General features: G+C 35.3%; 1 protein-coding gene across 3 annotated transcripts; it reads right to left on the reverse strand.

The window, feature by feature from the left end:
• Nucleotides 1–452: 452 nt before the first annotated feature.
• LOC145662926 (uncharacterized) lies at nucleotides 453–45913 on the reverse strand. 3 transcript variants are annotated; one of them, XM_081728945.1, is made up of 3 exons: nucleotides 45833–45913; nucleotides 16480–17020; nucleotides 453–2115 (listed from the first exon to the last, which is right to left on the reverse strand). In XM_081728945.1, the coding sequence occupies exons 2-3, from the start codon at nucleotides 16866–16868 to the stop codon at nucleotides 1344–1346; spliced, it is 1161 nt and encodes a 386-aa protein (XP_081585071.1). In that variant the 5' UTR covers nucleotides 16869–17020; nucleotides 45833–45913; the 3' UTR covers nucleotides 453–1343. The 3 variants fall into 3 exon arrangements, with proteins under 3 accessions (XP_081585071.1, XP_081585070.1, XP_081585072.1); XM_081728944.1 differs by having other exon boundaries at nucleotides 45766–45905; XM_081728946.1 differs by lacking the exons at nucleotides 16480–17020; nucleotides 45833–45913 and adding an exon at nucleotides 6827–7672.
• Nucleotides 45914–72089: the final 26176 nt, after the last annotated feature.

A 72089-nucleotide genomic window follows, 5' to 3' on the forward strand; every position in this document is an offset into this window, starting at 1 on the left:
TCCGGTCGCGAGATATGAACATTTGTGAAGTTTGCAACACTCCATAGAATTATGAAATTACGAGAACTTTTACTTACAACTACCAACAACTATTGTTATAATGATATAGAAGCACACCAATGTAACATTTTTAAAATGATTTCTTACAATTACATCACTTTAACCAACATAGCAGTGTTCACCCATATTTTCATATCTTCGGAACGGGTTGATATCTTAAATTACTGCAAACGGCATTATGATCAATAGTTTCATTGGAAACGATCGTTGCATTTGGATATGATATTTATCTAAGTATTTTTTCGAAATAAAATCTTTTGAAGTAAAACTTTCAATCTCTTTTAGTTTTGTCCCTACTTGTTAGAATACGTCATATCACATGGGCATACTATTCAACACTAAGGTACTTCCGATGTCCATGGACAATGACACATCAGTCACACTTGTATTATTGCTATCGCAGCGCTCTCCAAAGTTTCTTTTTCTTTCTTTTTTGTGATATTGTAGCCTCTTTACTTTGTAACGCTAAATAATAAATATGCTCTTGTAAGTTATCGTTTATCATATAGATTCGAAATGTGTAATACTATAATATGACGAATAACTATTTTTTTTTAATATGCCCTCCCTACTGGTATAGTGGCTAGCGCGTACGCCTTTGGTGCACGTAATCCCGGGATCGATTCCCGGTGGAAGACCAAAATAATGTAATTTCATCATCATTTACTTTCACCAATCATTAGTCTTTTAGCCTAAAGGGTACAATCGCAAGACGTTAAACTAAAAATCTTCATTTCTAAAAATACAACTTCATGTTAGTTGGAAAAACTTGATCAGATGGTATTGCAGAGTACGTCGAACAATGTCTCTTTGTCGATATTTGCATGCTAAAAAATTTCATTGGTTTTTATCAATTAGTTTAAAAGTTACACGGATGTTTCAAGATAAATTATTTACTCTGTACACAGGTGGTGTAGAGTAACGGAAGATTTTTATTTTTGTTTTGATATATATGTATACACTGTACCCTGATATATATATGTAATATTGGAAAGAGTGTAACGATGGTATTTTATTCGCATAGTAGTACCATTTAATATATATGAATAATAGCTATCGACAATGAACTCTTGTCACAACAATGGAACATAGATATTTCCTATGCATAATGCTTTTCTCACTGATATTAAATCAATGGCGCCTCGAAAAACTATTTAATATTCTTTAATGAATTTTTAATGGAACTGCAGACTCCTCGTACAAACGTTTCATTTTGTATGAGGAAACAAATCACATTTCAAGTTTCTTTTTCTACAAAATGTCCTACTACATTTGTTATAAAACTATTTCTCCGAATTATTTTTCTTATAACCTATTAAACGATTGTTTATATGAGACAACAAATGGATTTTTAAGTTTCTTTTCCTTAAAAATGGTCTACTACATTCGTTACAATACACTTTTTCATCCGAATGTTTCGCCATATGACTTTTTAAGTTTGCTTTCGTATTAAATGATTTACCACATTCAACACAAGAATAGGGTTTGGCATCCGTATGAGTTACCATATGGCTTTTCAGATTACATTTCAATTTAAACGACTGGCCACATTCTTCACAAATAAACCTTTTCTCGTCCGTATGTTTTAAAATATGAAGCCTTAAGTTGCTTTTCCAAGTAAATGACTGACCACATTCGTAACAAAAGTATGATTCATGACCAGTATGGGTGAACATATGGCCTTTGAATTTGGAATACGTATTGAATGATTGAGAGCATATCTTACAAGAAAAAGATAACTTGGGAGAAGTCAGTTTAATATCGGTATGAATTGAAGAAACATGGGACCTCCATTTAATCCGTGAAGTAAACGTCGCATTACACTCATTACAAATATAAGATTTCTCAGCAGTAGTAAGTTTTTTATCGGTGTCAATTAATACATGATGATTCAGCGCATTGTTACGGGAGTAAATTTTTTTAGTTTTATGTGTTGACATGTGCTTCTCTAAGCCATTCCAGTGGGAGAAGAATTTTCCACATTGTTTACAAGTAGGAATCTCAGTGATAGCTCTCAATGAATCTTCTTCACAGCCATCTTCCTCTATAAGACGTCTGAAAAAAATAGAATACATTAGTATCAAAATACTCATAATAACATAACAACATAGGGAACATATCAACTACAGTATCAGGTCGTCTGCTATTTTGGAGAATATTCCTTAACTTGTTCAGGCTTTCAGACAAGACAAAAAAAATTCATACTATATTTTAGTAGAATTAAATAAACGCTGTACTGTCCACTAAGCACTTGTGGCTACAAACTTGTTCGCAAAGCGACGGATGGTAAAAAATATCATTATCGTTGATGATATGTAGTCGCTAGAAAAAACACTAAATATTCAAAATATTTTTTGATGGTTTCCTACCTCCTTATTTTAGCCATACCTAACCCTACCATATGTTTAATAAAACTGTATTTTTCTAGCTTCACAATATATATTTACAAAACAACACGCATAAGTAAATGACAGTACATGCAAATAGACAATTAGAATAGAGTCTATTAACTTCTAAAGCAACTATCATTTTTTTATTGTTAGATAATACAACACATACACTACATTGCAACTAGGGATTAATCTGGAAGGAATTGCTCACAAAAAGTACCAATGAATTCAATTGCATGTTTAGGAGATATAACGTCATCAATACGGCCGTTGTCAGAATTTATAGGATAATCTTTAAAGGAACACAACTTCTCACACAGTAGATGTACAAACGTCATTTCTGCACTAAATAGAAAGGAATTAATTGCAGAAATAGAGAAAACGCAAAACGTCTTTTTTCATTATAATTTGACATTTAACTGTAAATGTCTCAGCAATGATACAGTAATATTTCACGTTTTAACACTGTAAGTAGTTTCAAGAACTTTAGAACGATAGCCCTCAAATAATATCAACGTCAATGACTTTGAGAGTGTTACGTTGATTTCTGAAAAAAAGAAAAAAAATCTGTGGCTATTCAATGGCTTCCTTACTAATATTTTATTATGTTAGATTTAAACTGGACTCTCTTCGTACTTTTTTTATTCTTTACATTTAATATATGTAAAAGTGTAATTATGTTTTGATTAGACACAAAAATGAATATTCAAAGATATTAATATTTGTATTCAAGATCTCGCATTTTTTAGGCAACTGCCGAATCGTTAACTTCCCTTCATAGCAGTATCCCGCAACAAACAACAATACCTTCGAGAAACTGCTTTCCATGTTGAATGAAGTGAGAACGAGTTTTCGCGTCTTCTGGGGTATACGTTGCGGCTCAAATTTTGCCACAATTTGATACCAAAATCCACGCTTGATCGAGTGTGGCAACAAACTTCACCTTTTCTCCAGATAGATGGCGTTCGTAGAGGCACCTGCAGTGGGGCTTTTTTCCTTTCGATGCGCCGCATTAACGACATGTTCCACGACTTTCAAACACCATCCGGAGCTTTAATTTCCCACGTAGGTTCGGGTTCACAGTTGACTGTATCACGTGCAATCGTTATGTAGGAGGGTTTCCCTGCAGGACCATTCGGCTCAACTTCCGAGCTACAGGTAGATGTACTGTAGTACACGGCCACTTTCTACTCCGCCGCGGGTGAACGAAGTGCTAGAAATCGTAGGGTTTATGTCGATTAAATATGTTCTTGATGGCCGTTGACCCCAATGCACATCTATTTTTCTTGTACTGTTTCTGAATCTATCTCGCAAAACTTGGTATAGAAAACTGCTATGACGTATCCTTCCCAAAACACACACAGGCGAATTTGGCGCGATACTAGAGGCCTTTGGCTTTGTTTTGCTGTTCGAACTATTCGGATCGGTCGATTCTGTGAGCTGTGGTGGTTTAAAATCGGAAACATGGACGGATCAACCTTCTGTATTTTTGGAATCTTACATAATTTCTAAATGATAACTGACATCGTCATTATATATTATGTTTACACAATGTGTTAGTAGTTATCAAGTGAAAAATACAATATATATACATATATAAATTACATTGAAAACAGCATACCCTCAGAACAATCGCTCTCTATACCAGATGAGGATTTGGCATTTTGGACTGCATGATCTTCATAAAATCTTCCTGTTCTATACGTACATATCGCCATTCACATGCTCTTTACCTTTTTGTTCCTGTCGCTGTAGCCATGTCCCACGCGGTACGCACATAGTATTACACATTTTAAAGTGATCCCAACATGCACGTCTTGCAAAAAGAGACTAGATGCAATAGGTCTTCTAGGGCAACGACCATCGAAGTGAGTATAGGAGGCCTTTCACCATCATCGGAGAATCTTCATGTCACGCTATTCCTGCACGTAATGAGAACTGATGAATGCTGGTGTCGGAGGAAGAATTTGAGTTACACATTTGTAGGGTAAGAAATTGAGAAAGTGTCTTAGTAAAAGATAAAGTTAGTAAAAGATGGGAAGTTGTCCAAGGGAGATCCAAATGAAGGACATGCCAAACATCTTCGTCTGGAATAGAGAGACTGCTGTGAGAGTATGCTATGAAGTGATTATTATTCAATATCTCTCTGTACTTTATATTTGGTAACTGCTACCGTATTGAATAAAAATAAAATATAATAATCACAATATCCACTTATCATTTAGTATTTAATTGTGTAATATTTCAACAATATACGAACATTCTAAAACAACAGATTAAATAACACCAAATTGTACAAGCTCAAAATAGCAACAACTATGTCTAATTAGTGAAGCCAACACAGATTCTTTGGGCCTTTTTCTTACTTCGTGAACAAGTTGCGTCATCATTTGGGAAGTTATCTGGTTAACTTTTGTGTTTGATTAGAACACAATTGCACTTGTTACCTGTACTACTTTGAGAAGTATTGTTTTTCATGTGAAAATTTGAAACACTTCATTCCTTGTTATTTCCTTCATAAAATTAAATAATAATAATAATAATAATAATAATAATAATAATAATAATAATAATAATAATAATAATAAATAAAAAATAAAAATAAATAAAAATACAAATCTAAAGAGTAAAGAAAATACACAGGATAGAAAGCAAATTAGAGCATCAGTTCAAATCTGTCGTAAGAAAATATTAGTAAGGAAGCCACCGAACGACCAAAAATTTCACTTCATAAGTTAAGTGTAACTGCTATAGTTTTTCCATCACACTGTAGAATAATACATTTAGGTGTGAGCACATCACAGTATACACAACATTATACCCATAGGCTCCATCTATCGTAGTGTTTTGTCTCCCTCCCCTTCTTTTTAACACATTAAAGGCGAACACACTGAACGCTACGAAACAAGCACAATGTTACAAAATAGATAGGTCACCATAATAAACGGGACCACTGAACTAGAATATATTTTCGTCGTCAAACTAGCAAATCTTACAACAACCGATATCATAATTTATAGTTCAACATTTAATTTTAAGTATATTAAAATACTATTTCTCTTCATGAGAACATTACATAAATGTGACTTATGGGCATCTACAATTCGGAAAAGTGTAGAGCGGCTCTACGGAGAATATATATAATTAACGAAATCGGTGTAGTTCTAGATTCACAAAATAATGTATCAAAAATTACTCCAACGAACATACGAACATTTAATATCTGACACCATATTGCAACTCGACTATGTACGCTACTATAAATTACTATTGTTGTTAACTCATGTACACAGTTTTAAAATACTGATTTCATACAACCAACAATGGAGGCGTCAGTACATAGTAAACAATTACTTAAAAAATATATTTTATAATTCCCGAATGAAAGAAAAAAGAAACTCATGCAAACCTAACACGTTTCTCTCTTCGTTGAGTTGTCTTCGTCTTTTTTAGTGGAGTTGTGCAACTCTTGAGTATGTTCCGATGAATGGTTTTTACTCTTCCATAAAATGGCTTTTTCCGTTCTTTCAAAGTCAAAGTACTTCCGCGCTTTTCTGTCTTCTTCGCTTCTACCTTTTTCTAATTTCAGTCTCATATCTAGTGATAAAATTTCTTATAAAGAAATCGTATTTCATTGTCATCCCTATGCCTTAATACATATCATTTGCAACAGTATGAGAGACGTGTAGAGTTTGATTGAAGCCTCATTCACGGTGCATTAATCCACTGGGACATTCTTGACTCAATTCATTTCCAACAATTATTTCCATTTAAATATCTTAGGTTGATTTATCATGTATGGAGTCTCATTACAATCCATTCCTCTAAAATACGCCATGACTCCTCAGCCATATTTGCATATTACAACACACTAAGGAGAAAAAGAAATTAGTTGAGGGAAAATGTAACAAGATCTTTGGATTATTATTAATACCGTGGGAAATTCAAAAAGTCAGAATGCTTAACAAGACGTTTAACTACTACTACTACTATTACTACTATAAGGGGTGATCAACTATTACTACTATAAGGGGTGCCCCTTCAGTGGTCATAATTCATGAAATAAATTTTATTACGAGCGGAAACTTGTACGCTATCTAGAGGCGTCTATGGTTAGCGTGCAATAAGACTATTGTTCAGAAGAAGTTACCATGAGTGTTGAGAGACTTGTCCCACTGTGTCACTAACTTACAAATGCCGTCCATGTAAAATTTGGACGGCTGACTATCAAAACACTCACGCACAGCGTCCTGAACCTCAGCGTCAGACTGAAATATCTAACCTTTCAATGCCTTCTTTAGAGGCCCAAAGATGTGAAAGTCATAAGCTATGGATTGAATACTAATGCGTCTATCCGCAGCTATAGCCGCATTCACCTTTCCACGCATGTCTTCTGTGGCAACAACATGGGCTTGACCAGGACGTGGATAATCAGTGGTTTGTTCACGCCCCTTCCGAAACATTCTCAACCAGATCACTACTGTTGTTTTGGAGACGCATACATCACCATACACGTCTTGCTTACGCCGGAACACTTCAGCTGGTTGACAACCTTCGACACTCAGAAACTGGATGACGGCACGCTGGTCCTGTTTCGACGGACTGAGGATCATGAGCGCCATCTTTCACTCGTTATACATGCAAAATAGAAACACGTATAATCAACATTCCTACATCCAACACACAGGGACATTAGCCAATTACACACTATTAAACAAACAATATCATCCTACACACTATACCAATACATGGAACGAACGGGTTTCAGTTGATTACCCCTTATAGCAACATTGTGTTAGGTCATGCCGACTTTTCCTCACCTCTTTACCCATAGCAGTCTAGCAGTAAAACTCAACCCAACAGAATGGCAAGAGAAGATTGTTTTGAGGGGAAACAAATAACATACACCACACGGAACATAGGCTAATTCAATATACAAACAGACAAGCCAAATGTGACAAAGCAAAACATAAGGTAGATTTTTTTTTTTTTTTTTTTTTTTTAAATCATCATATACTACAGCATACCTAATATTATAAATTAGACATTAAAGTTTTCAGTGTGTTTAAATGTCTTGTCTTCGATATATCTGTGTATATAGTGTTAAGGAAACTGTTTTAGTTTTGGGTGTATGAAAAGAAAAGCACACCGATCAAGCATGTGAATACTGGAACAGGTAACATCTGTATTAAAGAGTTTCCCCTTGGCCATGTGATTAGCATACACACTTTTCACGCCCCGCGTTCAGTTCCTAACGGGAGTTCATGTGGTTCGGATTCAATGTTAACTTTAGATCTGTAACTCACATAGCATTGGTGCTAAAGAGATAAACTTGAAATCAATCAACCAATTTGCATTAGGATATAAGAAACACGATACAAGCTACAACATATCGTAACATGTATTGTAATTCCTAAGCACTACTATTCTTAGCGGGAGTGTAGATTATAATATTTTACCAGAGCGACTCGCATTAGCTCCTTTCAAACTGTTACAGATTTATCGTCTATACCAGTTATTAACGTTGAACTTTTTTTTTTTTCGTGTTTTGCGTCCTTATGCAGCATCGTGGCTAGGAAGAATTGGACATACTATTAACGTGGACTCCCAACCACCACAGCGACTTGAATCAAGTGTAACACCGGGTGCACAAACCCTCATGCAAGATCAATTCTCACACTTTTTCTCTTCTAAGAGAGAGCTGGATTACAGGACCGTTCCACTGGCACCGGTAATTATACAAATCATCAGGTTGACAAAGATGTGATACTCGACATTTTTATTGTATGATATTTTAATTGTAAGTTAGGGGCTCTCACAAAGGCAAATAAGAGATCAATCCAGAACAAAGAATTGGAAAGGTTTGTGTACCATCATATCCTTAATTGGGAATCTTTCTACTCTAGAGAGGTTAAGAGTTTGATTCGAGGTGGCTTCTATCTAAGTTTCATAATTGTTTATTCGTTGACCTTGACTTAGGGATTGCGGCGAATTACCAGTCGATTATTTAAATTGAGTTTTAAAAATGAAATGAAATCTGTAAGTTTTACGTTCCACTAGGCTAAAGAAGACTGTGATGATGAGAAATCTATGAAATGGTGGAGTGAAGAAAGTGAGAGACAACGGGAGAACCCCTAGAAAACCCACCCGCACGGTGTTTGTTCACCACAAAGTTCACTTGGCGTGAGCTGAGATCGAACCAAGGACCCCATGCACCAGAGGTTAACGCTCTACCACTGAGCCACCGCAGCCCTACATTGAGTTTTAGATCTATATGGTGTCTTTGGGGACCATGGGAAATTCTGACCATTAAGGATGCCATGAATTTGAAATATTTCCCAACCGTTACCTTATTACTAACTAACTAACTCTATGTCCTATGGAACCCGGAGGTTCAATGCCGCGTTCACAAAAGCTCTCCACTGACTTCTATCCTTAGCTAACTGCATCCAGTTTCTACTTTGTATTCCAATCTCTGCGAAATCCATCTTAATATTGTCATCCCATCTGCGCCTAGGTCTTCCTAATGGTCGTTTTCCGATTGGTCTTCCAGTCAAGACTTTGAAAGCGTTTTTACTTTCTTCCATTCTAGCTACATGACCTGCCCACCTAAGCCTCCTAGACTTGACGACCCTAACAATGTTGGGTAAACCATATAAATTATGTAGTTCCTCGTTATGAAGTTTCCGCCATTCCCCATTCCCGTTCCTCTTAGGTCCGAATATTCGTCTCAGGATCATGTTCTCAAATACTTTCAGTCTATGTTCTTCCCTCAGAGTAAGTGACCAGAGTTACCTTATTACATTCTTATAAATTATCTAAGTTTCCATTCTAACAGTTATTACACATCATGATTTAGGGCTGTAAATCTAGTTAAACTAGAAATCAAAAGTAGGAAATGTAGTGATCTAGTCATAGTGAGTTTCTAGAATAAGGAATTATTCATTAAATAAAAAGTATTTTATTTCCTTACATCAAATCAAAAGTAAGCTTGTAACTGTTTTGACAAATTGGAAGTTGTTTAAGAGCTTTAGCAAACTAAACAATTAGAAAAATTATTTTATCCATATTGGAAGATACTATCCCATGATAGGTTTTAAGCAGTGTTGGGAAGTAACGTAACGCAAGTAACGCGTTACTTGTACCGCGTTACTTTTTAAGTAACGTTTCTTAGTAACGCGTTACATTTTTTCCAAAGTAACTGTAACGGTAACGCGTTACAAATTTTTAAGTAACGTACCTAGTTTGCGTTACTTTTTTCGCGTTACATTTCGGATGAGATGTATTTCTTTTTCGGAAACAAATGTTTCTTTCCTGTAAGTGAATTTTTCAGAATCAAACAATCGAGCATGAACTACGTGTCAGTGACCGATAGTCACAGACACACAGAGAAACAGATAAATTTGTAGTGCCACTTGCTGTTTTTTTGAAGATGAGGATAACCTTTGGGAAATCACATGTACTGATTGCAAGCACCTGGAAGATTTTGTCGTAGATTTTGACAGCTACAAATCAATGCATTCAGTGAGTGAACTAGGAGTGCAATGATACCGGTAGTCTATTTTACTTTAATTGGTGTTGTTTTTATAAAGATGGAGAACGAAAATATTTTGCTGTTCGAACATTTGAAAGAATACTTTTTTCTTAAGAGCTGAGAATGATGGACAGAATTTAAAAATAAAGTGTCTGAAGTGCCCCGGCGGAAAATATTTATCAACAACTACGGTGCCATAATTAACGATTTACAGTAAGGGGTTAATATGAATAAACTGTTTTGATGAGCAGACCTACTTTATTACTAGACAATAGTTTGCTGATGATATGTAATATTGGAGTTGTTTCAGATCAGTTTGCTTGTTCTAGAGTCCCGTTGATTATAGAGTAGTGTAATGTTTCTCTATATTCTTTATTTTTAATTTTACATAACAACATTGTTATTATTATGTAATTAGTTTAGCAGAATAATTATAAGCAACCATTTTTTCTAACGCATAGGGATGAGCACGAGTCAAGCTAAAATTCGACTCGACTCGAATTCAAGTCAAGTTTCGAGTCAAGTCAAGGGTAATATCCTCGAGTCGAATTCCGAGCCGATTCAGCTTTTTGCGTCGAGTTTGATAAATGGCTCGTTCGTTTTAAGTCGTCTTCAAATCATGGCCTGATTTCACTGGAAAACGAAAGCCATGAGAAATGTAAGCTAAACAGTAATATGGAATACTTTTAGTGTTGCTCACGAGATGGGACACTGCTTACATCTCGTCTCGTCTCGATAACGAGACCACAAGATATTTTTTTTATAACAAGCTCAGCTCGGATCGGCTCAACTGAGAAGATGACTCGAGCTGGCTCGGCTTGGTAGGGATGAGCCATTTGCTCGGTTCGGCTCAATGAGCCGAGGGCTCTAGCCGAGTCGGGTGAGCTGTTGGTTCGGCTTACTTCTCGGTTCTGGTCGATAGTGAATGAGCTTGGAGCCGAGCTGTTTGAGTCGTTGACAATTCTAAACCCGGGCCGAGCAGTTTTGAAGATATTTGGCCAGTGCCCTATAACTTTTAACAGTGTTCAGCTCGAGCCCGAATACTCAACCTAGACCCTCAACCCAAATTCAGAAGCTCGTGAACAATGTCTTTGACTCCTAGACTTCATGACTACCAAGGTTGGCAATCAACTATCTTTTTAGTATTCAAATACAAACCGCCTACCTTGCTTTTTATATACAGTGTTATTATAATTAATAATTAATAATAATAATAATAATAATAATAATAATAATAATAATAATAATAATAATAATAGCGGTAGTAATAGTAGTACGGAAAATTGAAGTCATAATTTTTTTCACATTTTTAAAGTTTCGGACCTAAAAGTAACGCGTTACTTTCGAAGTAAAGTAACAGTTACTTTTTGGGGGCAAGTAACGCGTTACATTTCAAGAGAAAGTAAAGTAACTTGTAACGCGTTACATTTTTACAAGTAACTTACCCAACACTGGTTTTAAGTAATAACTGTGGTGGTTTAATTCTACGTTCCACAAGTCTCCTGAATTGAAATCGTTGACCTTACTCTGCAACTTTCTTCCATGTATAGAATCGAATCAAGAATCACTCGCACTAGAAATGATAGCATTCTTCGACTAGGCCATTGTGTTCCACTTTGTGACCTTCAGGTTAACTAGTTTTATGGGGCATAAAATCATTGTTACGAAATAATTGCTGTAATGAAAAAAAAATAAGACGTATTGGGTTAACGGCGCCTCTATTGTATTCAGTTTCCATGGTTCCCCAAACAGAACTCCGCCTAAACTTTTTTTTTTCTCATTATTCATTTGTGTGGCCTACACGCGTGACTTCGATGCACAAGGTCTCTTTTCGGTTCTCAGTGATAGAGTACTGATCACACTAGTTGCTCGAATTCCACTTTTAAGCAGTAAGTTCTGTCCTATGTAATCTCATTTTGCTGACAAAGTATATAAATAGAAATCAATCGATCATCAATGCCATTTACGCGCTCCCTATGTCAGTTGCGGAGTATCGTAACCTAATACAGATTTCCAGAACCAATCTCTTAACGATTTTTCTAGTAGAATGGGGCGTATAAAATAACTATCAGTGCTATGCCAGGATCTATTAGTGGTACTCTAATACAGCTCTACTGGAGATAATATAATGGTGACAAGGTTATGTATGGAAATAATATCTCTTCTTTAGACGCTGATCCGATTTCTAAAAATCACATGTCGCTGTCTATTACCGTTTTTGTTCTATGGCTATCAGAGTTTAAACCGGATCTATACCACTACTGGTTTTACTAGGGTAGTATGAGTAGAGATGGTATCCGTTGTATAAAGCTTCCGACAGTTATGCATAGATAATATATATATATATATATATATATATATATATATATATATATATATATATATATATATATAATTACTCTAAAAGGACATACAAACATTTAATATCTGACACCATATTCAAAAATTGATGTCTTCAGCATTATCATTAGCGAAATACGACTTGATCTGTTACGGACCATTGCATATATAGGTAACAAAAAAGCATATATAGCACTGCATATATAGTAAACATCATAATTTTTACACTTAACTATGCTATACATAACTGTCGGAAGCCTTCTCTACTCATATTACTCTAGTAAAACCATCGGTTTCAACTCTCATACCCATAGAACAAAAACGGAAATAGACAGCGACATGTGATTTTTAGAAATCGGATCAGTGTCTGAAGAAAAGAGATTATTTCCATACATAACCTTGTCCTCATTATATTATCTCCAGGAGAGCTATATTAGAGTACCAGTGATAGGTCCTGGCATAGCACTGATAGTCATCTTATACGCCCCATTCTACTAGAAAAATCGTTAAGAGATTGGTTCTGGAAATCTGTATTAGGTTACGATACTCCGCAACTGACATAGGGAGCGCGTAAATGGCATTGATGATCGATTGACTAAATGGGACAGAACTTACTGCTTAAAAGTGAAATTCGAACAACTAGTGTGATCGGTATACTATCCCTAAGAACTGAAAAGAGGCCTTGTGCATCGAGTGTTAACCACTAGACCACAAAAATGAACACTGAAAAAAAGAAGTTTAGGCTGAGTTCTGTGTTTGGGGAACCATGGAAACTGAATACAACAGAAGCACCGTTAACCCAATACGTCTTATTTTTTTTTTCATTACAGCAATTATTTCGTAATAATGATTTTATGCCCCATAAAACTAGTTAACCTGAAGGTCACAAGGTGGAACACAATGGCCTAGTCGAAGAATGCTATGATTTCTAGTGCGAGTGATTCTTGATTCGATTCTATACATGAAACAAAGTTGCAGAGTGAGGTCAACGATTTCAATTCAGGAGATGTGTGGAACGTAGTATTAAACCATCACAGTTATTACTTAAAAACTATTATGGGATAGTATTTTCCAATATGAGTAAAATAATGTTTCTAATTGTTTAGTTTGCTAAAGCCACTGAAAAACTTCCAATTTGTCAAAACAGTTACAAGCTTACTTTTGATTTGACGTAAGGAAATATAATAATTTTTATTTAATGAATAATTCTTTATTCCAGAAACTTACTATGACTAGACCACTACGTTCTCTACTTTTGCTTTATAGTTTAACTAGATTTACAGCCTTAAATCATGATGTGTAAAAACTGTTAGAATGGAAATTTAGGTAATTTATAAGAATGTAATAAAGTAACGGTTGCGAAATATTTCATAGTCATGGCGTTCTTAATGATCAGAATTTCCCATGGTCCCCAAAGATAGTATATAGATCTAAAATTCAATTTAGGGCTGCGGTGGCTCAGTGGTAGAGCGTTAACCTCTGGTGCATGGGGTCTTAGTTCAGTCCCAGCTCGCGTCAAGTGAACTTTGCGGTGGGCAAACACCGTGTGGGTGGGTTTTCTAGGGGTTCTCCCGTTGACTTCCACTTTCACCAATCCACCATTTTATTAATTGCTCATCACCACAGTCTTCTTTAGCCTAGTCGGCATAACGTGGGACGTAAAACTTAAAGATTGCATTTCATTTTTAAAACTCAATTTAAGTAATCGACTAATGGTTCGCTGCGATCTCTAAGTCATCAACTAACAAACAATTATGAAACTTAGTAGCCGCCTCAGATCAAACTCTTAACCCCTCTAGAGTAGAAAGATCCGCAATTAAGGATATGATGGTACACGAACCTTTCCAATACTTTGTTATGGATTGATCTCTTATCTGCCCTTTGTGAGGGTCGTTAACTTACAATTAAATATCATACAACGGACAGGTCGAGTATCACATCTTTAACCTGATGATTTGTATAATTAACGGTGCCAGTCGAACGGTTCTGTAATCCAGCTCTCTCTTAGAAGAGAAAAAGTGTGAGAATTGATCTTGCATGAAGGTTTGTACACCCGCTATTCACACTTGATTCATGTCACTGTGGTGGTTCGGAGCCCATGTTAATAGTATGTCCAGTTCTTCCTAGACACAGTGCTGCATAAGGACGCGAAACACGAAAAAACAGTTCAAAGTTAATAACTGGTATAGACGATAAATCTGTAACAGTTTGAAAGGAACTAATGCGAGTCGCTCTGGTAAAATATCATAATCTACACTCCCGCTAAGAATAGTAGTGCTTACGAATTACAATACATGTTACGATATGTTGTACCTTGTATTGTGTTTCATATATCCTAATGCAGATTGGTTGATTGATTTCAAGTTTATCTCTTTAGCACCAATGCTGTGTGAGTTAAAGAGCTAAAGGTTAACACTGAATCCGAACTACATGAATTCCTGTTAGGAACTGAATGCGAAGCGTGAAAAGTGTGTATGCTAATCACATAGTCAAGAGGAAACTCTTTAATACAGTTCAGTATAAGCATGCCTGATCGGTGTTCTTTCCTTAATACTATATACACAAATATATCAAAGACAAGACATATTTAAACATAGTGAAAACTTTAATGTCTAGCCGTAAATTATAATATCAGGTATGCTGTAGTATATGATGTTGAAATAACGATATCTACCTTATCTTTTGCCTTCACATTTGGTTGTCTGTTTGTATATTGAATTAACCTATGGTTCCGTGTGGTGTATGTTTTTTTTCCCTCAAAACAATCTCCTCTCGCCATTCTTGGGTTTGAGTTTTTCTGCTAGACTGCTATGAATAAAGAGGTTATTAAACGTCGGCGTGGTCTGAGAACAATGTTGCTGGTAGTAGTAGTCGTAGTAGTTGTAGTAATAATAATAATAATAATAATAATAATAATAATAATAATAATAATAATAATAATAATAATAATAATAATAATAATAATAATAAAGTGTCTTCTTAAGCATTCTGACTTTTTGAATTTTCCTCGGTATTAATAATGATCCAAATTTTGTCACATTTTCCCCCAACTGTTTTTTTTTTCTCCTTAGTGTGTTGTAACATGCAAATATGGTTGAGGAGTCATAGTGTATTTTAGAGGAACGGATTGTAACGCGAGTCCATACATGATAAATCAACCTAAGATATTTAAACGGAATGAGTCAAGAGTGTCACAATGGAAGAGAATGAAACCAATCAAATTCGACAGATCTCTCCGTATACTGTTGGAAATTATATCTATTGCAGTATAGGGATGAGAATGAAATACAATATTTACATAAGAAATTTTATCACTCGATATGAGGCAGCAGTTAGAAAAAGGTAGAAATGAAGAAGACGGAAAAGGGTGGAAATACTTTAAATTTGAAAGGATTGAAAAAGCTACTTTATGAAATAGTAAAATCTTTCATTGGAGCATACTCTAGGTGGGTAAAACTCCACTAGAGAGATATGTATTTGGTTTGTAGAAGTTTTTCTTCTTCTTCTTCTTTGTTTCGGAAATAATTAAATCTTTTTCTTTTAACTATTTCTTTACATATGGACTTATGCCTTCATTGTAGGTTGCATTAAATCAATATTCTTAAACTACATATATGAGCAACAAATAGTAACTTATAATAGCGTACAGAGTTTTCATTTTCTAAGGCATAATTACAACATTTACTCTATTTTTTAAGATTTTTAAAGATAAAACACATTTTGGAATCTTTCTGAAAACAAATAGGAAAATCCAGCATTCTTAAACGAAAAAAAAATCAATTAATTTATTTTTTTAATAACTAAAAATTTTAAATTTGTAGTTGACCTAAGAATTCAGAACATATCATTAGTAGACTGCTATTTGAAAGTGCATACGTTCGTAGATCTCGGACCCTACTTTAGTAGTAAGTTGTGTTCTTTATCATCATTTTGAATTGCATAAAGCACAAACCACGCTCAATTTAGTAGGTGGTACATTTCATAGGTAAGCAATATCTTAATGTAAGTGATAAAATTGTAATAAAACTTTAAATCCATACATGCAACACGTCAAATAAACGTTAAGAATAATAGAAGTCAATTTTAAGTTTTATGATGACTAAAACATCTGTATATATAAATTATTTTACAAGAAATGTATAAAATAATAATTACCTTTGAGTTTTATATCCATTTATATCTACCAATTTAATTTCTACTGTCTTTCTAAAGAATAACTTGTATGATTCTTCAGTTAAGTCAAAAGTTAAACCAAAGTCCAGTGCAGCCAAATTATCATCACAAGTGATTTCATTATATTTGCTTTCTCGTTCTAATTTCATATGACTTATTGTATCCAAATTACATGATGTAGACAGAGGTTTGCTTTCCGTTAAAAAGTCGTCATTTGGAACAGTCGTTATAGATATTTTGTGTTCCTTTAACAATTCAAGTTCATTAAATTCCAGGGCATTCTCATTATAGGAATCATCTGTCTCTGCTTTCCAAATCACTTCTGATTTCACATCACATGAAGGAATGTTCGTCCTATATTGGGCTTCCATTCTGAAACTTACTATGCACAATACATTGGTAGAACTTTTTCACATTCTCTTGCGTAAACAGCTGAGAGTTAGACATACGTATTTGTGATACATCTCATTTTTGTTTTGTTTCAATATTTCCACATTTAAATAAATCAGTTTCCTATCCATACCTACAAAATAAAAAAATAAAACAATAAAACAATGTCTTTTATACAATGCACGTAAGAAGATTTATTTATTTATTTTAGTGGGGTAGTCGGAAATGGGACTAAGCTTAAAAGCAATGAGCCTAGCGAACCACTTTCCTAATACCCATTAAAAACTTTAGACCTCAACTTTAGGAAGAGCGGTTAAAAGTGCCCTATAAATGTCTGAAACCAGCACAGAACTACTGCCATCAATTAAGTAATGCTTAATTAACTAACATCGCCTACGCAATTTACATATATATATATATATATATGTGTGTGTGTGTGTGTGTGTGTATGTAAAAACCAACAACCATTTTCTCCAGTTAAACGATAAGTTAGGGGTAAAATTATCTGAAAAGATTGTATTGTCATCGAATTTACTTATTTGTACAAAATTCGAGAGCTCTAACTAGAACAGAAGTGCGTCAAATGGAAGTTGCAAGGTTTGATACTAACAAACAAATTGAAAAATAATATCATAAAAGTACTGTATATAGATAATTCACAGACAATAAAAACAAAGTATTGCGTTAAAGTAATAATTTTCAACTTCATATCCTTTGACGCCATAATTTTCTTCCCCCATTATTAATAGAACGAGACACTGACATACAGAGCAGACAACATACAATTAAAATTTCTAAAAATGATGGTGGCAGACAAACAAGTACTTCAATGGCAGAATGGACAATCTCGAAGGTATGCCCTTCCTGGAAGTCGAGACTACTCGTACAACCTGTCAATACTGTTGTATCCTTTTCGCCTTTCATGTCTTGCTTTGTTCTTTTCGCTTGATACTTCATCCTATCCATTATGTAAGAGAGAAGTGTTGCATCATCATTCACCAACCTGCTGGGAATAATTGCCTTAAATGGCTAGCAATTAAAATAACACACGTTAATATGCTCCTCCTACTATTAACGGAACATTTTACTACAAATTTGTTTAGCATCAAAGTTTAAAGTAAAGCATTAAGAAAGCATATTTTTGTCAAAATATTGTGAAATAAATTTGCATAATTGCTTATACGAACATCAATTGTAATTTCACTAGTAGAAATATTTCTAAAACAACAAATGCTTAAAAGAAACTTTTAAAAGTGAAATCTATAAAATGTTTTTTAGGTTCGATCATGGATTAAAATACCTTAATTTTCAACTCGTCATTATAAATGCACATACTTTGACAGTTTGATAACAGTAAGAATATCGATATGATGTTACTAGGATGAAAACAAATTCTAGAAGCTATGTGCCATTAATAACTTACAACATTACTTCCGTTAGGTCTTTACGTAATTATTCAAACATGACTTTTACTATCTCCTGAAAGAGGTAAACGAAACACAAGAATGCTGATAATTTAAAGTGAATATAACGATTCATTTGACACTAAGATAGAATATTTCTAACTTTACCATTTCACAATAAAAGTACTTGAAATTCCTGCAAACGTGTTTCTATTTTTGGATTAGCAAAGGCAATGAGGACAAGCAAATATCTTCCCTTTCCTCCTATTCCGAGGAAATGAAGGAACTGATAAGCATTTCGAAAATTTCCATGGAGAAGTCAATGTTTAACTATGCAAAACGTTTAGGTTACAAACATACACAGAACACAAGCAATAGTATAAGCTGACAATCAACAAAAAAACAAAGTTCATATCAAGAAGTACACTTCACGCAACAATAGCATACGATGAAAAACAGGAGCGAAAGATATTTTCTTTTCAATAACCACGCTTGACTCCCTTTACGCCATAGAGGTTATGAGACACTTCATATTATTTAACGTAGGATCTGAACCTATCTGGGTATGCACGGTGGCAAATATCCCCACCGGGAATCAAACTCAGCACTATGCGCACAGAAAGCATAAGCATTGGCCACTTGGCCACGAGGTGCACGCGTGATTATAGTATACCGTCAATTCACGAAGCATTTCCCCTGCACATTCTTTTTACAGTAGTAATTTGTTCTTCAGATCGCTCTCTTATATGGAACTTAAGGCCAGCCAAAGAATATACTATCCGGACAAATGTTCAAACTTTGCCAATAGATTGTTGATAAACGAGTGATTTAAGTTGATACTATTATTCCTACTTTACAGGTTTTAATCGATATCAGCCTTTCTAATGCTAATGAAAAAAAAAAAAAAAAAAAAAAATAGGAAATCACGACGAAAAAGTATAGGAGGTTTCATGAAGATGTGAAAAGGAATATTTCAATTATCGAATAGGTAGAAATACAAGAAAAATCACATGGAAATTACACCAATTATTATGTACATTCTAATATAACTAAATGGGTAATTATTTCGTTGAAAATTTTCATACGAGTTTCTTAGTGTTGTCGTACGTAGCTCACCAGTACTAAACGACGACCATAAAAAAGTGTAAAAAAGATCTGCATCAGAAAATCAGTGTTTGTAAATATACATCTCCAAGATGTGAATAATTTCACCACTTGCAAGATCCTATCATTTCTTTCTTTCTTTTTTTTTTTTTTTTCATAATATACATACATAAGTTGTAAAGATCAATATGTGTTTAAAATCACTACTCCATAGAACTATTTAATGAATATGACGAAACTAGTTTACTTTTTGTTCCATTTTGTAGGTGTATGAATACTTTTTGCGCTAACAGTATATTGTTTGGTATAATTATCTTCAGACAATAAAGGCCTCCAACCACCCATACCTTATTTCCTTATGTTATTTACGCAGGTGGAAGTAGCAATGCCACAAAAATATAGAAGGTTTCGTTGAAATGTAGGAAATATAGGAGTTTATAGGAAGATACGCAAATATATAGGAAAAATAGGAAATATACGCGTAGGAGCATTGGAAAGCCTGTGATATGGAAGTCCGCGCAAGGAATATTTCTCCAGTTGTTGCAATTTATCGACAGTTCCAAGTTTTAATTTTCGGAAAATTTAAAGAGTGAAAAAGGGTGACCAATCCTGGAATCTAATCTCATTCGCATTTTTCCAGTGTGAAGTTCCACTGAATTCACATCTGTAGAGGATTATTCCGCTGAATTCGCTCGATGGTTTCTTCTTTTTCTCACAATGAATATTTTCTAGGTTATTTCTACGTTAATTCGGAATTAGCTAAAATAAATAAATAAATAAATAAATAAAATAAATAAATAAATAAATAAATGAAACATTACAGTTGAATACATATACTATTGAAATTGTTTTTCACTTCCGGAAGATATTCTGTCCGATGAAAGCGTTGTTATGAAACCTAAAGTGTAACACAGTTTAAAAGTATAGTTATTTCAGTGTGACGCTTTGTTTAAAGTTTTATTTTATCTGAATAGGATATCTTTCATTTGAATTCTTGTGAAATCCGTGTAATCCCAAAATAAACATCACGTTCCAAAATAAGACGGTAAGCATGTTGCAGATCTAAATCATACGAAACCATTGACTACTGAGAAAGATTTTGTTTCCACTTGATTTCTAATTACGCAATTCGCATAGCACAATAATATTCTTGGCAAGATTGGTCTTGATTTGGAAATAAGAGATATGGTTGTGATAGAATCCGAGAGTCATTGTACCATAGTTTAAACCATTCAAGTGTCCTATATATATATAAATAGTCTTGTTATTATTAATTTTAATAAATCTTGTTTGATAAACGCTGAAAATCATATGTATAAAGTATCTTTGTCAAGGTGCATTGCGTACAAAATCATTGATTGCTATTTAAGTGTTAAATCTTCTTGGAATATTGCGATACACCACAACGTTAACTATTTTCTAGAACACACGCGGTATTTTAAAAAAATTATATAACCGAAGTGCCTATCTACCACGCAGTTTTGTTCACCAAACTCTGTAATACTTCGTAGTGGAGTATGTTAAAAATTGAGATCTTGCACTAGGCAACCCTGATCAGAGCTCACGAAAAGTTTTATATACCTTTTTGTTGATTATCTTGATAGTTGCATGGATGTTCTTGCTGTCTCCTTTTATCCTCCACATATACAATACAAATATCATTCGTTCGTCAACCACAAATTTCAATAATGATCGCGTTTTCTGTCATTCAATCTTATTCTATTGTGGTTGCATTTTTAATAAAGTTCAAGATCTTCATTATTTTCTTTTCAGCGCAAACGATGTTACTTTAGTCTTGGACAATATAACCTCACTGATTTGCCTCCTTTCTATTTATTTAAAGAATGTAATTGACGCATTTTTTAATATATCTTAGCGCTTAATACTTACTTGATTTAATTTGCGTTTAAGTACAAGAATTTCCCTGGTCATTTTCTGTCACTTTTATTCTGTGTCCTTTTTTAACACTTGAGTAACTCACGTAAAGATCGAATCATTTAATGAAAACATCTTTCACTCTTGTAGCAACGATTCAAAGAGCTGGAAAACTAACCTCTTTACAACTGGTTGTTTTTAAATAAAATTCTCTGCAGAAATTTCTTGATAACAGTACTGGAGATTCAACAAAAATGTAGGCTCAATCTCGAGGACCTTAATCAAAATTCCTGAAAGAAATTATTCTTCATAGCAACCAGTTATCAAGAGGTTCATTTTCCAACTTCTAGAATTCTTGTTCCAAAAGTAATACATGTTTTCCTTAAATAAATGACTTACTAATCTTCAAATGACTTGTTGATAAAGAATGCAGTCAAGAGCCTGAATCTATTCAGAAAAATTTCTATAGACAATTAAACGAACTGCTACGCTGGTTACTACAGCTAGAAATTTTAGGTGCTGTACATTTTTTCCCCTACTAAATGCATAAATTAGCTTGTCTCGCCAGAAAAACATTAAATAAACACTCTTAACTATGTTCTGACTACCCTTAGTTTCAATGTAATCACTCTTTTGAAGTTTTTAAAAATGTTTTGGCTCTCTTTACGCATTTTATTCCAATAATAATTACATAATGAACACCGAGCAAGTCCAGCATCACATTATTTTCGCTTCAGTGCAGTATCGTTGGGCGAAAGTTATTGAATCGGAAGTAAAGTGAAGTGGAAACAAATATCAAACTGACCAATCATGACTATCGCCAATCGGCATTGTTGAGTATTTTCGTACATACAAATTTATTTAGTGACCAGATGGCAGGGTTGGCAAAAACCATGGTTTTTATTGAAAAAAAAAAAAAGACGACTTTTTGGTTTAAACCTTTTTTTTTTTGTTTGTTTGTTTTGTTTGTTTAAATTATTTGCATGGGCAGAAATAGGTTTGTTTCACTTTGCTGTTATTATGCAACAACGGGGTTATGCTGGAAGGGGTCACATAAGCTTAAAGCGGAATCCAAACCGCTTCTCGGCTTACTTCCAAGATAAACTGTTCTCCATTTGGACTCGAAACCGGGACTAATTGGTCACAAAAACGATGAGTCTGCCGACTCATTCACGAAGGACTCCTGATAAAAATACGTTGTACTGATCTTTACATACTTGTTAATATAATTGTTAAGAGTCATTTCAGAAGGACAAAAAATAAACAGTTGCACAAATGAAACCATTATATAGAATTATATATAAATCGGGAAACTCTCGCCTTAGCTATTGGGAAATTCCTGTTATTACTTTAAATGCAAAGCATTCCCGTTATTGCTTGGCATGTAAAATTTTATGGACAACGTATCATAATCAGTATGCTAAAACTGCGGTATTAAATTACAAATTTAGTATGTAGATATCATTTAATTAAATTAAAACTGGAAGTCCAATCCCAGCTAATGTTTGATGCTACGTACGCAGTCGATAAATTTTTGCCAATTTCAATCAATATATTTAAGGAGCCTCAGTTTCTTTATAAAACAGGTATTCAGGCAAGCAGAAATTTACAATTTGGTTTCGTTCCTGATGTTTAGGCTTAACATCCTTAGGTAATATCTAGGTTATTAGGAAGAAGACTTTCGCTTAAAGTGACATCCGAACCGCTACTTGGTTTACACTTGAAAAATGGGTTGTGATTTGACCGAGAATTGAACATGGGACGCCTTGAAGGTGAAAAGGAGATAAAACTAAAGCAGATGGTTTGATATGTGGAAACGTCACCATGAAGTTCATACGATTTAAAGCACGAGAGTATATGAGAGTGAACCTACAGCTTAACTTGAGATTCGAGCCACATGAGCTCCCACGGGAAATCAAACCAGGTCTTCCACGCCCAAGGTGCGTACACTAACAATATAGTCTCACAAAATAATAATAACAAAGTAAATAAAAATTAATAATAACTGCTTAAAGTTTACTGGACTTGTAAATTTCATTAGAATGTTAAATGCTAATTGTTTTAATAGTTCTCCGGATTTGTAACTTTAATAACATTGTGTTCTGGGACTTGCTTTAGACAGAGTTTTTAATACATCAGTGAATTTTGTGTCATTATGTATGTTGTAACATGGTACTATTTATATGAATATTTACATTTTAAATTTGCACTATTTCCAATATTTTACACCAATTCTAATCAAAATTTTACAACTTTTTAAGCAAAATCTTGAAAACTACTTGAAAAAATCTTGAAACTTTTACAACATTCGGCAATGTTTGGTTTAGTGTTCGCTTCTATACTTACTTCTACATTGAACTAGTTTTTCGCAAGTGTTGGTGCGGCCATCACAGTAGCTAGTATCACTGTGATGTTCGGAAACGACTCTACTCTCATTTGTCTGACCCTTTACAAGTCTTTATCTAGACAACACTGTACAATCTTTAGGGAGGAGGAAATCACTCTAAAGACTCTTTTACCAATAATTCTGAAAGGTATCAACAAATTTTAATGCAGTTTTTCTTAAAGATAAAAACTAAATAAATAAAAAATAAAACATAAAAATAAAAGTATCTTTATAATATTAAAAATCGTTTGAATTAGTCAATACGTTCGGAGTGCTACGTTGATGTTGTTTATTAAGTGCTGGGACATTTTGGCGTTCGGAGAAACGAGCGTGTCGATATAGAGCCGAGAATATCGCATTGGCAGATGTACTGTGGCTTTTTCTCCCGTGTTTAGACTTTTGTAGCTATTTCGTTCAACGGATGCACTATCACTCACAAGCGTATTGGAAGCAGAATAACGGAAGTGAATTCTACTCTGTAAAACCTATTTTGGGCAACTGGCAGACCTCGTAGCGTACTAGTCGCCAAAATTAAGTGATTCTGCTTGGCTTGCACATCGGACACTCTCATCTCACACATTTCTATTGATGAGAACTGTCCGTCCGTATTTCGAAAGCTGTTCAATATATTATTATAGAATGTTCAAAATACTAAAACCTCAGAGACCTATCACAACTGCCTACAATTTTTACAATTTTGAGAGATGTGGTGCTTAGTGACAACATCCACACCGTTGTGCTTAAGAATAAAATAATTAACATGCTTTGAAGCTTATCATTTCAATTTTTTTCTGTAATGTGTTACTATTATTGCTTTTCAGAGTTATTTTCTTCTTATTTTCTTTGTTATTTACACCTTCAAGTTTTCGAGGACCTCCATTTTAATTCTGCTGTTTTTGTAGTAATTCGTCGAATTTACATTCGTTTTTTATTTTCTAAGAAGTCTTATTTTTGAAATCTTATTTACTTCTTTAGTTTACGAACGGTATGTGTCGCCCATTGGTCTTACATGAAGAGGATCATATACCTCAACCCTTGAGTACCCATTAAACATTAATTAATCATTAATTCGATCACAAGTTATTGGCAAAATGACATGAATATTCTTTTCTGTTCACTTTCCTTGATTCAGAAAGATATTAACTGTTTCTAATATTGAGATGGACACGGCCATTTATATATGATTTTCACCTTTCATGTGCTCCTTATCGCTTGCTGTCCGACGTTAGTCAGCGGAAAGACACTCCGGCAAATATAACGAGAAGAATTTGTCACTTGATACTTACGGAATCTACAATAAAAAAATTATCTAACAACCAGGAAGAACTGAACATGGTATTGGAGTACTCGAAAACTGACATGTTTGTTATCTGCATAGGGACACTGGATAGAAGGAACACCGAACACAACCTCTTCACTTTCGATCCTGCCTCTGCAACTTGAACTACGCTAGATCAGAAGAAAGCTGTTGCTGTGAACTTCCCCCTTGTTGACTGCCTTTCTATAGAATAGTCTTTCCCAAATGGTGGTTCGTGGCATAATTACGCGGGCCCGTAGCTTTATTTACATCTCATAAGTTATACAAGACTCGCTGCCTCGATCCACTGCATTAAATCAATTCGTATTTGCTACTTATTTTCCTTTTTGAGACACAGCTAGTTTGTTTCGTCGAAGCATTCACGCATTGATAAGTTTCTAAGATAAGAAATGAAAATTATGCATTAAAATACATAAACAATGATACACGATCGCACTCTTAATACACGATAATAATGCGCATACACTCATTCTCACAGTGCTATTCAATCAACTGGATTTTCTTGTAATAATGTCTTTATTACTTTGTATTAATTTCGAATATTAAGGTATTTACAGAATTCTACTTTCCAGCAATATTATCGTGAAAGTAAACTAAATTCTCATGTCAGAAAACGAGCAAAGAACAGCACATTTCTAAGAAGAAACAAACAAAAACTTGTCCCGGAATATTATTTACACGAGTGAAAAAAGTCATCATTGCAAATTCGAAATTTTACAATTCATAAAGACGCCTTTCGGTTACTGACAGAGGAAAGCTCATTGCTTAACTTTACTTTGTATGAAATTCTTAGTTTAACATCGCACAAAGGAGATAGTGATTATTAAGTTAATGACGTAAAAACAAAAGCAATCCGAATAGAGGAGGAAACGGGGTAACTCCTCCCTCCAATCGGTGTTTATTAACAACTAAACTAATATCGTGAACCAATGGTTTGAACGCAGGTAGCTTAGCACCAGAAATAAAAGCTCTACCGACTGCGTCATCGAATTTGTGTTTCAGTATCAACATGCAAAATACTTCTCTGAATGTTTCCTTTATTCAATGTAAAACGTGATAATCAACCATCAGCAAGAATGAACCTGTTTGCTTCCCTGATTCCGAAATCCAAGGATTTTGTCGAAAAACAAGATACAGAACAGCAGCATATGAATGATGGAGATCCCATTTACAATTTTTTCCTACAGTCCTAAAGGTATGAAAATGCCAAAAATAAAACAGAGACTGCACATCATGGAACTTCGTTACTTTCACAGTGTAGTGGAAATGAGTAAATATAACTTTACGATAATTTGAAAATGAAAATGAAATGAAATCTTTAAGTTTTACGTCTCACGGTTATGCCGGTTAGGCTAAAGGAGACGGTGATTATGAGAAATGAATGAAATGGTGGAATGAAGAAAGTGAGAGGAAACGGGAGAACCTCGTAACACCCACGAGCACGGTGTTTGTCCACCATAAAGTTTACACGGCGCAAGGTGGGATCGAACCAGGGACCCCAAGCACCGGAGGTGAACGCTCTACAACTGAGCCACCGCACCCACTAGGATAATTTAAATATCAAATTCTAATCGTCATTTTTTTATTATTATTAGTTTAATACGAACTACTAAATAAAGAAATTCATTCTTTGCCACGTACTTTGAGAGAGAGATGCAAGCACGGGTGTCCCATCTTAGTCTGGAGAAATGGTTATCCTTCGTTTTCTATCATCTGGCCTAAAACAAACGTCTGAGAGATATACAACCCATATATACAACTATGTAGTGTTGGGTGTATAGCTTGTAGGATATGTTTTTTTTTTTTAATTTCCATCCTTCCAGTGTACCCCTAAAAATGTAACAAAGAAATAACGGCCATGTCTTTTAAATATTCAATTAGAACTGGACAATCTACACAAAATTTGGAATCGACCAGTGAAAACGGCACGTTTCTAGCACTTGTGGTTTTCGAGATCTCATTGTCAAAAACTTTTCTTTGGAGACAAACATATAAATCTAGCATTTTAATATATAGATAAGACTTATTAACGTCGTTAAAATTCGAAGGTGGAGACAGTTTTAAACGCTATCAACAAGTTTTTTATTTTAAACAATTTGACACGATATAACACTATAAAAAGAAGAAATTCTATGAATAATGAAGTTTTATTGTTGTATTAAAGTAACATGATGCACAAATTAGCAGCTTATGGATTTTATTTTATAAACTGAACTCATATTAAGTTCTAATAGGATACCTGGAGTTCAGGATAAATTGCTTCCTCAACGGAGATCGAGACGTAAGCAACCACATGAAAAATATTTGTGCGTCTCTTTCATCATTTATAGTACTATTTATCAGGGTTGGCTCGTTTAACCTGTTTTTTTTGTTTTTTTCAATAAAAAACATTGTTTTTGCCAACCCTGCTTTTTATCTTATGTCACTTTGAGTTGAAGCAACTAATAAAGCAAACATATCAATATGTATAGCTTAAAGGCAACCAAAACGACACTTGCGATACGTGGATTACATAACTAGTACTTGCTGCAAACCAATATAATGCCACTTTTAAAATCAACCAAAGCAGTTAGTCCCGGGCTGGACATAGAACTCATAAATCCTGAATATTGTGGATATACTTTCTTAACTGCGTAATCCACTACACGGAAACTAAAGTTCCACTTGAATAAAAAACCAATGGAAGATCGAAAAGGTGAAAATTTTTATATTTTCCTACAAAAAGCCAGCTTTTGTTTAAAAGCAAAACTTTTTTTTTCTTTTTTTTTAACATCTCTAATGAATATGCACCGTAATATATAATGTAGCTGGTTTAAGAAATCTATATATCGTCGTCTGAGATTGAACACCGCGTATATCCAATTCTGGCGAATTTAAGTTTTTGATACCGTTACAATCAGTATAGAATAGGGCATAATCTGGTTAAGTAGTACACCTATATCACAACAAATGGCTCTGTTATTCCCTCAAAGTAATACCGCGTATGTTAAGGCTGAAGTTATTTTTCTTAACAGTTTTTTGTCTTTTCTATAAAATTGGTGAAATGTTACTTATTGAATGCGGTATTGAATCTCAGACAACGATATATAAAAATGTATGTATGCATATCCCATCATAACACTGGAGCAACTGGAGAAATCTGAACTAAAGAATAAGTACACCTATTATCCTATCCAATCCGAAAAAAAAAAAGTCCTGTGGGGTAGAAAGACCTATCCCCTAGGCAGAGTGAGAAGAGGATGACATGTAAAAATTATCCAAAATGACCGACAGTAGTGTCGAATCGTTTTCGGGGTCGCCAAGTTGATTAGTAGCAGTTCCGATGACATTTAACTTAAAGTTTAAGCAAAAGGATAAGACACGCCTAGCACAGAGTGACAAGACATTCCGTTTCCAACGGGATTGTCCCCTCCGATTTAGAAAGTTGTCCGGTGTCTGGTTAAAAAGAACAAAACAAACAACCGGGTCGCAAAATGTACCGTTTTCGGGTCGTATTTACATAGCATACTAGTAATTTCTTGTATGGACTTCAATAATACCTTGACGGAAAGACCTCTACAATCCAATCCTAAAATTCAGACACAGAGAAACATGAATTTAAGAGACAATCATTGCCCCTAATTCTTGTTCCTATTAAATGTTTAGAGATAATACAAAACTTTAAAATTGGAATAAGTTTAAATAAAGAAAAAGCTAGTTATTTTCAAAAAACTAAAGATTTCTTCCTCATTGGTACGAATACTGACATAACAAGGATACCTAAATGGAGTGTCATATTATGTCAATTTGCCGGGTGTCACGTTCTTTCTTTCCCTACTGGTCACCCTATCCTAGTACCCGTAGGAATGAAAGAGGAGGTGACATCTAAGAAAGACCTACATTTGTGTATAATCCATGGTTTCCAGGGTCTCTGACATAAATAATGGCACTCCTGATAATATTTAAGTCCAAGTTCAAGTCCTACCGACATGGAGAGTGAAAACAAAAGGTCAAAAATGACCGAGATTAATGTCGAATCCATAGTTTTCGAAGTCGCCAAGTTAGCAGGTGACAGCCCCGATGACATTTAATCAAATTTTATTCAAGAAAGTGTGGCAGTTGGCCAGAAAACTGACAGGAGCAACATCGAAGGCAGGCTCATGGTCATTTATTATATTGAGCTCTTGATTTTCAGATAGGAGTAATGCCAAAGGCGTTGCTCGTCGAGTAAAATAAATAACAGGATGGGAAGGGGTAACACTAAAAAATTATCGAAAATGACCGATAGTAAAATTCCGACTTTTAATGGGGAAGGAGGGGGAGGGGGACTAATTTGTATAACTGTTGTCGATACATCGAAATAGGTGTTGTCTGTTGTTTGTGATCGCAACACGGAAAAAGGCTGAAATGTATGAAATAAATTTTGGACATAATTAGTACCTACTGCAGGTTTTTTATCATGTCATTTTAGTTAAAGGATGTAACTTACGGGAACAGGTGTTCAAAATGACCATGAGCCTGCTTGTTGTATTAAAGTAACATGATGCACAAATTAGCAGCTTATGGATTTTATTTTATAAACTGAACTCATATTAAGTTCTAATAGGATACCTGGAGTTCAGGATAAATTGCTTCCTCAACGGAGATCGAGACGTAAGCAACCACATGAAAAATATTTGTGCGTCTCTTTCATCATTTATAGTACTATTTATCAGGGTTGGCTCGTTTAACCTGTTTTTTTTTGTTTTTTTCAATAAAAAACATTGTTTTTGCCAACCCTGCTTTTTATCTTATGTCACTTTGAGTTGAAGCAACTAATAAAGCAAACATATCAATATGTATAGCTTAAAGGCAACCAAAACGACACTTGCGATACGTGGATTACATAACTAGTACTTGCTGCAAACCAATATAATGCCACTTTTAAAATCAACCAAAGCAGTTAGTCCCGGGCTGGACATAGAACTCATAAATCCTGAATATTGTGGATATACTTTCTTAACTGCGTAATCCACTACACGGAAACTAAAGTTCCACTTGAATAAAAAACCAATGGAAGATCGAAAAGGTGAAAATTTTTATATTTTCCTACAAAAAGCCAGCTTTTGTTTAAAAGCAAAACTTTTTTTTTCTTTTTTTTTAACATCTCTAATGAATATGCACCGTAATATATAATGTAGCTGGTTTAAGAAATCTATATATCGTCGTCTGAGATTGAACACCGCGTATATCCAATTCTGGCGAATTTAAGTTTTTGATACCGTTACAATCAGTATAGAATAGGGCATAATCTGGTTAAGTAGTACACCTATATCACAACAAATGGCTCTGTTATTCCCTCAAAGTAATACCGCGTATGTTAAGGCTGAAGTTATTTTTCTTAACAGTTTTTTGTCTTTTCTATAAAATTGGTGAAATGTTACTTATTGAATGCGGTATTGAATCTCAGACAACGATATATAAAAATGTATGTATGCATATCCCATCATAACACTGGAGCAACTGGAGAAATCTGAACTAAAGAATAAGTACACCTATTATCCTATCCAATCCGAAAAAAAAAAAGTCCTGTGGGGTAGAAAGACCTATCCCCTAGGCAGAGTGAGAAGAGGATGACATGTAAAAATTATCCAAAATGACCGACAGTAGTGTCGAATCGTTTTCGGGGTCGCCAAGTTGATTAGTAGCAGTTCCGATGACATTTAACTTAAAGTTTAAGCAAAAGGATAAGACACGCCTAGCACAGAGTGACAAGACATTCCGTTTCCAACGGGATTGTCCCCTCCGATTTAGAAAGTTGTCCGGTGTCTGGTTAAAAAGAACAAAACAAACAACCGGGTCGCAAAATGTACCGTTTTCGGGTCGTATTTACATAGCATACTAGTAATTTCTTGTATGGACTTCAATAATACCTTGACGGAAAGACCTCTACAATCCAATCCTAAAATTCAGACACAGAGAAACATGAATTTAAGAGACAATCATTGCCCCTAATTCTTGTTCCTATTAAATGTTTAGAGATAATACAAAACTTTAAAATTGGAATAAGTTTAAATAAAGAAAAAGCTAGTTATTTTCAAAAAACTAAAGATTTCTTCCTCATTGGTACGAATACTGACATAACAAGGATACCTAAATGGAGTGTCATATTATGTCAATTTGCCGGGTGTCACGTTCTTTCTTTCCCTACTGGTCACCCTATCCTAGTACCCGTAGGAATGAAAGAGGAGGTGACATCTAAGAAAGACCTACATTTGTGTATAATCCATGGTTTCCGGGGTCTCTGACATAAATAATGGCACTCCTGATAATATTTAAGTCCAAGTTCAAGTCCTACCGACATGGAGAGTGAAAACAAAAGGTCAAAAATGACCGAGATTAATGTCGAATCCATAGTTTTCGAAGTCGCCAAGTTAGCAGGTGACAGCCCCGATGACATTTAATCAAATTTTATTCAAGAAAGTGTGGCAGTTGGCCAGAAAACTGACAGGAGCAACATCGAAGGCAGGCTCATGGTCATTTATTATATTGAGCTCTTGATTTTCAGATAGGAGTAATGCCAAAGGCGTTGCTCGTCGAGTAAAATAAATAACAGGATGGGAAGGGGTAACACTAAAAAATTATCGAAAATGACCGATAGTAAAATTCCGACTTTTAATGGGGAAGGAGGGGGAGGGGGACTAATTTGTATAACTGTTGTCGATACATCGAAATAGGTGTTGTCTGTTGTTTGTGATCGCAACACGGAAAAAGGCTGAAATGTATGAAATAAATTTTGGACATAATTAGTACCTACTGCAGGTTTTTTATCATGTCATTTTAGTTAAAGGATGTAACTTACGGGAACAGGTGTTCAAAATGTATGTCAAAAATAAAATATATTATGCATTTTTACCATTACACCTTAAGTGAAATGCGTATCCTAAAGCGGGAAAAGAGGCTTTAAATACCTCCCACAAATCCATTCTTCGCGTGCGAAGAACTAGCTACCTCGGGTATTTCAGCTGCTCTATTTATATATAGGAATATAGCAAACAGCTTTAAAAAGTGTGGTTCATTAGTATGCCATTGTAATGCACAGCTACTTTGTAGTGATTACCTCTGACAGTTTGGTGAGTTTATTTTTTCCTCTTACCTTCCTTTACGTGTATAATCAATCCGCTGATGTTCCTGCTCCCTTAGCTTAGGTTACCTTTCGTTATATTGATTGATAGAACGTATGGAATACATATATAAGACAAAACTAACACTAACCCGGAAATGCCATTTAAAGTTTAAGCTTTTGCGATTAATAATAAATTTGAACTTTATTTCTTCAAAACCATTTTATCATTTTTCTTTATTTAATCAACAATGCATTTGAAGCTTCGATTATTGTTCTCAAAAGTGTAATTGTCGACTACGTGAAGACGTTTTATTTTAGACAAGGAAGCTATTGCTTTCTCATACTCGATTCCATGAGAAAATAGTAGTAGTTCAATCCTCATATTAGATATTTCTGCAAGTTTAGGATCATGTAATAGCGTATATGCAATCATTTTCATACCTTTGATCATCTGCAGAAACTTCAACTGCAACTTCTCCGCGTCGCACTTTTCTCCCGGACGTCGTACTAATCGGCACGTTATTGCTTTTCTGCTAAATAGCTGCGTTTTCGCGCGCTCCTTCCTTTTGGTAAGTGCAAAAAAAAGTTTTAATGGATTGTATTCAGTTGAAAGTTCATTCAACGTAGAATTATTTGCTTATAACATTCAGAGTAAAAGTTTCAAATGTGATTTTGTAGAATGTAAGGAATCAACTTCCGAACAGAGTTATAACAGTATTGTGCAATTACATATACACTTAGTAAAGACTGATTTGCTATACATGCTCGTATATTGAAGTATACGATAAGATAAAGCGGTAAACATATTAGGCATTTGTATTTCTATCAAACTATGCTGTCGAAGCCAAATAGAAGGCAATGTAATTGTGCATTTTTCAACTGTGGAAATTACTTATTGGATGTCTACGTATCTATGTCGTATTCAGACATGATCAGTTACCTAATCATGAAACTGTTAACGTCTGATCAACACAGCAAAAGACAGTTTGTCATTTGTTAAGGTATACTCCCCAAACAAGTTATTTCTTCACACAATGGGGAAAGCGAACTTGTATAAATCGACGTATGTATGTATGTATGTTCCATCATAATTTTGGAAAGCCTAGACAATTGGTACACGTATGATTTACAATCTCGAGGGGGAAAAAATGGTACTACAATAATAGTGCAATTCGGTGACGTAAAAATAATCGAAAACAACAGATATTAATTTCTAGTTCATAGTTTCCACGAGTCGCTGATACAAGTCAGGGTGGAAAAAAATCATGATTTAAAAAAAAAATCATTTTTGATGATTTTCTTGTTTTAAATCGATTTTTTTAAAATTTAAATCAAATCTTTCTCCTCGTATAATACAAGTCGCGAACTGAAGAAAAAGCATTACGAAGTAGTATTGAATGCTAATTATGCCATTTAAGTGAAAGTATTGGGGTTGAATTTTGAATTAATCTCCAATCGTTAACCTATATCAATCCCAAACAATGTTTCTTAACAATTTTAAATTATGGATTTTTTTTATTTTTTATTTTTTTGGTAAATTATAGACTTTCAGTCAAACATCATCCCTATTTATCCTAGGATCATGGTTCATACCTCCTTCTCTTCAGAATAGAACAGCCTTTAAAACGGTAACATTCACATTTTCCCTATAATGTCCCTGAAGCGGAAAATTTTGTGAGAAGTCGGGATTTTTTCTTCCTTTTTTTTTTTTTTTTTTTTCAAATTTTGATCCCCTCTGGACTCCCCTATGTTAACGCACAGATCTCCAAATCAACTGGGAAATACTAAGGGTGTACTAAATGTGTGTAAAAATTTTAAGCTATCTTGAATAGTAAGGGCGAGGAAAATATTTAACAATCAGCTAAAAACATCCCCACAATACCCCAGATGACCCGGATGTAATATGAAAATTTCCTCAGACGTCCCTATTTATCCTAGAATCATGATTTGTACATTATTCTCTTCAGAATAAAACAGAGTTTCAAACGGTACCATTCGAATGCCTCCATCTTGTAGGCTATCTGGGGATGGAAAATCACGAGAAAAGGGATTTTCTGTTAAGAAATATCCCCTTTTTTACTTTTTACCCCTCTGTACCGCCTCTGTTTAAAGGTAAAGATCTGAAACAAATTTGAAAAATACTAAGGGGTGCAGTGAATGAGTGTCCAAAATTTCAAACTTCTAGATGCAAAAGTAAGCCTGCGAAAAATAATATCCCCAAATACCCCAGATTCCCGTATAAAACAGATCTCAGGTAACAGTTTCCTGAGACATCCCTATCTATTTTAAGATCATGGTCCGTACATCATTCTCTTCAGAACAGAACAGCCTTTCAGATGGTACCATTCATATGTCTCCATCTTAGGCGGGAAAATCGCGAAGGAAGCTATTTTTTGTTAAAAATATCTCTTTTACATTTATGTCCCTCTGGACCCCCTGTTTTCACGCAGAGATCTGAAATCATCTTAAAAATACTAAGGGTGCACTGAACAAGTGTGCAAAATTTCAGTCTTCTGAATGCAAAATGTAGGCCCGCCAAAAAATAATAAAAATAGGCACAACAAAAAATATCTTTTTTAAATTTATGACATCATCACATCCTATGTGTCGACGCAAAGAGGCGTGAAAGCATATGTAACGTGCTCTACAATGCCTTCAGTCCTGAAAAAATTAAGTAAAAAGCTTTATTGGTACTTTTTTAATCGAATAATGGAGATTTTATCCTATCATCTAAAAATAAGTGATATAATTTAAAAGGTTAAGCGCTAAGGAAAAAGTACAGCAATGCTTATCAAAGGACACTTTTTTTCCACAGAAGTTACTGATATTTGGCAGGGGCATATTTTTAAGGAAATTGTAACTAGCTTGCGCCACGAAATACATAAATTTTGCCTAAAGCTATAAAATCTTATAAAAAAAAAAAAAAAACGGAGAGGGGATAGGACACTTCTAAATACGCCCTATTATCTGGAAACAAATATATAGACGAGCACACAAAAGAATCTTCGTCTTAAATGTCGATGGCGATTTCCCCGTTGGAATAGTTAACGATTTACAATATAAACCCTACGTTACGAAGAGAAAACAGAATTGCCCTGTTACCCGTTCAAAACGGGATTTTCCCTAATCATCCTCTGCATGACACTTGTTTTTATACTATGCTGTACACACTGTACAGTTGAATCTCATTGTATTATGATTATCATCTTCCATAATCGAAATAACAGAACAGAAACGGGACTTTACTATTTTCACTTCAAATTATTTCGGAGTTTGATTTAAATCAACGATTTTTATTTAAAAAAATCAAATGATTTAAATCTTGATTTAAATCAATCCATCCTAATACAAGTATTGACATTCTCGACGCCGTAAGTCGAAATTCAGTATCTAGATGGGTAATGGATCCCCACCACTTCTAGAAAGGATTTGGAAAGGACAATGAAATAAAATCTTTCAGTTTTACGTCTCACGGTTATGCCGGTTAGGCTAAAGGAGACGGTGATGATGAGAAATGAATGAAATGGTGGAATGAAGAAGGTGGGAGCCCCGAGAAAACCCACGAGCACAGTGTTTGTCCACTAGAAAGTACAGGCGGCGCAAGCTAGGATCGAACCAGGAACCCTCAGCACCGGAGGTGAACGCTCTACCACTGAGCCACCGCGCCCCCAAGGATCTGGAAAGGAGTGAGTGACATGTAAAAATAATCGAAAACAATCTATATTTCTCGAATTCATAGTTCTCGAAATTGCTTGTGAGATGAATATCGGGATTCCGGATGAATATCGGGATCGGCATGGTGGGCGAGAAGGGATGGAAAATAAAATATCCAAAATGACCGAGAGAAAGTTTTGAATTCACTGCTTTCGGGCTCGGGAAAACGATTCATTCGTTCGAAATAACTTCTGGAACATAGTATCCACTTCAAAGTAAGTTTTTATCATTTTCCTTCGATTAAAGTTCGATGGAATTTCAACATTACAGTTTTATTCAGGTTTTCCACAGATTTTTGTAAACTGCTTTCACAGACAAAGGCAAGGTATGCGTGTTATGAATTGGCAGCCCTATTCTTAATTTATACGCAATTGTCAAGAAATAATATTTACACATATCAACATATAACATATGTACAGCACTTCAACTAGGGTACTCCAGATGCGCGCATGGAAATTAAGAGGTAATATACAAGCATAGGTACCATAACAGTTTGACATGCTGACTATTTCCTCCATAATATGTTTTCCCCGCGCTTGTGCAGTTTCCTTACCACTGGAAACTCTAGGGAAGGAAGGTTAAGTTAGGTTATTAAAGTAGAGTACAGTCGGATAGGTTAGCAAATGTGAATAGTGTAGGTTAGGTTAATTGATTTATCACTTCAATTTCAGCCAAGCATAAGGTATAGTAATTTATTTATATATATTTCAAAAATTGATTATTTGTGTGTTTGTGTGGAGTAGTCTATCTTTCAATTTTTTAGCCGAAAGTGAAACTTGGTCGAGAAGAGAAACTCGGCATCTGCCAAATTAAATTCAAGGAGCCGATAGGGAATATGGGGGCTACCTTTCGAAAAAATTACAAGTAAAATATGTTAATTCATAAAAGACGAAAACTATTTAAGAAATTTATGTATGTAAGTGTAACTCAAACATTAAAACAGAAAAATCACTGCAAAGTCAGCTTCACTACCATCATATTGTATTATGCAAAAAACGCACAACATATGTATTCAGTAACAGAAATAAATATATTATAACAACATGTTTTTATTAGGTATTTAAATCTTTAAAGTACTTGTCATAACCTAACCTAGGGAGTATATTGAGGAAAGTAATATCTGCGGAGTAATAGTGACTTAACACTGTATAATAACGCATTGTCTCTTCGGAATTTCACTGCAATGAACTGGTTGAATTCATGCTCTTTAGTGGCTTTTTTTTTTTTTTTTTTTTTTAATTTGGCATACTGAAAAGCTGGCTGGAATTGATTGAATAAATGCCCTTAACACATATTGTTGCATTTTTTTTTAAATGAACAATTGCTCCAGCACATTGACATATCAGTTTTCTGCAGGGTTGGCTGGTTTAAACCAGCTGTTTTTTTTTTTTTTTTTTTTGTTTTTTTTAAACTGGTTTAAACCAAAAAATGAAAAATGTTCGTAAAAATGTAACTGTTCGTACAATTTTGATGAACACATATTTGTGGGTTATCACGTTTCACTCCCATATATTATTCGCTCTATATTCAGACCTACATTCCCTATTCTTTACTCACAGAGACTATATTACAAAAGCAACTTTTTATGTAACTTTATGAATGTTTCTTTTGTGTTTTTTTATAGTTTATTATTGTTATGCAACGAAAGGAAAACTCTAAATATTGTTTTGTTTAAATAATGTTTACTATTGATAAAATACATCGAAATGCCGTACTTTTTGGGGGAGGGTGTCATACAAACCCCACGAGAGGCAATTATTGAAATCGCAAGAATCTTTGGTAACTATTTATGTATAAATGGATCAGAGCCAAAGTAGACTCAAATAATTCGTATCTTTATTCACTTTTCTTACTTATATGCAAAGTAAGTCATTATATTTCTTGAACTTGGACTAATAAAAGTCGTACTGAACCAACTTAGACTACATTAGTTCCTCTGTACTCAGCAATACTTTGAAATTGTCCATATGTAATTCTGTATAATGCTTTCACTTGTGCAATTGTTTATCTTTTTGTCCTTCTGAAATTACTCTTGACAATTATATTAACAAATACAATGTAAAGATCAGTACAACGTATTTTTATCAGAACTACTTCGTGAGTGAGTCAGCTGACGTATCACATTTGTGACCAATTAGTCCCGGTTTTGAGTTCAAATGGAGGACAATTTCTCTTGGATGTAAGCCGAGAAGCGGTTTGGATTCCGCTTTAAGCTTATGTGACCCCTTGCAGCATAACACCACAAACCCGATGCCCCGGTTTGCCCGGTTGTTGCATACTAACACCAAGGCGAAACAAGCTTATTTCTGTTCATATGTGACATAAATACATACAGCAAATTATTTAAACCAAAAAAACCGGGTTTAAACCCCCAAAAAAAACCGTTTTGTTGTTTTTTTTCAATAAAAAACATGTTTTTTGCCAACCCTGTTTTTCTGGTATATTATCTATCTATACGTAGTTATTTGCACATGTGCCAAGAAAATAATAACCTAGAAGATATTACGGCATTAAGTAAAATAATTTTATAAACTGGCCTCAATCTTTCCTGTTTGCACAGAATTAAAGATGGCAACGACATGACCAGTTCTGGCATCCACCCCAGAACTTCTCTAAAATTAGTGCTCAGGATAATTATTTGCATATTTTTAGATAAATGCAAAACTCATACCTACTAAAACTAAATTGATTCTTTTCAACTGCTATGAAGCTTTATCGGGTAAATTTTAAAATACATGCTCCAGCTGCGCATCGATTAGTAGGACCGCTTATAAGGGTGTAGTAGAATAGGGTTGGGGTTAAGTGCTGGGAAGTAAGCCCAGAAATACGAAAAATATGTAAAATTTACAGAAGAAAATGGTGATTTGGTCATTTTTCGTGAAATTCGTACAAACTAAATAAGTTTAATGTGGTATTTTACATTGTAAAAGCTATATCTCCTCTTGGTACTATCTTAAGTAAAGGCATGCTGACGTCAGACATTAGGGTGTAATAGGCCATGTGACATCTCGATTTTTACTTTATAACATCGTATGTTGGTGAGGAACAGGAGGTATTACGTTTTGTGCAGTGGCACAGATAACTGAAACTGAACACAAAGTATGGTAAATATAGCAATAACACATTGAAATAGAGAAATAGAACAACAGTTCCATATTCAAACATGAACATTGCGTTGATGATGTGAAAAAAGAAAAGAAAGAAAAGTCATGGAAGGTCATGTTTCAGAGTACTTATTCAAAGTTCTCTACCACAAATGAGTCAGTTGTCCATAGTTTCTTGAAGGTAGTGTAGGAATTAGACAAACCGTACTGCCAAATAATCGCATTGAATGTATTAACAAAGGAATTAACTTAACGTAACGCAGTGTTTTACGATATTCTCATTTACGCGTATAACCAACATCGCCGACGCACCTTTTCCCTACAGACGTACTCCCTCGCTGCCGCTCGCTACCCACCCCTTGCTCAGCTCCTACCCTGCCTCCGTTAGATATCATTCGTTAGTGCCCACCTAGAACAGTATAGTTTGTAGTTTTTACGTTAGATTTTATTATATACTAGCATATATTACCCGATTCGCTGCGTTCAAATAAATAGTTTAAACGCACATCTTTGTATGTCACCGTTCATCTCAGCGATCCCCAAAAATGTGGATTCAGCACTAATATCGGACATTTTCGATCATTTTTAAAAAAAATTTTCCTCCCCTCCCCCAAGTTGCGGGTTTGAATTTGGATTTAAACGGGATCGAAAGTATCACTGTTCATCTAAAGGACCCAGTAACTATAAATTAGACACTGATACTGGCCATTTTCGATCATTTTTATATATCTCTTTCTCCCCCTCCCTCAAATGGCGGGATGATTTTGGATTCAAACCGGATCGGAAATGTCACTGTTCATCTGAATGATCCCGAAAACTATGGATTAGACACTAATATTGGTCATTTTCAATCATTATTATATATAGTTCCGCCTCCCCCTCCTCCATGCTGCGGTACACAGCATCAGAATTGCCACTGTGAATCTCAGCTTCTGCTAAAACTATGGATTCGAAACTTATATTAGTCATTTTCGATCATTTTTAAGTTTATCCCACTCCCCTACGTTGTACCCTCCACCTCCCCAACAATCAGGGCTAAACTTGGATTGACACAGCATAAGAAGTGGCAGTGTTTCTCTGATCGATACCGAAAACTATTAATTCAACACCAATATCGGTTATTTTTTATCATTTTTAAATTTCTCTACTCCTCCCCCTCCCCTACGATACATCGTCAAAGTAAATAGCCTAAGGTAATCCCTGCCCCTAAACTCATGTATATTGAAAGCTTGATTGAGATCGGTCGGGTGGTTCAAGAGTGATGAAGTCACAAAGGCTGTTTTTTTTTTTTTTTTACATATTTTCCCCTTCCCCTCCGCTACGTTGTCTCGTCAAAGTGAGACAATAAAAAAAACACTCGAGGCCCGACCCTCATATATGTCGAGCTTTTATTTATACGTCCGCCTCCCCTCCCCTAAGATCTGCCGTTAAGTGAAACTACGCAAATGTTTCCAGATCCGAACCTCATATATATCTTGAAAATTCGATTGAGATCGGTCGGATAGTTCAAGAGTTATTAAGTTACAAAAATAGTCCCTTCCAGTCTTACATAAAATGATTTGGCCTATGTTTAGCAGAAGGGGTCCACATCTTTTTTCTAAAAAATTTTACAATTTTGGTAATTTCTGTTCACATTCGGTTAGCTTAGGGTAGGTTAGGTTAGTTTAGGCTAGTTTAGTTTATGTTATATTCGTGTAGGGGTCCCGCATAATTTTCCAAAAAATGATAGAATTTCGCTTATTTCTACTAATATTAGGTTACTTTAGGTTTGTTGAGGTTAGCTTGAGTTAGTTTGTGTTAGGCTAGGTTAGATTTGGTTACGTTATGTTACGTCTACGTACTTGCATCATTCATTTCTCCTGTAAATTTTGTGTTATAACGTGCTTCTGGACCCCTTGTACTAAACATACTCCAATGATTTTTATATACAGTTTGTTTCAAAAGTCCGGGAACACTTTAAAAAAAATTATTGTAGCCAAACTAGTAGCTTTGTAAACTAACGAAGTAAATAATTTAAAACATCGAAGTTGCAATTTATTTTTCATTGCAGGTGTAACGTGTAGTTCCATGTATCGCCACTAGGTGCTACCAAAATCTAGATGGCACTTTCTGGAGGTGAGAAGGCTTTCTGCGTCCTACAATTTGACAAAACAAAGAGTGCAACAGATGTCCAACGAAAATTTAGATTGAAGTACAGTAAAGCAGCACCAACAAGAAACGCAATCTTTAATTGGCATGAGAAGTTCGTTGAAACAGAGTGTCTATGTGCCAAGTAGAAAAGTGGTAGGCCAAGTGTGAGTGCAAATGAAGTTGAACGAGTGAGAGAAACTTTCACAAGGAGCCCGAGAAAATCGTTACGCAGTGCTTCACTTGAGTTGCAAATGTCAACAATGTCTGTGTGGCGTGTTTTGCGTAAACAATTAAACATGAAACCATACAGACTACAGTTAATGCAAAAGTTATATCCCAAAGACAAAGAGAAGCGATTCCAGTTTTGTTGTGCATTGCAGGACAAAGAGGATGCTTTTGTGAATTTAATCATTTTTTCAGACGAGGCAACATTTCGTACAAGTGGAAAAGTGAACAGGTACAATTGTAGAATTTAGGGAACACAAAACCCTCATGCAATTTTGGAACACGAGCGAGATTCTTCAAAGGTAAATGTTTTCTGTGCCATGTCCCACAAGAAACTGTATGGGCCTTTCTTCTTTGAAGAACAAACTATTAATGGAGAGTCCTTCCTTCACATGTTGTAGGACTGGTTATTCCCATTGTTGCAAACTGAATGAGAGAACTTGGTCCTTCAGTTGGATGGTGCACCCCCCATTTTCACCGTGTTGTTAGGTCATATTTGAACTCAGAGCTACGAAATCGTTGGATTGGTCGTGGTGGATCAAAAGACCAATGTGTGTTCAAATGGCCTCCTAAGTCTCCAGATATCACCCCATGCGATTTCTTTTTGGGGGGGGGGGTACGTGAAGGACCTTGTATACGTCCCTCCATTGACAGGTGATGTTAGGGAATTGAAAAGGAAAATTGAGCAAGCAACAGCAACAGTCTCGAAAGACATGTTGGGTCGTGTGTGGCAAGAGTTGGATTATCGCGTAGACGCGTAGGGCGACACATGGTCCCCACATAGAGTGTCTGTGAAATAAGCATTGTTTAAAACAAACTTTACAGTTTACCCATTAGAATTGTGCAATTCCTTACTTTCCAATGTTACTAGTTTGCCTACAATAAAATATTAAAAGTGTTCCCGGACTTTTGAAACACGCTGTATATTTCCCCCTTCCTTCTCCTACGTTGCTCTGTTAAATTTAAATCATAAAAACGATCCCAGGCCTGAATCTCATTTATGTTGAAAATTTGATCAAGATCGGTTGAGTAATTCACGGGTTATTAAGTTTATTTTTTTATGTCCCCTCCTTCTCCCGAAGCCCCTCAGTTCTACCATCAAAGTGAACAGCCTAAAACCAGCCCAGCTTCGAACCTCAGTCATGCTTCAAATTTGATCGAGATCGGCCGGGCTGTTCAGAAGATTTAGAGTCACCATAGTGATTTTCAATTATATATATATATATATATAGAGAGAGAGAGATATTTCAAGATGCAGCATTTAACGCAAAATGGCAAAGTCCTCCTAAAACAATGTGCACCGAGGAAATCTTGAGGATTACTTGCTAATGTAGTGACAGTAAATTTCATAATAAATGACAAATTTTCAACGTTTTTAAATCTGTAAATACTGAAGCTAGGCACAAAAACCTAGGATAGAGTAGAGGAATTAACTTTACAATGCTCGCTCCAGATGGTATACTCAACTCTATTCATAACGACTCTGAAACTCACTAAAGAAATAATAAACACTTCTGACCAGAGTATATACACTTGTTTATTAAAAACTAAATTACAGTGTAACGGTTTCCACAACTTAACGTTGTCTTCATATCAGACACTAACTGAAAGAGATATCTTAGAGCATCGATGTTTATACTAAAAGTGGAAGTACTCAAATTCCTTGTGCATGAGAAGCCATCTGAGTCGTACTTCCCCGGGCGTCATCTGTCCGCCACCTGACCTAACTTAATTACCCTCCCACCTGTGTTTACCTTTTCCAAACATCTGTAACACACCTGTTATTTATACTTGACCGATTGCCGTAAAACTTTCTCTTCATATTACTTTGATGCCTGTTAGATATAAATAACAGACAATACTACATACAACTGATTATAAACTCAGCAATATAATATATATATATATAGACATAAAAAATAAACTATAAAATATAAGAATATATAAAACTACAATATTAAATTATATATAATATTAAATATATGAATATAAATTACATATAAATATGTTCAATCTTGTTCTTTTACTTCAATTTGTTCCAATACTTTATCCCATAGATCATGTATTAATAGTCAACTTGTCCAGTTCATTAATTTGTCACTTTTCTCTTTCTTTATCCTTTGTGCTTCCTTCCATTTTCTTATCATTGGTCTATTCTCCCTTTCTAGCCCTTGTACAACACCTTCCCAATCTATATCATGGCCCGTTTCTTTAACATGTTTATATATGGCATTATTTTCTCTCTTAAATCTCACATCGTCCCTATGTTGTTTAATTCTCTTCTTAAGTTTTTTTCCCTGCTTCCCTTATGTATACCGTATCACATTCTTACACGTCACTTTATACCAGCGTTTCCCAACCGGTGTGCCGTGAGGAAATTGAAACAAAATTATTAGTTCTATATCAATCAAACTGCAAGACATAGTGAAAAATGTATATTTGTATTTCACATTACTATGAACCTCTACTATGAATCTAGAATTTTAAGTTTCATACTGACTTACTTTTCTGTGCATTTGTAAAGTTCAAAAAAGTAGTCGTTATCATTATGACAATTATTGCTTCTTTATTGTTGCAATTTCGTAACTTGAAATTTTAAAATATCATTCAATCCTTTTGACAAAGCAAACGTGCATACAAATTACCTACATTTGTGTTTTAAAAGTAAGAGATTTATTTGTTCATTCATTATTTACTGACCTTCCTTCTTCGTGAAAGATTGGATACAGTTTTCGAAAAAGGGAATTGTATTTTTAGAAACCTCAGTCCTATATTTCATTGCAATTGTTGTCAAGTTTTAAATTAAAATGGAAAATATGCATAATGATCACGGGGGAAAACCAGTGATCGAGCTTTCTTCTCTGTGAGGAGATCAGTAATCACAGAGAAAAAATGCCACTGTATTTTATATTTACAAATAATAATAATAATAATATCTATGAGTGTGCCGCAAGAATTCAAGTTACACCTGTAGTGTGCCGCAAGTTGAAAAAGGTTGAGAAACGCTGCTTTATACACTACACCTTCATCTTTCTCACATATTTCCTTCGTTCTACTTTTCACTTTCTTAATCACTTCCAAAATTTTTCTTACTCCTTTTCTGTACGTCTTTACACCCCTCTTCAAACAAAGAGAAGTTAAGGAAGAACACAATTGAAGAGAAAAGAAGGAAGGAGAGAAACGAAGAGGAGGAGAACAAATGGCATGGAATAGAGAGCATTGGGGAGAAGACAGAAGTACTAAAGAACTTACTTAGAAGAGATGGTGTAAAGACATACAGAAAAGGAGGAAGAAGAATTTTGGAAGTGATTAAGAAAGTGAAATGTAGAACGAAGGAAATATGTGAAAAAGATGAAGGTGTAGTGTATAAAGTGACGTGTAAGAATGTGATACGATATACATAGGGGAAGCAGGGAAAAAACTTAAGGAGAGAATTAAACAACATAGGGACGATGTGATTTAAGAGAGAAAATAATGCCATATATAAACACGGACCATGATATAGATTGGGAAGGTGTACAGAGGCTAGAAAGGGAGAATAGACCAATGATAAGGAAATGGAAGGAAGCACAAAGGATAAAGAAAGAGAAAAGTGACAAATTACTGGAACAAATTGAAGTAAAAGAAAAGGATTGAACATATTTATATGTAATTTATATTCATATATTTAATATTATATATAATTTAATATTGTAATTTTATATATTCTCATATTTTATAGTTTATTTCTCATGTCTATATATATATTTATATTGCTGAATTTATAATCAGTTGTATGTAGTATAGTCTGTTATTTATATCTAATAGGCATCAAAGTAAGATGAAGAGAAAGTTTTACGGCAATCGGTCAAGTATAAACAACAGGTGTGTTACAGATGTCTGGAAAAGATAAACACAAGTGGGATGGTAATTAAGTCAGGGCAGGTGGTGGACAGGTGACGCCCGCGGAAATACGACTCAGGTGGCTTCCCATACACATAAGAAATTTGCGTACTTTCAAGGATTCTCTAAGATATCTCTTTCAGTTAGTGTCTGATGAAGACAACGGTAAATTGTCGAAGCCGTTACACTGTAATTTAGTTTTTAATAAACAAAGATATAAACTCTGGTCAGAAGTATTTACCATTTCTTTGGTATTCACTTAGAAACGAGAAATTACATTCTATTCAATTTATGAAAATGGATCAAAACTTACCTAACCTTAAGCTAACCAGTTCCTACCAATACCCTACTTATCCCTATCTTATTGTACTCTACTTTAGTTTACTATACCCTTTTAAAGCCTACTGATGCGCAACTGGAGCGTGTATTGTAAAATTTATCTGTAATATTTCTTGTGCTTGTGTAAAGATACCGCCTGCAGCGAGCATTGTGAATTTTACATTAAAAAAAAAAATGAGTGAATGTGAATTAACGGTAAAACCAGATTTAAGTGCAAGTGAAAATATTAACCAAGCAGAAAAAAATTCACGCAACTCTCTGGTATTACATTTGCATCGGAGCTTTTTCTTATTACCTAATCAAAATTTACTTACATATTATTTAAAGCTTCACCTCACATATTTGTTAGTAAATGTCAGCAAATGAATTATATGTTTTTACCTTTAGAGCATTTGTTAAGATTTCGACACTTCATTAGCACAACATGGAATAATGTGCCATATGCGGCTTCAATTGTTTGTATACATCTATATCAGTGATACCAGGTTCCTGAATGAAAAAAAAAGAAATTCAAAGTCGCAGCCATGTTGGCCAAGATGATCATTGCATTCTCCGACACGAAAATTGATTTCTCCGGGTAAATACAGGAAAAGACCCGATCACAGAAATGTCATTGTAGACGATTTTGATTTGTGTGTTATAAGAAATGCTGTGATTGAAATGTACGTGTCAGATCACATTGTACCAACATGTGCTAATCTTTTAACTGTAATGTGGAAAAAAGTTCATTTTTCTTGGAAAATAGACTCACTGCGCAAGGTATTGAGATAGTGTGGTTTCATTTGGAAGAGATGTAACAATAGGAGAAAGGTGTTGATTGAAAGACCAGATATTGTAACGTGGAGGAGTAAATATTTAAGAGCTGTCAAGAGATATCGGGGAGAAAATCGCGCTCTGATATATCTTGATGAAACTGGAGTCGACAGCAACACTACAACAAAGAAGTGTTGGCAGTCAGATGATGTCGTAGGGGTCCATGCGAATGCTAGTTCTCCATATCGACTCATAGTTGTGCATGCAGGAAGCATTAATGGGTTTGTGCCGAACGCGTGTCTTATGTAACGGGATATGAAGGCCTGTCCACCAGCCTTCCTGAGATTTCATCCATTCTTTGATCGCCCTTGGGAGTTCGTCACCTGGCAGTTGTCAACAACTTCAGACCACGTCGCCCGACAACAGCTTCAGCCTTTTGAATCATTAAAATTTAAAACTGTTTGCTTGCTACTAGAAAGCTCCTTGTATGTATCTTGTATAAGAAACAGTGGTAGCGACCTTCAGAACCTTAACCTTTAACAGTCGCATCCGCGTTTGCTATTTTCCGTACTTCTGGTTTGATCAGCTGCTTTCTCAATAAGTTTGTTTCCACTGGACTCTCACAGTCATGCTTTATTGTCGATCAATGGACGCTCCGAACATTTACCCAGGGTCTGTGACACAACTAGGAAGCATCACCTCTGTACAAGTAAGTGTCGTCAGTAAAAAGTACTTTTCTTCCTGGTTTGGTGCTAGCAATTCTCGACGACGTTAGCAGCCCGGAATGAACTTTGGAGAAGTCACGCTGTGTCATCGATAGGAGTGCAGGTGCACTCGAATTATGTCAATCTGGGGTAATGAACGGGGCCATGACTGTGTGGAAATTTCGATCTTTTCTTCCGCATGACGTCAGAGAGACAGTCGGAACAAATAGACTTGAGAAAGCTTGATCTTGGTCATTTTGCGGGTCGACTTAGGGAGAGGAGACCAGTCGATGGTAATTTAACCGCAGTATTACTTCACCGAAGGTCCACTTGGCTTACCGAAGAACTTCAGACCATCCTCAGAAGGACCAGACACAAGCCTGCTCATCTTGTTAGTGTTTGGGTGAGACTGAATCTTTTAGTTGCTATTCCCTTGCTCTACCATCTATCCCTAAAGGCACCTTAAGCTACCACTCTCTTATTAGAAACCGTTCTTTTATTTGTTTTATATTCGCTCTACCTTTGCCCAGTTGCTTTAGCCTTCTCTAGCTACGCAACCCCCCCATTCTTCACTAACATAATGTTTACTAAATTGAACGAACTTCATTCATTCCACAACGTGTTTGCAAGAGAATGCAAACGATAAAAGAAGAAACTAACTTGAACGAAAATACATTTCCTTACCCTCTATAAGAAAACAAATGAGCAAAATTGCATTGAATATGAAAATCCTAAATAAAATAACAGAAAACTCTATCGAATTAGAAATATCGAATATAATTAAATAAAAACCACTAACTTTACCAAAATAAGAATATAATAATAATTGAAATATATACGAGGGAGATCAAAAATAGTCACATAAATTTCTTAAAACTACTCAACAATAAACATTATCAACGCTAATAATTCAAAAAAAACAAACTAAGCTTCCTCATAACTAATAATATTTGAACTCAAATAATTAAAATGTAACGGGACATAAATACAAACCGTACAATTGAACTAACAACACCATACGAGGAGAAAAACTAAAAGAACCACGCTTTTCATAAAAAAAAAACACTTATTACGTTCAATAAACAGATCAGCAAACGCTGCAAGATTAAGTAGCTGCGGATCAGACGAAACTACCCCGTGAGCAAGACCCTCAAATCTTAGGACCGTTCTAGGCAGGTCTGCAATCCTAATTACTGGCCGAAAAGCAAAAATATGGTTGCATCTCTGCACCCAAGAGTTAGGGTATCCTGATCCCTGCCTGCCTTGAAGATAACCACCACTGAAAAGTTAGGATCAGCTGACTTAATCCCAAAGAAAATACCACCTCGCAAGAAGGAGTGGTCACTAACCTGGTGACTAAGGCCAAAAAATGACGTTTCTTTCCTAAGTCAAGGAGTTCCGAAAGGTCGCTCTTCAAGGGTTTGAATTCGACCATATTTCACTTGGCAAACCGGTTATGTATGAAAGAGCTATCTATCGTATCCCCAAAAGTAGGACCAAACTATGTGAATGACTTTAAAACACCTGTGTCCAACAAATAAAATTTATAGTTAGAATTAATGTAGGCCGGACGACTTTCGTCGTTCAAGATAGGGTAGTGAATGTCATGATTAGAGGCTAAGGACAGCGACATAATGAAATTTTCAAAATCACCAAATTAGCAAGGGCGGAGGGAGGGGGAAAACCAAACTTACAGGAGGGTCGGGCGAACTAAAGTACAACGTACAAGAGGACCAACAGAATCAAAACTCTAGCCGCCAATCCACCATGTAACGCAAAGTGAAGAATGGGGGGTTGCGTAGCTCGAGAAGGCTAAAGCAACTGGGCAAAGGTAGAGCGAATATAAAACAAATAAAAGAACGGTTTCTAATAAGAGAGTGGTAGCTTAAGCTGCCTTTAGGAATAGATGGTAGAGCAAGTGAATAGCAACTAAAAGATTCAGTCTCACCCAAACACTAACAAGATGAGCAGGCTTGTGTCTGGTCCTTCTGAGGATGGTCTGAAGTTCTTCGGTAAGCCAAGTGGACCTTCGGTGAAGTAATACTGCGGTTAAGTTACCATCGGCTGGTCTCCTCTCCCTAAGTCGACCTGCAAAATGACCAAGATCAAGCTTTCTCAAGTCTATTTGTTCCGACTGTCTCTCTGACGTCATGCGGAAGAAAAGATCGAAATTTCCACACAGTCATATCCCCGTTCATTACCCCAGATTGACATAATTCGAGTGCACCTGCACTCCTATCGATGACACAGCGTGACTTCTCCAAAGTTCATTCCGGGCTGCTAACGTCGTCGAGAATTGCTACCACCAAACCAGGAAGAAAAGTACTTTTTACTGACGACACTTACTTGTACAGAGGTGATGCTTCCTAGTTGTGTTACAGACCCTGGGTAAATGTTCGGAGCGTCCATTGATCGACAATAAAGCATGACTGTGAGAGTCCAGTGGAAACAAACTTATTGAGAAAGCAGCTGATCAAACCAGAAGTACGGAAAATAGCAAACGCGGATGCGACTGTTAAAGGTTAAGGTTCTGAAGGTCGCTACCACTGTTTCTTATACAAGATACATACAAGGAGCTTTCTAGTAGCAAGCAAACAGTTTTAAATTTTAATGATTCAAAAGGCTGAAGCTGATGTCGGGCGACGTGGTCTGATGTTGTTGACATCTGCCAGGTGACGAACTCCCAAGGGCGATCAAAGAATGGATGAAATCTCAGGAAGGCTGGTGGACAGGCCTTCATATCCCGTTACATAAGACACGCGTTCGGCACAAACCCATTAATGCTTCCTGCATGCACAACTATGAGTCGATATGGAGAACTAGCATTCGCATGGACCCCTACGACATCATCTGACTGCCAACACTTCTTTGTTGTAGTGTTGCTGTCGACTCCAGTTTCATCAAGATATATCAGAGCGCGATTTTCTCCCCGATATTTCTTGACAGCTCTTAAATATTTACTCCTCCACGTTACAATATCTGGTCTTTCAATCAACACCTTTCTCCTATTGTTACATCTCTTCCAAATGAAACCACACTATCTCAATACCTTGCGCAGTGAGTCTATTTTCCAAGAAAAATGAACTTTTTTCCACATTACAGTTAAAAGATTAGCACATGTTGGTACAATGTGATCTGACACGTACATTTCAATCACAGCATTTCTTATAACACACAAATCAAAATCGTCTACAATGACATTTCTGTGATCGGGTCTTTTCCTGTATTTACCCGGAGAAATCAATTTTCGTGTCGGAGAATGCAATGATCATCTTGGCCAACATGGCTGCGACTTTGAATTTCTTTTTTTTTCATTCAGGAACCTGGTATCACTCATATAGATGTATACAAACAATTGAAGCCGCATATGGCACATTATTCCATGTTGTGCTAATGAAGTGTCGAAATCTTAACAAATGCTCTAAAGGTAAAAACATATAATTCATTTGCTGACATTTACTAACAAATATGTGAGGTGAAGCTTTAAATAATATGTAAGTAAATTTTGATTAGGTAATAAGAAAAAGCTCCGATGCAAATGTAATACCAGAGAGTTGCGTGAATTTTTTTCTGCTTGGTTAATATTTTCACTTGCACTTAAATCTGGTTTTACCGTTAATTCACATTCACTCATTTTTTTTTTAATGTAAAATTCACAATGCTCGCTGCAGGCGGTATCTTTACACAAGCACAAGAAATATTACAGATAAATTTTACAATACACGCTCCAGTTGCGCATCAGTAGGCTTTAAAAGGGTATAGTAAACTAAAGTAGAGTACAATAAGATAGGGATAAGTAGGGTATTGGTAGGAACTGGTTAGCTTAAGGTTAGGTAAGTTTTGATCCATTTTCATAAATTGAATAGAATGTAATTTCTCGTTTCTAAGTGAATACCAAAGAAATGGTAAATACTTCTGACCAGAGTTTATATCTTTGTTTATTAAAAACTAAATTACAGTGTAACGGCTTCGACAATTTACCGTTGTCTTCATCAGACACTAACTGAAAGAGATATCTTAGAGAATCCTTGAAAGTACGCAAATTTCTTATGTGTATGGGAAGCCACCTGAGTCGTATTTCCGCGGGCGTCACCTGTCCACCACCTGCCCTGACTTAATTACCATCCCACTTGTGTTTATCTTTTCCAGACATCTGTAACACACCTGTTGTTTATACTTGACCGATTGCCGTAAAACTTTCTCTTCATCTTACTTTGATGCCTATTAGATATAAATAACAGACTATACTACATACAACTGATTATAAATTCAGCAATATAAATATATATATAGACATGAGAAATAAACTATAAAATATGAGAATATATAAAATTACAATATTAAATTATATATAATATTAAATATATGAATATAAATTACATATAAATATGTTCAATCCTTTTCTTTTACTTCAATTTGTTCCAGTAATTTGTCACTTTTCTCTTTCTTTATCCTTTGTGCTTCCTTCCATTTCCTTATCATTGGTCTATTCTCCCTTTCTAGCCTCTGTACACCTTCCCAATCTATATCATGGTCCGTGTTTATATATGGCATTATTTTCTCTCTTAAATCACATCGTCCCTATGTTGTTTAATTCTCTCCTTAAGTTTTTTCCCTGCTTCCCCTATGTATATCGTATCACATTCTTACACGTCACTTTATACACTACACCTTCATCTTTTTCACATATTTCCTTCGTTCTACATTTCACTTTCTTAATTACTTCCAAAATTCTTCTTCCTCCTTTTCTGTATGTCTTTACACCATCTCTTCTAAGTAAGTTCTTTAGTACTTCTGTCTTCTCCCCAATGCTCTCTATTCCATGCCATTTGTTCTCCTCCTCTTCGTTTCTCTCCTTCCTTCTTTTCTCTTCAATTGTGTTCTTCCTTAACTTCTCTTTGTTTGAAGAGGGGTGTAAAGACGTACAGAAAAGGAGTAAGAAAAATTTTGGAAGTGATTAAGAAAGTGAAAAGTAGAACGAAGGAAATATGTGAGAAAGATGAAGGTGTAGTGTATAAAGCAGCGTTTCTCAACCTTTTTCAACTTGCGGCACACTACAGGTGTAACTTGAATTCTTGCGGCACACTCATAGATATTATTATTATTATTATTTGTAAATATAAAATACAGTGGCATTTTTTCTCTGTGATTACTGATCTCCTCACAGAGAAGAAAGCTCGATCACTGGTTTTCCCCCGTGATCATTATGCATATTTTCCATTTTAATTTAAAACTTGACAACAATTGCAATGAAATATAGGACTGAGGTTTCTAAAAATACAATTCCCTTTTTCGAAAACTGTATCCAATCTTTCACGAAGAAGGAAGGTCAGTAAATAATGAATGAACAAATAAATCTCTTACTTTTAAAACACAAATGTAGGTAATTTGTATGCACGTTTGCTTTGTCAAAAGGATTGAATGATATTTTAAAATTTCAAGTTACGAAATTGCAACAATAAAGAAGCAATAATTGTCATAATGATAACGACTACTTTTTTGAACTTTACAAATGCACAGAAAAGTAAGTCAGTATGAAACTTAAAATTCTAGATTCATAGTAGAGGTTCATAGTAATGTGAAATACAAATATACATTTTTCACTATGTCTTGCAGTTTGATTGATATAGAACTAATAATTTTGTTTCAATTTCCTCACGGCACACCGGTTGGGAAACGCTGGTATAAAGTGACGTGTAAGAATGTGATACGGTATACATAAGGGAAGCAGGGAAAAAAACTTAAGAAGAGAATTAAACAACATAGGGACGATGTGAGATTTAAGAGAGAAAATAATGCCATATATAAACATGTTAAAGAAACGGGCCATGATATAGATTGGGAAGGTGTTGTACAAGGGCTAGAAAGGGAGAATAGACCAATGATAAGAAAATGGAAGGAAGCACAAAGGATAAAGAAAGAGAAAAGTGACAAATTAATGAACTGGACAAGTTGACTATTAATACATGATCTATGGGATAAAGTATTGGAACAAATTGAAGTAAAAGAACAAGATTGAACATATTTATATGTAATTTATATTCATATATTTAATATTATATATAATTTAATATTGTAGTTTTATATATTCTTATATTTTATAGTTTATTTTTTATGTCTATATATATATATATATTATATTGCTGAGTTTATAATCAGTTGTATGTAGTATTGTCTGTTATTTATATCTAACAGGCATCAAAGTAATATGAAGAGAAAGTTTTACGGCAATCGGTCAAGTATAAATAACAGGTGTGTTACAGATGTTTGGAAAAGGTAAACACAGGTGGGAGGGTAATTAAGTTAGGTCAGGTGGCGGACAGATGACGCCCGGGGAAGTACGACTCAGATGGCTTCTCATGCACAAGGAATTTGAGTACTTCCACTTTTAGTATAAACATCGATGCTCTAAGATATCTCTTTCAGTTAGTGTCTGATATGAAGACAACGTTAAGTTGTGGAAACCGTTACACTGTAATTTAGTTTTTAATAAACAAGTGTATATACTCTGGTCAGAAGTGTTTATTATTTCTTTAGTGAGTTTCAGAGTCGTTATGAATAGAGTTGAGTATACCATCTGGAGCGAGCATTGTAAAGTTAATTCCTCTACTCTATCCTAGGTTTTTGTGCCTAGCTTCAGTATTTACAGATTTAAAAACGTTGAAAATTTGTCATTTATTATGAAATTTACTGTCACTACATTAGCAAGTAATCCTCAAGATTTCCTCGGTGCACATTGTTTTAGGAGGACTTTGCCATTTTGCGTTAAATGCTGCATCTTGAAATATCTCTCTCTCTCTCTATATATATATATATATATAATTGAAAATCACTATGGTGACTCTAAATCTTCTGAACAGCCCGGCCGATCTCGATCAAATTTGAAGCATGACTGAGGTTCGAAGCTGGGCTGGTTTTAGGCTGTTCACTTTGATGGTAGAACTGAGGGGCTTCGGGAGAAGGAGGGGACATAAAAAAATAAACTTAATAACCCGTGAATTACTCAACCGATCTTGATCAAATTTTCAACATAAATGAGATTCAGGCCTGGGATCGTTTTTATGATTTAAATTTAACAGAGCAACGTAGGAGAAGGAAGGGGGAAATATACAGCGTGTTTCAAAAGTCCGGGAACACTTTTAATATTTTATTGTAGGCAAACTAGTAACATTGGAAAGTAAGGAATTGCACAATTCTAATGGGTAAACTGTAAAGTTTGTTTTAAACAATGCTTATTTCACAGACACTCTATGTGGGGACCATGTGTCGCCCTACGCGTCTACGCGATAATCCAACTCTTGCCACACACGACCCAACATGTCTTTCGAGACTGTTGCTGTTGCTTGCTCAATTTTCCTTTTCAATTCCCTAACATCACCTGTCAATGGAGGGACGTATACAAGGTCCTTCACGTACCCCCCCCCCAAAAAGAAATCGCATGGGGTGATATCTGGAGACTTAGGAGGCCATTTGAACACACATTGGTCTTTTGATCCACCACGACCAATCCAACGATTTCGTAGCTCTGAGTTCAAATATGACCTAACAACACGGTGAAAATGGGGGGTGCACCATCCAACTGAAGGACCAAGTTCTCTCATTCAGTTTGCAACAATGGGAATAACCAGTCCTACAACATGTGAAGGAAGGACTCTCCATTAATAGTTTGTTCTTCAAAGAAGAAAGGCCCATACAGTTTCTTGTGGGACATGGCACAGAAAACATTTACCTTTGAAGAATCTCGCTCGTGTTCCAAAATTGCATGAGGGTTTTGTGTTCCCTAAATTCTACAATTGTACCTGTTCACTTTTCCACTTGTACGAAATGTTGCCTCGTCTGAAAAAATGATTAAATTCACAAAAGCATCCTCTTTGTCCTGCAATGCACAACAAAACTGGAATCGCTTCTCTTTGTCTTTGGGATATAACTTTTGCATTAACTGTAGTCTGTATGGTTTCATGTTTAATTGTTTACGCAAAACACGCCACACAGACATTGTTGACATTTGCAACTCAAGTGAAGCACTGCGTAACGATTTTCTCGGGCTCCTTGTGAAAGTTTCTCTCACTCGTTCAACTTCATTTGCACTCACACTTGGCCTACCACTTTTCTACTTGGCACATAGACACTCTGTTTCAACGAACTTCTCATGCCAATTAAAGATTGCGTTTCTTGTTGGTGCTGCTTTACTGTACTTCAATCTAAATTTTCGTTGGACATCTGTTGCACTCTTTGTTTTGTCAAATTGTAGGACGCAGAAAGCCTTCTCACCTCCAGAAAGTGCCATCTAGATTTTGGTAGCACCTAGTGGCGATACATGGAACTACACGTTACACCTGCAATGAAAAATAAATTGCAACTTCGATGTTTTAAATTATTTACTTCGTTAGTTTACAAAGCTACTAGTTTGGCTACAATAATTTTTTTAAAGTGTTCCCGGACTTTTGAAACAAACTGTATATAAAAATCATTGGAGTATGTTTAGTACAAGGGGTCCAGAAGCACGTTATAACACAAAATTTACAGGAGAAATGAATGATGCAAGTACGTAGACGTAACATAACGTAACCAAATCTAACCTAGCCTAACACAAACTAACTCAAGCTAACCTCAACAAACCTAAAGTAACCTAATATTAGTAGAAATAAGCGAAATTCTATCATTTTTTGGAAAATTATGCGGGACCCCTACACGAATATAACATAAACTAAACTAGCCTAAACTAACCTAACCTACCCTAAGCTAACCGAATGTGAACAGAAATTACCAAAATTGTAAAATTTTTTAGAAAAAAGATGTGGACCCCTTCTGCTAAACATAGGCCAAATCATTTTATGTAAGACTGGAAGGGACTATTTTTGTAACTTAATAACTCTTGAACTATCCGACCGATCTCAATCGAATTTTCAAGATATATATGAGGTTCGGATCTGGAAACATTTGCGTAGTTTCACTTAACGGCAGATCTTAGGGGAGGGGAGGCGGACGTATAAATAAAAGCTCGACATATATGAGGGTCGGGCCTCGAGTGTTTTTTTTATTGTCTCACTTTGACGAGACAACGTAGCGGAGGGGAAGGGGAAAATATGTAAAAAAAAAAAAAAAACAGCCTTTGTGACTTCATCACTCTTGAACCACCCGACCGATCTCAATCAAGCTTTCAATATACATGAGTTTAGGGGCAGGGATTACCTTAGGCTATTTACTTTGACGATGTATCGTAGGGGAGGGGGAGGAGTAGAGAAATTTAAAAATGATAAAAAATAACCGATATTGGTGTTGAATTAATAGTTTTCGGTATCGATCAGAGAAACACTGCCACTTCTTATGCTGTGTCAATCCAAGTTTAGCCCTGATTGTTGGGGAGGTGGAGGGTACAACGTAGGGGAGTGGGATAAACTTAAAAATGATCGAAAATGACTAATATAAGTTTCGAATCCATAGTTTTAGCAGAAGCTGAGATTCACAGTGGCAATTCTGATGCCGTGTACCGCAGCATGGAGGAGGGGGAGGCGGAACTATATATAATAATGATTGAAAATGACCAATATTAGTGTCTAATCCATAGTTTTCGGGATCATTCAGATGAACAGTGACATTTCCGATCCGGTTTGAATCCAAAATCATCCCGCCATTTGAGGGAGGGGGAGAAAGAGATATATAAAAATGATCGAAAATGGCCAGTATCAGTGTCTAATTTATAGTTACTGGGTCCTTTAGATGAACAGTGATACTTTCGATCCCGTTTAAATCCAAATTCAAACCCGCAACTTGGGGGAGGGGAGGAAAATTTTTTTAAAAATGATCGAAAATGTCCGATATTAGTGCTGAATCCACATTTTTGGGGATCGCTGAGATGAACGGTGACATACAAAGATGTGCGTTTAAACTATTTATTTGAACGCAGCGAATCGGGTAATATATGCTAGTATATAATAAAATCTAACGTAAAAACTACAAACTATACTGTTCTAGGTGGGCACTAACGAATGATATCTAACGGAGGCAGGGTAGGAGCTGAGCAAGGGGTGGGTAGCGAGCGGCAGCGAGGGAGTACGTCTGTAGGGAAAAGGTGCGTCGGCGATGTTGGTTATACGCGTAAATGAGAATATCGTAAAACACTGCGTTACGTTAAGTTAATTCCTTTGTTAATACATTCAATGCGATTATTTGGCAGTACGGTTTGTCTAATTCCTACACTACCTTCAAGAAACTATGGACAACTGACTCATTTGTGGTAGAGAACTTTGAATAAGTACTCTGAAACATGACCTTCCATGACTTTTCTTTCTTTTCTTTTTTCACATCATCAACGCAATGTTCATGTTTGAATATGGAACTGTTGTTCTATTTCTCTATTTCAATGTGTTATTGCTATATTTACCATACTTTGTGTTCAGTTTCAGTTATCTGTGCCACTGCACAAAACGTAATACCTCCTGTTCCTCACCAACATACGATGTTATAAAGTAAAAATCGAGATGTCACATGGCCTATTACACCCTAATGTCTGACGTCAGCATGCCTTTACTTAAGATAGTACCAAGAGGAGATATAGCTTTTACAATGTAAAATACCACATTAAACTTATTTAGTTTGTACGAATTTCACGAAAAATGACCAAATCACCATTTTCTTCTGTAAATTTTACATATTTTTCGTATTTCTGGGCTTACTTCCCAGCACTTAACCCCAACCCTATTCTACTACACCCTTATAAGCGGTCCTACTAATCGATGCGCAGCTGGAGCATGTATTTTAAAATTTACCCGATAAAGCTTCATAGCAGTTGAAAAGAATCAATTTAGTTTTAGTAGGTATGAGTTTTGCATTTATCTAAAAATATGCAAATAATTATCCTGAGCACTAATTTTAGAGAAGTTCTGGGGTGGATGCCAGAACTGGTCATGTCGTTGCCATCTTTAATTCTGTGCAAACAGGAAAGATTGAGGCCAGTTTATAAAATTATTTTACTTAATGCCGTAATATCTTCTAGGTTATTATTTTCTTGGCACATGTGCAAATAACTACGTATAGATAGATAATATACCAGAAAAACAGGGTTGGCAAAAAACATGTTTTTTATTGAAAAAAACAACAAAACGGTTTTTTTTTGAGGGTTTAAACCCGGTTTTTTTGGTTTAAATAATTTGCTGTATGTATTTATGTCACATATGAACAGAAATAAGCTTGTTTCGCCTTGGTGTTAGTATGCAACAACCGGGCAAACCGGGGCATCGGGTTTGTGGTGTTATGCTGCAAGGGGTCACATAAGCTTAAAGCGGAATCCAAACCGCTTCTCGGCTTACATCCAAGAGAAATTGTCCTCCATTTGAACTCAAAACCGGGACTAATTGGTCACAAATGTGATACGTCAGCTGACTCACTCACGAAGTAGTTCTGATAAAAATACGTTGTACTGATCTTTACATTGTATTTGTTAATATAATTGTCAAGAGTAATTTCAGAAGGACAAAAAGATAAACAATTGCACAAGTGAAAGCATTATACAGAATTACATATGGACAATTTCAAAGTATTGCTGAGTACAGAGGAACTAATGTAGTCTAAGTTGGTTCAGTACGACTTTTATTAGTCCAAGTTCAAGAAATATAATGACTTACTTTGCATATAAGTAAGAAAAGTGAATAAAGATACGAATTATTTGAGTCTACTTTGGCTCTGATCCATTTATACATAAATAGTTACCAAAGATTCTTGCGATTTCAATAATTGCCTCTCGTGGGGTTTGTATGACACCCTCCCCCAAAAAGTACGGCATTTCGATGTATTTTATCAATAGTAAACATTATTTAAACAAAACAATATTTAGAGTTTTCCTTTCGTTGCATAACAATAATAAACTATAAAAAAACACAAAAGAAACATTCATAAAGTTACATAAAAAGTTGCTTTTGTAATATAGTCTCTGTGAGTAAAGAATAGGGAATGTAGGTCTGAATATAGAGCGAATAATATATGGGAGTGAAACGTGATAACCCACAAATATGTGTTCATCAAAATTGTACGAACAGTTACATTTTTACGAACATTTTTCATTTTTTGGTTTAAACCAGTTTAAAAAAAACAAAAAAAAAACAAAAAAAAAACAGCTGGTTTAAACCAGCCAACCCTGCAGAAAACTGATATGTCAATGTGCTGGAGCAATTGTTCATTTAAAAAAAAATGCAACAATATGTGTTAAGGGCATTTATTCAATCAATTCCAGCCAGCTTTTCAGTATGCCAAATTAAAAAAAAAAAAAAAAAAGCCACTAAAGAGCATGAATTCAACCAGTTCATTGCAGTGAAATTCCGAAGAGACAATGCGTTATTATACAGTGTTAAGTCACTATTACTCCGCAGATATTACTTTCCTCAATATACTCCCTAGGTTAGGTTATGACAAGTACTTTAAAGATTTAAATACCTAATAAAAACATGTTGTTATAATATATTTATTTCTGTTACTGAATACATATGTTGTGCGTTTTTTGCATAATACAATATGATGGTAGTGAAGCTGACTTTGCAGTGATTTTTCTGTTTTAATGTTTGAGTTACACTTACATACATAAATTTCTTAAATAGTTTTCGTCTTTTATGAATTAACATATTTTACTTGTAATTTTTTCGAAAGGTAGCCCCCATATTCCCTATCGGCTCCTTGAATTTAATTTGGCAGATGCCGAGTTTCTCTTCTCGACCAAGTTTCACTTTCGGCTAAAAAATTGAAAGATAGACTACTCCACACAAACACACAAATAATCAATTTTTGAAATATATATAAATAAATTACTATACCTTATGCTTGGCTGAAATTGAAGTGATAAATCAATTAACCTAACCTACACTATTCACATTTGCTAACCTATCCGACTGTACTCTACTTTAATAACCTAACTTAACCTTCCTTCCCTAGAGTTTCCAGTGGTAAGGAAACTGCACAAGCGCGGGGAAAACATATTATGGAGGAAATAGTCAGCATGTCAAACTGTTATGGTACCTATGCTTGTATATTACCTCTTAATTTCCATGCGCGCATCTGGAGTACCCTAGTTGAAGTGCTGTACATATGTTATATGTTGATATGTGTAAATATTATTTCTTGACAATTGCGTATAAATTAAGAATAGGGCTGCCAATTCATAACACGCATACCTTGCCTTTGTCTGTGAAAGCAGTTTACAAAAATCTGTGGAAAACCTGAATAAAACTGTAATGTTGAAATTCCATCGAACTTTAATCGAAGGAAAATGATAAAAACTTACTTTGAAGTGGATACTATGTTCCAGAAGTTATTTCGAACGAATGAATCGTTTTCCCGAGCCCGAAAGCAGTGAATTCAAAACTTTCTCTCGGTCATTTTGGATATTTTATTTTCCATCCCTTCTCGCCCACCATGCCGATCCCGATATTCATCCGGAATCCCGATATTCATCTCACAAGCAATTTCGAGAACTATGAATTCGAGAAATATAGATTGTTTTCGATTATTTTTACATGTCACTCACTCCTTTCCAGATCCTTGGGGGCGCGGTGGCTCAGTGGTAGAGCGTTCACCTCCGGTGCTGAGGGTTCCTGGTTCGATCCTAGCTTGCGCCGCCTGTACTTTCTAGTGGACAAACACTGTGCTCGTGGGTTTTCTCGGGGCTCCCACCTTCTTCATTCCACCATTTCATTCATTTCTCATCATCACCGTCTCCTTTAGCCTAACCGGCATAACCGTGAGACGTAAAACTGAAAGATTTTATTTCATTGTCCTTTCCAAATCCTTTCTAGAAGTGGTGGGGATCCATTACCCATCTAGATACTGAATTTCGACTTACGGCGTCGAGAATGTCAATACTTGTATTAGGATGGATTGATTTAAATCAAGATTTAAATCATTTGATTTTTTTAAATAAAAATCGTTGATTTAAATCAAACTCCGAAATAATTTGAAGTGAAAATAGTAAAGTCCCGTTTCTGTTCTGTTATTTCGATTATGGAAGATGATAATCATAATACAATGAGATTCAACTGTACAGTGTGTACAGCATAGTATAAAAACAAGTGTCATGCAGAGGATGATTAGGGAAAATCCCGTTTTGAACGGGTAACAGGGCAATTCTGTTTTCTCTTCGTAACGTAGGGTTTATATTGTAAATCGTTAACTATTCCAACGGGGAAATCGCCATCGACATTTAAGACGAAGATTCTTTTGTGTGCTCGTCTATATATTTGTTTCCAGATAATAGGGCGTATTTAGAAGTGTCCTATCCCCTCTCCGTTTTTTTTTTTTTTATAAGATTTTATAGCTTTAGGCAAAATTTATGTATTTCGTGGCGCAAGCTAGTTACAATTTCCTTAAAAATATGCCCCTGCCAAATATCAGTAACTTCTGTGGAAAAAAAGTGTCCTTTGATAAGCATTGCTGTACTTTTTCCTTAGCGCTTAACCTTTTAAATTATATCACTTATTTTTAGATGATAGGATAAAATCTCCATTATTCGATTAAAAAAGTACCAATAAAGCTTTTTACTTAATTTTTTCAGGACTGAAGGCATTGTAGAGCACGTTACATATGCTTTCACGCCTCTTTGCGTCGACACATAGGATGTGATGATGTCATAAATTTAAAAAAGATATTTGTTGTTGTGCCTATTTTTATTATTTTTTGGCGGGCCTACATTTTGCATTCAGAAGACTGAAATTTTGCACACTTGTTCAGTGCACCCTTAGTATTTTTAAGATGATTTCAGATCTCTGCGTGAAAACAGGGGGTCCAGAGGGACATAAATGTAAAAGAGATATTTTTAACAAAAAATAGCTTCCTTCGCGATTTTCCCGCCTAAGATGGAGACATATGAATGGTACCATCTGAAAGGCTGTTCTGTTCTGAAGAGAATGATGTACGGACCATGATCTTAGGATAGATAGGGATGTCTCAGGAAACTGTTACCTGAGATCTGTTTTATACGGGAATCTGGGGTATTTGGGGATATTATTTTTCGCAGGCTTACTTTTGCATCTAGAAGTTTGAAATTTTGGACACTCATTCACTGCACCCCTTAGTATTTTTCAAATTTGTTTCAGATCTTTGCCTTTAAACAGAGGCGGTACAGAGGGGTAAAAAGTAAAAAAGGGGATATTTCTTAACAGAAAATCCCTTTTCTCGTGATTTTCCATCCCCAGATAGCCTACAAGATGGAGGCATTCGAATGGTACCGTTTGAAACTCTGTTTTATTCTGAAGAGAATAATGTAAAAATCATGATTCTAGGATAAATAGGGACGTCTGAGGAAATTTTCATATTACATCCAGGTCATCTGGGGTATTGTGGGGATGTTTTTAGCTGATTGTTAAATATTTTCCTCGCCCTTACTATTCAAGATAGCTTAAAATTTTTACACACATTTAGTACACCCTTAGTATTTCCCAGTTGATTTGGAGATCTGTGCGTTAACATAGGGGAGTCCAGAGGGGATCAAAATTTGAAAAAAAAAAAAAAAAGGAAGAAAAAATCCCGACTTCTCACAAAATTTTCCGCTTCAGGGACATTATAGGGAAAATGTGAATGTTACCGTTTTAAAGGCTGTTCTATTCTGAAGAGAAGGAGGTATGAACCATGATCCTAGGATAAATAGGGATGATGTTTGACTGAAAGTCTATAATTTACCAAAAAAATAAAAAATAAAAAAAATCCATAATTTAAAATTGTTAAGAAACATTGTTTGGGATTGATATAGGTTAACGATTGGAGATTAATTCAAAATTCAACCCCAATACTTTCACTTAAATGGCATAATTAGCATTCAATACTACTTCGTAATGCTTTTTCTTCAGTTCGCGACTTGTATTATACGAGGAGAAAGATTTGATTTAAATTTTAAAAAAATCGATTTAAAACAAGAAAATCATCAAAAATGATTTTTTTTTTAAATCATGATTTTTTTCCACCCTGACTTGTATCAGCGACTCGTGGAAACTATGAACTAGAAATTAATATCTGTTGTTTTCGATTATTTTTACGTCACCGAATTGCACTATTATTGTAGTACCATTTTTTCCCCCTCGAGATTGTAAATCATACGTGTACCAATTGTCTAGGCTTTCCAAAATTATGATGGAACATACATACATACATACGTCGATTTATACAAGTTCGCTTTCCCCATTGTGTGAAGAAATAACTTGTTTGGGGAGTATACCTTAACAAATGACAAACTGTCTTTTGCTGTGTTGATCAGACGTTAACAGTTTCATGATTAGGTAACTGATCATGTCTGAATACGACATAGATACGTAGACATCCAATAAGTAATTTCCACAGTTGAAAAATGCACAATTACATTGCCTTCTATTTGGCTTCGACAGCATAGTTTGATAGAAATACAAATGCCTAATATGTTTACCGCTTTATCTTATCGTATACTTCAATATACGAGCATGTATAGCAAATCAGTCTTTACTAAGTGTATATGTAATTGCACAATACTGTTATAACTCTGTTCGGAAGTTGATTCCTTACATTCTACAAAATCACATTTGAAACTTTTACTCTGAATGTTATAAGCAAATAATTCTACGTTGAATGAACTTTCAACTGAATACAATCCATTAAAACTTTTTTTTGCACTTACCAAAAGGAAGGAGCGCGCGAAAACGCAGCTATTTAGCAGAAAAGCAATAACGTGCCGATTAGTACGACGTCCGGGAGAAAAGTGCGACGCGGAGAAGTTGCAGTTGAAGTTTCTGCAGATGATCAAAGGTATGAAAATGATTGCATATACGCTATTACATGATCCTAAACTTGCAGAAATATCTAATATGAGGATTGAACTACTACTATTTTCTCATGGAATCGAGTATGAGAAAGCAATAGCTTCCTTGTCTAAAATAAAACGTCTTCACGTAGTCGACAATTACACTTTTGAGAACAATAATCGAAGCTTCAAATGCATTGTTGATTAAATAAAGAAAAATGATAAAATGGTTTTGAAGAAATAAAGTTCAAATTTATTATTAATCGCAAAAGCTTAAACTTTAAATGGCATTTCCGGGTTAGTGTTAGTTTTGTCTTATATATGTATTCCATACGTTCTATCAATCAATATAACGAAAGGTAACCTAAGCTAAGGGAGCAGGAACATCAGCGGATTGATTATACACGTAAAGGAAGGTAAGAGGAAAAAATAAACTCACCAAACTGTCAGAGGTAATCACTACAAAGTAGCTGTGCATTACAATGGCATACTAATGAACCACACTTTTTAAAGCTGTTTGCTATATTCCTATATATAAATAGAGCAGCTGAAATACCCGAGGTAGCTAGTTCTTCGCACGCGAAGAATGGATTTGTGGGAGGTATTTAAAGCCTCTTTTCCCGCTTTAGGATACGCATTTCACTTAAGGTGTAATGGTAAAAATGCATAATATATTTTATTTTTGACATACATTTTGAACACCTGTTCCCGTAAGTTACATCCTTTAACTAAAATGACATGATAAAAAACCTGCAGTAGGTACTAATTATGTCCAAAATTTATTTCATACATTTCAGCCTTTTTCCGTGTTGCGATCACAAACAACAGACAACACCTATTTCGATGTATCGACAACAGTTATACAAATTAGTCCCCCTCCCCCTCCTTCCCCATTAAAAGTCGGAATTTTACTATCGGTCATTTTCGATAATTTTTTAGTGTTACCCCTTCCCATCCTGTTATTTATTTTACTCGACGAGCAACGCCTTTGGCATTACTCCTATCTGAAAATCAAGAGCTCAATATAATAAATGACCATGAGCCTGCCTTCGATGTTGCTCCTGTCAGTTTTCTGGCCAACTGCCACACTTTCTTGAATAAAATTTGATTAAATGTCATCGGGGCTGTCACCTGCTAACTTGGCGACTTCGAAAACTATGGATTCGACATTAATCTCGGTCATTTTATTACGTTCATCTCGGTCTTATTCATTACTTCGTTAATACTTAATTCCTTCTAGAAATAGTGAAACAATACTATGAAGAAACACTAATTAAACTAATAACAATTACGTTTATTTCTTACCACATCACGAAAGTAATATACCGTTTTTACCACCCATAGAATTTGAACCTAGTCACGCCGTAACGAAAGCTGAAATTCAAACACCTGGCACTCGTAACTGTTGAAGCTGTGTTGTAGCTACCTGTATATCACGCGGCCTGCGTTGGTACTCCTCAACATAAATACGTCACAGTCCAAAGCCAGGAAACATCACAAACAGAAGACAGGGGCACAAGCAGTGCCTGACACTTCACGAACTCAAACCCACCAAGACTCAACTCAACATGACCTTCAATTACGTTCTAGAAACCAAACCAATGCTAAGGCACAAACTCACCAACTTCCTATATGAAAACACAAGAAAAAAATCTAACTTTTTGGTTCCAAAGTGAGTTGAGTTGAGTTTTGAGTTTAACGTCCCGTTTAGCAGCGAGGCTATATGAGACGTGGACCTACTGATTAACGTGGAATCCGAACCACATGAGCTCCCGCCGGGAAGCGAACCCGGGTCTCCTACGCCAAAGGCGTATACGCTAACCGCTTAGCCACGGAGGAGCTCATGGTTCCAAAGTGATGACATAACAATAATACTAAAAAGGTTTTAATTTTCAGTAACCCAAACATTAACTAGGGAACATAACAAAGCAAAAATAAATAAATAAAAATAAATTAAATTAAAAAATAAAAACCTGACAAGTAAGCTCTCCCTGACTACTTTTTTTTTTTAAATTTCAGTGAGGCTGTAAAATATGTCAATATCTTCGTAAAATATATACATTTCATTGAAAACAAGTTCTTTAAACAAAAGAAAGCTCTGTAGTAGAGCGCTTACCTCTGACGCGTTAGGTCCCTGGTTCGATTCCTGCTCCCGACAAATAGGCTTTTGGTGAACACTGTAGGTGTGGTTATTCTTAAGACTTTCCAGTTTCCTTACATTTTCTTGATTCCACCATTATCATGTATCTCATCGTCACCTTCTCTCTTACATTGATGTACAATCATGGGGCGTTAAACTAAAAGGAAAAAAAATCTTGCAAATATCCTAGTAAAAATGAGTTTTCTAGACTACACAAGTGGCCCCGCGTAGCGTAGTCGCTAACGCTCTCGCCTTCGGTGCGAACGGTCCCGGGTTCGATCCCGGTGGGGGAACTCGGTCGAAAAAGTATCAAAAGATTTTAAGTCCAGCCATCCTGAATGAGGTTTCCTTGGGTTTTCCTCATTCACAGCAGGCAAATGCCGGAGTGGTGCCTAACATATAGGTCCCAGGCTGTTTTCTTCCGTTCCCAATCCTTTCTTCCCTTCCTTTCCCCGGATAGTGTACTCACCGAGGGAAGTCATCCCTCATATGTGATGGGCTAACAAGGCCATTGATGCCAAAAGCCCAGAAATCTAAATCCTAAATCTTCACTACACAAGGGAATTTTCGCGCTGAAAACGGTTTATTAGCAATTATGTTAAGCAGCCCTGTAGTAAATCTGCACCAAGTAATAAATCGTCACATATAAAACGGAATGAATAAACACATAACATTCATTTTGCTACCTTGAAACGTAAAATGTTTCAAAACATTAATATTCAAAGATTTCTCAAAATTCAGATTCACCCATTCCATTCTCCTCAATCATTAACGAGTTACAATAGTAAGAATTGTATTCATAAACTACATTACTTACTTAGTACTATATTAAAGCAAGTTACACTAAAAGAATATATAATTAATGGAACATTTAACTAAAGTAATAGTTAACTAGTGTACTTACCCAGGCATTTGTTTCCTTCCTCTCTTCTTTTCCGTTTGTAAACAACCTCGTTTCGCAAGCAAAAGACGGTAGTTCAATGACGTCTGCCATGGCGAAAGAAAGAGGTGTCTATAGGCGACCTGGATCTCACACACAGATGGACGTATATAACATATAGCTGAAGTATTTAACATGGGTTACATGCACAGGACCGACACGGCGTAGGATCGACACGGCATAGGATCGACACGGCGTAGGATCGACACGGCATAGGATCGACACGGCGTAGGATCGACACGGCATAGGATCGACACGGCACAGAACCGAAACGGCACAGGATCGACACGGCATAGGATCGACAACAGAACTTTCATACGATCGAAATAATAAAAAATACATTATTTTATAATTACGCAATATTAAGTAACAATTATTTTCTCAGGGATATATAGGAGAGAACCGTCATACGATCGAAACGGCATAGGAACGAAACGGCGTAGGATCGACACGGCATAGGACCGAAACGGCACAGGGCCGACACGGCATAGGACCGAAACGGCACAGGATCGACACGGCACAGGACCGAAACGGCATAGGATCGACACGGCACAGGATCGACACGGCACAGGATCGACATTCTGTAGGGTGGTCAACACTTTCTGAAAATATCAATATCACATATCCCTCACCTTGAATTTGTGGATATAAAAAATTGTAAGGATAAATAATTCTAAATGGTCTATTTTTAAAAAAATTATATATATATATATACAAATTGTATAAAAATATTGTGCGTAATATATCCATGCCGTAATAAGTACACCTTTAATTTTGTGATATTAAAAAAAAAAATACGCTAAATAACTCCAATAGTTGATTCGAGGTTTCAATACCGAATAAATAATATTATTTGTCTGATATTTTTATAATGCTGTAATTTTTTATGTATACTAAGTTGAAATATGTACATGTAACTGCAATTTTAAAACTGTAGGCTTAGAATTTGCGTTTGGATTTTTTTTTTTAAGCGAAGCAATGCACCTATGTTAAGTTGCCTCCTTTCAAATTTCGAATTGAAATCGGAAGCCAATCGTTTGTTTTTCGTTTGTTATTGACTTTTTTGAAGAAAAATAGTAAAAATCGTATCTTTCTTAAAACATAAAGAGATGTTTACAAAATAAAGTTGGTATATGGCCAAATTTACCCTTGTTCCTCCACTTAAAATTTTGATTGAAAATCAAAATCAATTGTTTGATATGCGTATGCTACTAATTATTTTGAAAAAGAATAATCTGTTTCGAAAAACATAAAGAGTCTTTTCAAGAGAAATGGGTGATGGAATTTCATATTGGCTCCACTTTAAAGTCTCGAATCAAAACCGAAGCCAAGCGTTTCTTATTGGTTGTTTTTAAGAGCAAATCGCTTGTTTCGAAAAAATAGAGAAAGAGATTTACAAAATAAATTTAGAATGTGATCAAATTCAATCTGATTCCTTTACTTACAAATTTCGATTCAAGACCAAAATCAATCGTTTGATATGGATTTGTTGTTGCTTGTTTGGAAGAAAAGTAATTTGATTCGAAAAACATAAGAATATAATTAAGAAATAATGTTGATGAAGGTGATTTGTTTCGGGGCGGTTTGCTTATTTTGAAGAAAAAATCACTTGTTTCAAAACAACCAGTAAAATATATCTATTTTCAGGATACATTTGGTGGTCAACTTCATACTGTTTTTTCTGCTTTTAAATATCGATTCAATACTCAAGCTAATAACATGTTTTCCTTTCTTATTGATTGGTTTGAAGAGGAAATAGTTTGTTTTGAAAATTATTAAGAGTCATTTACAAAATAAGGTTGGGTGGGCCAACTTTTTGGTGGTATTTCAAATTTCGATTTAAAATCAAACTCAATCATTTATTTTTCGTTCGTTATTGATTGTTTTGAAGAAAAACTAAGAGCCATTAAAGAAATTTTTATAGTAAAGGTGGTCACCTTCACAGGGTTCCTGCACTTCAAATTTCGTTCAAAGCATAAAACGGTTAAAATAATAAGAGAAACACAATCAGTACTCTACGCAAATGTTTAGGGGGTTCAGGGGCTTTAGGAACACAAGTTTATATAATATCAAGTGTTTATATATATAAACGTGCTAATATGATAAACGTGCTTAATTTTGCATAATACCTTGCTCAAGGGGGGTTTCAAAGTCCTTAATTCCTTTACTTCAGTACGCCACTAAACATCAATTATAAGTCATTCGTTATCCAAATTGTACTTCTTGTACTGATTCAATCCTTAATTTTAAAGTTCAAAATTATATGAGCACTTATTATGCTATTGGAAAAGAGCACATATTTTATGACAGTGCAAGGTAGTTTCTTGTTTTAACAATTGAAAGAAAGGAAAACACCAATAAAAGTAATAATAATACCTGACACGAATTCCGATAGTAAATCATATGTCATTATCTTATTTGAAACTTTGAGAAAATTGAAGCTCTACACCGAATACAAATTGGATAATAAGCAATGCTTTATAATTGCTTGATAAATTTCAGATTGAGAACAAAGAGAGTGATACTGTTTAAAAGAAAGATTGAATAAAAACAAGAATTTTAGGAATGATCTAAAAAAATGGATCAAAGTATTATGATCTTGGCTAATATTAATTTTTGGATCAGTTACCATAAAATATTCGAACGGTCTCTAAATCGAGTTTTCTCCAGATATGTAGTTCTCCAGGTATAAGGAGTACAAGAAAAATTTCGATTAATTAAATATTTTGGATTTTTTTTTATAACGGTCCACAAAATTTTTGGACGGTCCCTAAATCGACTTTTCATATTTTTTACGCAATAAGCATATCACACTGAGTTAAGTGATATCTTGGGTTGGGTTACACTATATGTAGTTCTCCATATATAAGACATACAATAAAATTATTGATTGAATGAAATATATTGGACTTTTTGGATCAGGGGCTACAAACGTTTGGACGGTCCCTAAATCAAGGTTTCGTATTACTTTCGGAATAAGCACATCATGCTGAGTTAAGTGATAGTTTTGGTTTGGCTGCACTATATGTAGTTCTTCAGATATAAGAAGTACAAGATTTTTTTTTTTTTTTTATTGAATGAAATATATTAGATTTTTTGGATCAAGGGCAACAGAATTTTTGAATGGCCCCTAAATCGAGCTTTCGTTTTATTCAGGCACTAAGCACATCATACTGAGTTCAGTCATAGTTTAGGTTTGGGTACACTATATGTTGTTCTCCAGATATAAAGCCTACAAGAAATTTATTGTCTGAAATATATTGGATCTTTTGATCCAATAATAGTCCTTCATCCTCCATTTATACATTAAGCAAGTAACAGTATAACGTGTACATTACGTGATACACTTTGTATTTTATGGTGTGATGTTTAATAATAAATTATTAACAGAATACCCGTTCTTCGCACGGGGAGAATAGTTTCATTTTGAGCATAAAGGGCAATGGAATCTGAGTATGGATTTAAACTGCATCGGGAGTGTTACTGTTCGTCTGAGTGACTCCAAATACTATTTCATCGACACTAATATCGGTATTATTTTTTATCATTATATATATAGTGTGTAACTTCATTAATGTAATGAACGTCTGGAGGTGATTCCTGGACTCGGAAGAAGAATTTAAATGAAACGAAGTCTTTAGCTTATCATAATTATAACTTCTATGCCAATGGTAACGGATGATCAATCAACGGCTTCCTGTTCAACTTAAGAGTGTGTAAAAATGAGAAAAAAATAACTTTGATCCAGAGTAGGTTTATAACGACTGTGCATAAGACAGTCAGGGGCAAAAGATCATGTACGATGAACTAGAGTATAAGAGATTCTTCACATAACAACAGTGATTCCCACAAATTATGTGAATATAATTTGAGCCAAAGTAAGCTAGATTAAAAGATTTCCTCCCCGTAATGCGTAAATTCGTGGAAGATAATAACTAAGAGTACAGAAGGAATGAAACTCGACGATACTCAAGGTTTTGCGCGTGTTGCACAAGGAAAGAAAGAAATACAATTTCAAATTATCGATTTATTCTGTTTCGGAGAAGGTAGGATAACTGAAATACTCAGAGGTACCTTGTACACTATTTGTGCAATGCAGTATGTGTACACGAGACAGCTATGAAGAATAACAGTTCACAGTCTGATATTGTCGACCGTTGACCGCATTGCAAAGATGACATCGGCGAAGCAAATTTTTCCGCGTGTGATCAAGCACATCTGAAATTTCGTAGATGATTGCCACAGCTATATTACATCGAGCTACAAGTTCTTCGACTGTCGTGGCCGGAGTTTCATACGTATCCCCGAAATAAAAAATCAAGCAGCGTGAGGTAGAATGAACGAGGTTGTCATAACACAGGTTTTTCTCTCCCAATCTGGGAATGTTTCATTTAGGTAAGTCTGCATATTCCTGTCAAAATGTGCAGGTGTACTATCATACTGAAATCACATCTGCTGTCTTATGTTCAAGGGCACATGTTCTATCAATTTTGGGAGAAAATTACGTAAAAATAAAAGATACGTATTCCCACACAGGCAGACCGATAATAAATAAGATCCTACCACAAAATTATCCACCACACCACACCAAATTTCTGCTGCTGATCGTTTACTAGAGTTGCATGTGGGTTTTTACGCCATACACATGATAGTTTCAAGACGGTTTTGATCATTTGACGTACGCTGTCTTCAAGTTCAGCTGTCCATATGGGGCTATTTCCTCCGATTTCACGTACGAGAAACCGAAGGGACCCCTCTCTCGAAGTCGAATATGGAGGCGTGGAAAAATACAAGGAAAGTTACTCTCTTTTGAGGGCGACGGTCACGATATAAACGCCTCACTTCTGGGCTATTGCCCTTTGCTACTCCATAAATGAGTTGCATATCTGCCAGCTCGTGGACAGGGTAATCTTCCATCGCGCAGGCGTGTACAGGTTAACACAATCAATTTTACTTAAACACCAACGTCTACACTTTTACACGACCTTAAATACCTGGACACAACCCTCTACCGTTGAACACAACATTTCCCATCCTGTTATACAGCAATTACACGTGTAACAGTAGAGCATCTGACTATGTATATCACTCACAAGTTGCGTAGATGCTTATTACAACTCAGCCATGCTAACTGAAGCCATTCCACAATAAAACTTCAAGACAGCCTTCTGTAAGCCACTCGCAATTGGCACACAAGGGACGATAGTTCCGTAGGTATTCCTCCGTGTAGGTATTCCATACAGCTCTAAGGTATGTACATTAGAATGTCGAAAAAAGACTATCCTTTTTTTAAAATGTACTTTCAACGAGCTTCCTTTGAGAAAATTTCTCCGGCAATGATAAAATCAAAATGT

The sequence above is a fragment of the Thermobia domestica genome, chromosome 10 (genome assembly GCF_964235325.1).
Source record: "Thermobia domestica chromosome 10, izTheDome1.hap1.1, whole genome shotgun sequence".
NCBI lineage: Eukaryota > Metazoa > Arthropoda > Insecta > Zygentoma > Lepismatidae > Thermobia > Thermobia domestica.

Coding starts and splice junctions, on each gene's coding strand:
- LOC145662926 (XM_081728945.1), bottom strand. CDS start 16,868: ATGGAAGCCCAATATAGGACGAACATTCCTTCATGTGATGTGAAATCA. Junction 2,116..16,479: donor AATGGATATAAAACTCAAAG/GTAATTATTATT, acceptor TATTTTTTTCAG/ACGTCTTATAGAGGAAGATG.